At 46.4% G+C, this 72,089-nt stretch overlaps 1 long non-coding RNA gene across 1 annotated transcript; it reads left to right on the top strand.

Annotated features, from left to right (window-relative positions):
* The first annotated feature begins 30,870 nt into the window (after positions 1 to 30,870).
* On the top strand, positions 30,871 to 50,727 carry LOC125758051 (uncharacterized). The gene is made up of 3 exons (XR_007415773.1): positions 30,871 to 30,997; positions 40,686 to 40,746; positions 50,537 to 50,727. It is a non-coding gene; the product is annotated as an uncharacterized LOC125758051 (long non-coding RNA).
* Positions 50,728 to 72,089: the final 21,362 nt, after the last annotated feature.

Raw genomic sequence — 72,089 nt, 5'->3', positions numbered from 1 at the left:
TTAGTATACTTGTCAGGCACCACTTTTTTGGAAACTCAAAGTGACCTACATGAGCTTGTAAAGAAATGTACCCTCGAATGCGATGCGCCTAGAAGCGGGAGTCGAATATATAAGTACGGTACGGTACGGTACGAAGAACTTTATTTAAAGATCCGGAGAAGTGCCACCCCTCAGGGTGACACCGCGGGCCGCTCCCACGTGGGGACAGTTAGACCTAGCCTAACCGCCGCATCGAAGGCTCTCTGGACAGCCCAAAGTTGATGCTGATATGCCGAGCTCTTGAGGGCCGAGCTCCATTTCTGCTCTGTGAGGTCTTTATCCCCACGTAACGAGGGGCACTGCCAAAGCATGTGCTCTAAATCGCACGTTCCCCCGCAGCCAGGCCATTGCGAGCTGAAGTCACTTGGGAATAGACAGTGCATGAAAGCGAGATTCGGATAAGAATTAGTTTGTAGCATCCTAAGGGTCATCGCCTGTGGTCTCGTGAGCTTTTTGTGTGGTGGAGGAAATACTCTTCTTTCCAGATAAAAATGCTTCGTGAATTCAATAAATGTGAATAAAGTGTCTCGGAACTCTTGAACCCTGCTCTGTGACAAAGCTTCTCCTCCCGCGCGGAGAGTTAGTACGCGCGCTTGGGAGTGGGCGATGTCGTTGAGGTTGGTGAGCGAGTCCAAAGTTTGACCTAGGTGTGCCGGGAACCAAATGATTGTGTGCATAGTTATGGTCCGGTTCTTAGGAATGTCATGTGCCTCTTTCGCTATGGAGCCCGAGGCAAACGCCCTGACTGCCGATCTAGAATTCGAGTAGATTTGCGTCCTCTTATCATCCAAGAGTGCCAAAGCAATAGCAACCTGCTCCGCTTTAGAATATGTGGTCTCGAATATATAGGTGCTGCTGTTTAACTAAAACGCAACATCCATTCACCACTAGTACAGCAGTTGATGCCCGTGGTCTTAGCAAAGTGGTGTCCACGCGCTGACTTCCCTTTAATAAGATATGAGATTTCACATTTTGATAGCGTTTATGTCCGTCCTCAAAGGCATCAGCGCTATCGAGATTGCGTAACTATTCGCGTTGAAGGTGCGCTTGTCGACTTCTATTGCACAGACTAATTCTCTTTCTGCTTGGCGAACGTTATCTTTTCACTGAAGAACATTAATATATCTTCCACAGGCTGCCGCAAAATGCATGTAAGGTATCTTTCGTACTATTTGACCCTGAGGGCGTTACACAGCTGCCAAGGCCAGTGAAGTGGAGAATGGGCCGCCTTGGTTTCTATTTTGTTTTTTTCCCATCCTGTACTATTGTGAGCAATATGAGAGCGAACATGCCAGCGCATCGTGAATAGCCTCAAACACCAATTCTACTGATACTCGGATGGCGCTGTCAAAAATAAAGGGAGAAGGGTAACGCTTTTCCGTGAACTGTTGTCACTCCTCCCGCATGTCTGGTTTTACAGCGCACGAAATATATAGCACAAATAACATATTAATATTAAATCGCCTGTTGTAGCGCGTAGGTGCCGCTAAGAGCAGTACGGTGTTTTTTGATCATATTTTGCTATATTGTGATACGCAATCAGCTGCCGTTTTTATCAGCAATGGCGAGGCGGGCGTGCCGAAATTTAACGGAACCGCGGCGCCCTTTTCATTTTGTTTCAGGCAGCGGCCGCCACGGACCTTCCCGCGTTGGGTTCGGGACCATTTGTCACGTGCTCGCGTGTTCCCTCTCGTACTGCTCACCGTAGTACCTTGATTACACTGTACATTGGTTACTTCAGACCGCAAGCGCAAAATTATGGCCTCATTTACCTTTTTTGTTCCTCGGTGACTTAAATGAAATAATTGGGCAGCATTTAGTAAGAAAACCACGTGTACTTACACAGTCGTAACTTATACAAGAGATCTAGTTTTCGACATTTCTTCAATTACTACGTATTCAACAACACTCACTTTCCTTGTCTACTCTTTTCTATTTACGAGACAAGTCCTCTTATTTTAGTATGTTGCCTTTCTTTATTTCACCTGCAAGATTACTTGTTCAAACAACTTGTCATTACTTGCAACACTGGCAAAAACAGATTGATATCCTGGTGCTCCTCTCTCAACCGGCCGCCGTGCGGGCGCCGGAGCTATGCGTTGGCTGACAGGCCATAACGAACCTGCTAGCTGATAGCGCCGGCGAAAAATAAAAACACAAGAAAAAAATGGTTCTCGCGCGTTTCCCGAGCGACGGGCCGAGCGGCGCTCCGGAAAGCACCGAGACAAGAGGCGGGAGAAAAGGGTGCGCGGCGCGGCGGCTCGGTTAAAAGAAAGACGGTATTATCCAAATAACATCCAGGGGCTTTATTGCTGGTGGAAGCGCAGTCACGTGTTACTTTTTAAATTTCGCGCGCTTTCTTTATCAACTCGAAAAAATGAGCACGCAATTAGTACGTTGATGAAAATGGCGTATTTAAATGTCATTTGAACATGCCTACATATGCCTCATTGACATTTTCATAATTACGTGAGTACTTTTCTGCTTATCAACATAACTATTACTAAAAAATTAAACCTCCATTACGAAAAAAATTGTGGTGGCTACTCTAGTCTACTGGGAACAATATATACTAGATTTGCAAAGCGTAACGCCTCTCCTCTTTTTTTAAATCATACGGCGCGATAGTTGGGACGCTCTGCATGTATATATCAAACGCTCTATCCTCTTCTTTTGCTTATTCGTGTAATGGTTCACCTCTGAAAAATGTGTCTGAATACAAATATTTACGTCTTTTATTTACTAAGAATCTGTCTTGGTCACATCACATTGAAATAATGTGTAACAGTGCCCTTACAAGACTGGGCTACCTACAACGTACCCTACGTTTGACCCCTACTAACACAAGACTCCTGACCTATCAAACCCTAGTTCGACCGATACTCAAGTGCGGCTCTGTCATATGAAATCCTCACAAAATATCTGACATCAAAAAAATTGAATCTGTCCAGAAGAAAGCAGTTGGCATCATATATCGTCGCTACGATACGTATTTTTCACCTAGTCCTCATCTTCATTGCCTTCAGCTTACTAATCTCTCTTTTCGTCGTCACGTCGATACTTTAAAGTTTTTTTACACTCTCTTTCACTGTCCACTATTTCCTTTACTAAGCGACTACAGCACACCCGACAAACCAACTTCCACCAGACATCATCATGAGTTGAACATGACTGATTTTAATCACGGAACAAACTCGTATAAATGCAGTTTTTTTGCCCGCACTATTGAAATATGGAATGCGTTGCCCGGCCATGTTAAATTTTTATCACGTGATGAATTCATATTGTACATTAATAACCACTGATCTTCATGCTGTGTATATTTTGCGTTGTATTGTTGTATTGCAATTTTTCTTGTAATGTGTGCCCACTCGTACGATAGCCTATCAAGGCTGCAGTATGTTAAAACAAATAATATATATATATATATATATATATATATATATATATATATATATATATATATATATATATATATATATATATATATATAATATATAATATAATATATATAATTATATAATATATATAATCGGATAACATACACTGGCACCACATTTGACGTTGACCCGACATGTGTTTTTGGAAGCAGTTTCAAGCATTCGAACGGCTCTGTAATATAATACTTGACTGGCAAGAAAAATATATGGATTCGCCTCTGCTACCCAGACATTTATACGTCCGACGGGTGTAAAGCGTGCGGAGCCAGAGCGACGCTGCAGCACATGCTGTGGAAGTGTACCGATAACGGGCAGCAGTCCCCTACGAGCCCGGTAGACATGACTCTCTCGAAACGCGAGGCGCGATGGGAGGCGGCTCTGCTCAGCCACGACCTTGCCGATCAACTGTGGGCCGTCCGGCACGCCCAGGATGCCGCCCGGGTCCAAGGACTCGAGGCCGTCACCTAGGCCGGGGTGCTTGTAGCCCCACCCCGCTCAATGACACCGGACATGTTCAATAAAGTTTTTACTCACTCACTCGATTCAAGCTCGAACCGTGATCTTCATCCTCAACGTCCATCGGGATTTTTCGTTCACCGAGAACGCTGCCACCGACGGCACCGAATTTTCTACAACATGGGATCCTGAACATTATTACGGCGAATGCCTTGATGTTTCTTCAAAAGCGCAATTTTACCGTCGGTGACGCGCGATGTTGGGGACGATTCGGGGACAAAAAATTATGATCACGAGATGGCGTCATGATATGACGTCACAATGACTTCACAGACCGCCGAAATTTGTGGCCCCATTATGACGCCTCCATAACGTCACTGAGACGTCACGACGTCACTGTGGCGTCACGTGCCGTAGCGTCACATGATGACGCTGTAGCGTACTCGCCCCACGAAGGAGGGAAAAGAAGACACCCACACTCCTCGAAGTTTGGGACAAGAACTAGTTTATTTTCCAAGAAAAACAGGCTTCGAAAGCAACAATACAAAGGGGCGTGGCTGCGTATCTCCCGCGGCACGCCGGAGATAGCGTGAGGCATGTTGGCCGCGTATGCGCCGTGCGCCTCTGCATATGAATTGGTATGCGCACACAAACAAAATTTATCGGCACCGGCATCAACGCCCGCTACAACGCCTTCACATGACATCGTAGCTTGGTCAAAGGTGGCCTGATCACAAAGGCAATGCAAAACCAGGTTAGGTGCCTCCGATTTTGGTGACAGTACAAAATCACGTTAAGTGCCGAAAGCTTTCGATGGGTGGCGGGGCAAAGAAGAAAAAGAAGATGGTTTTTGCCTTCGAGTCGTCTTAAGTGAATGCATAAGGGACCCCGTGTGTCTGTAAATGTGGAGCATCTCTAAGCTAACCTTTGGCACTTTGACCGTCTTTATCTATCTATCTATCTATCTATCTATCTATCTATCTATCTATCTATCTATCTATCTATCTATCTATCTATCTATCTATCTATCTATCTATCTATCTAGCCGCCTACGTCTAGGTGCTCTCCTGATCGCCTCCTTAATTGGCGTGGGAGGGTAGGAGGATTTGACGAATGTGACTGTCGGGTCATGACATGAATACCGTGAAAATATTGTCGCATACGTCGTCAAGCGCTTTCCTCCAGACGCGTGTGGCACATACCCGTTTACCGCGGACCGCAGTGTACGGGTATGCGCCACAGGTGATTGACAGTTGATATCTACCCAGGGACGGCGAGAACAGACATTGGTAATTTAAAGGCGAGAGCGTTAGAAAAAAAACTGCGAAGCTTGCACTAAGCCGCGCAAGGCTTGAAACAGCAAAACTGGACGATCTTGAAGGCTAATTTGGTTGCCTCTAGGTTGTTTCCAGGCCTTAGCTAGGTAATGCAGGCTGTTTGTAGGTTGCTTCTAGGTTGTTGCTTGCCTTTAGCCAGCCGATAGTACGTTGTTTTGTACGTTCATTCTCAGTGCAGATAGGTTAGTGTTAAACCACATACAGTCACAGACACGACACGGATGTCGGAACTGCAGAGACAGAACTTCACACTCAAACCAAGCGATCGCACTTCTCAGATCTACGGGCACGTCGTCGTTGGCGTAAGCCTTCCACCGCTTCGGGGTCTTCTCGCAGCCGCCGTTGCCTTCTTCGTTCCCTATATAGTATTCTCTCGTTTTACGTAGTCGGGGTCTCCGCTACTCGCCTTCGTCGCTTCGCAGCCATTTGTTTGGCTAACTGTTGCCTTCTTCATTTTAGTGTACGAGTGGTGAGTAGTCTGATTTACGCAATTTCTGTGGCACATACCTGTTTATGATGATGATAGGTTTTTGGTAATTTGTTGGGCTAACTGCTGCCTTCTTCAATTTTAGAGGACCAGTGGTGAGTAGTGCGATTTACCCAATTTCTGTGGCCCTTATCCGTTTATGATGATAATAGTTTTTCGGTTTGCCAGACAAGGAACGATTGTTAAACAGCTTCGCAGTTATAACTGACATCGGGAGCGTTGACCGGACGAATGGAAAGAATAAAAATTAGGATCGCAGCGGGAATCGAACCCAAGCATTCTGAGTGGAAATCAGGTATTCTACCACAGAGTCACGCCAGTTCTATAAACTGATTCGGAAAAACAGCCTGTGCGGGCGTAATGCCGGTGCAACGTCCATAGTAGTTGTGGTGCTGGCTATCTAATTTTACAAGAAAGAGAAAGCAATAAACACTGCCTATCGCTATGCCAGGGCTCCCAACTCAAAGTTCCTGTCTTCGGCAAGATATTCAAGCTCGTAATTATACCTATATGGTTAGGTAGCACACTTTGGGCGGTGACAAAAGAAGCAGGAAGGACGCGACACTGTTCCTTCCTGTACCTTTTGTCCCCGTCCAAAATGCGCTGCCTAACCATATAGGTATAATGATCAATCACCAACTAGCCCAGCTCTCAACCTTACTCAAGCTGGTAGAACGTCTGACGCAAGTGGCATCAACATCAATAGAGTGCCTGATGCAACCAGCGTCAACACGAGCGAGGTGCCTGATGCAACGGGTGCCAACCAAGGCGGCAGTCTCATACAACCCACGGCAACTCCTGCGGTACGCCTGACGTAACCGACGGTAATTCCTCACGCAACGTGCGGCAAGCCCTCTCATCCACGGATCCGATTCAAGGCAGCGATTAACGGCGGTTCCTGATTGGAGGCTTCGAACTACTGGTTGATGCAAGGGATCCCAGGGCTATAAAGCCACCAAGCTGCGCGAAGAGACAGGGACAGTGAACGAAGAAATCCCGGGTCGTCGTCGCACCTCAGTGCGAGCCCAATAAGCTGTCGGCTCCAGCGCCGAATATGTAACGCATCTGCTTATATGTATGGTCGATTCCACGAAAGATCGAAAAAGGGTGTATATTTGATGTTTCCGATTTTCCTGATAATTTTGTATGTTGTGCACATATGATTGCACAGCACGAAATCGCAGTTCGTTTTCAAATAAAAATTTTTTTTCAACACAGCAAAATTCGACAAGTGTCGCCGGTTGACGACGACCATTTTACGAAGAATGCATTTTCGTAACTTCGGAACCATGCTGGCAGCTACCAGGGTTGCCACTGACATTCGAGTAAATGTCGCCAAACGACGAGCAAAAAGTCGCCAAAAGTCGCCATTTTTTTACAAATTTCGCCGAAAAAGTAGCCATTCTAGATATGTGCGGCATACCCAGTAATAAAAATTTCCACTCACGTATAGCCCCGTAGAACACCGTACCATCCAAGACCCTTAAATTATATTGACGTTTCTCGATGCCAGTCGTATCGCCCGCTTCACCATGGGAGTGCATTGTGCTGCTTCTCCGACTAGCCGCAAGATGTGTGTGGTGGCGCAAGGGTGAATGAACGAAACGCTCATGATATCCTTCTATCCCTGTCCTCTCGTTTCAAAGCTAAAGGTGTGGTATAAACCTTGGGCGAAAACCGTGAAAGCATTATTTGTAGACAGCTTTACGTACCATTATATGAATTAAAAGGATTAAAAGGTTTATTGAAGGTAACACGACAGAATTCTTACAGGAACCGATCATTAGTGAGTCTTACACCTTTTCAGTGTGAACTAATATGATACCGGACATCACCGACCCTTTCTTATAGTTACTTATATCTACACGCGTCAATCCGATGCGTTATTGCTGTATGACAATGTAAAATGTTATAGAGCAATTGTTTTTATTGCACACGCTCACCGAGAACACTGAAAAATGCCTCAATAAATAATTCTTATTGCAGAAATAGCCGCGTATCCGCCTCTCTTCGCTATTCCAAAACAGTCTTTGCGAGCTGAACCGGGGTACTGCAACAGTGAATAAGTCGCCAAGCTATTCAGAGCAGTTGGAGCTTTGGCGGAGCAAATGATCGGAACACGCGGCCAACCCGTCGTCTTGCCCCTTCAGATGCGAAACTTCAGATAAGCTTAAAGCGCCTAAAGCCATAAACCTATAGTCAATCACTGCCCCCTCGCGGTTTGCAAGGCAGTCCGCTGACTTACATTTTGCTATATAATGTCGCTGGGGGACGTTCCAGTACCTCCTGCATCTAGATGGCATCCCGAACTAAGGATCCCACTCACTGATCTTATTTTCACAGAACATCAAATAAACGTTTTATTATCTCTCTAGATGAATTGAGGAGGTACACATGAGTTACAGGACGGACATACCGAATGACGCGTAATCTGCACATTCTACTCGTGGGTCTAAAACCAAGAAAAATAATGAGAATGTTGCCGCTAATTCGTTGAGAAGACACTGAGCTTAGGATTCAAAACTCGGTGGAGACCTAAGCCGAAAATCGCCAAAAATTCGCCATGTCGCCATTCATAATTTTAGGTCGCCACGGGCCTCTCAAATTCGCCAATTTGGCGAAAAGTAGCCACCATTGGCAACCCTGGCAGCTATTCAAGCTATATATTACAAATATCTTTCTTTTTCGCGGAAGTAGAAGTAAAGAGGAAATAGCTCTTATCATTTCATGGAATTCTGAGTAAATTATGTATTTTTAAAAATTCACGAAAAACGCTGCGTTTTTGAAAATCAGTCAAATTTGGGACGCTATGGCTACTTCTGTGAACATCTTAGCTTGTTCATATTTGCAGTATGAATAGGCCTTTATGTGAAAAATGAACCTCTGCATTTGTATTTCTCTAATAATTTTCAAAGTAGTAAATTTTCATGCTCGAGACACCAAAAAGAGAAAAGTGCTCCTCCATTCAAAAATCTATAATAAAAAAAACCCAATCTCAATTTTGTTCAAAGTCCCCCAAAATATTCTCAAAGGACTGCAGAATGATATTATGAAAAAACATGTTGCATCATTTTTATTAGAACAAAAGCAGAAAATGTCAAACATTGTGTTTCCAGAGCGTGGTGGCCACTGCGTAAAGGACATCTCTAGTAACAAGAAAATACAGTAACACGTCTTTTTTCTTCTCTGAGCTTCGCTAAACAGCAGTAATGATCTATTGTTGGAAAGTCGGAACTGTTTTGTAAAGAAAAAAAAAGATCGTTCCAATTAAATGCATTTGCGACACCACTTGCATTCCTCGTCGACGGGCAGCACGGACATTTTCATTCCTCTGGATAATTTTTTTTAGTAAATGCGCTTATATAAAAGTAACGAAGCTAAACGCGAATTATGTGTAGCTGAGTCGATCATGCATTGTAAGAATGTGAGAAATCGCAAATGGCGGCAGTGGTGAACGGCGAGCACCGCAGTGCAACCTCAGCACAGCAGCCACACATTGTTTGCCAGGCATTGTCGCTATGCACGAGAAAAAGCTGGGGGGTCGATTGCGTTGGTTACACGATATATTTTTCACCGCTCGTCGCTCTCCCGCCCGGTCTCTGGATCCGCACCGTGCGGATCGTGTGGCCCGCGCTACAAGCACTCGTGTAAACGGAGTAGCATGCGTTAGGCGGACAGGTGCAAAGGGCGGCGCGATGCACGCCCGCCTGAGCAGACGACTGCAACGAGTACGGCTGTGCCAGTCAGCCAAACACCACCTGAGATAGAAGTTAAGCATCCAAATTGTGCTTCACTTTGATGCGATCACTATCCTACGCTCTGAAGGTGGCTATGGGTAGGCGTTATAGCCATGGCCGAGATTTTGTACGGACTGCCTCATGGTGCACAAAAAGAAAATTCCGCTGCAGCCGAATTTTCGCTACGTAGAAGATATCGGATCGAGACTCTTTTGCGGAGGGTCATGAAGCAGGATGCGCGCTCAATTCAAGAGGGAAACCAGATCTGCCAGCACTCCTTCAAGAGAAAGAAGGATATGCAAAACAAAGCAGATGCAATGCAAACAAAACGTGTTTTGTCCGTGGCCAGAACTGCTGCCACCAATCTTTACGTAATCGATTCTTTTTAAACTCTGCATTGATCACATAAGGTTTGACAACGTACACATTTGGGCCAACAAAAACCACACCCCTTGGCGACCGCTCTCCAGAAATTCATTTCCATTCATGAAGAGACCTTGGCTTTTATACCAATCTCTCAATTCTGGCACAGCACATCATCATAAGAGACGCATTGAGGGAATGCGTTCTTTAGCACTCAAGATATGAATTATACTCAACTGAAATGGATGAAAGAAAAGGAGGCTACAACTGAAAGTGCATACTGTGGACTGAGGGATGTCTAACACTGGCGTGAAGTCGCAAACCACGCGAATGCATTTAATTGGAACGGTCTTTTTCTGTACAAAACAGTTCCCAATTTCCGACCATAGATCATTACTGTTGTTTAGCGAAGCTCAGAAAAGAAAAAAGACGTGTTACTGTATTTTCTTGTTACTAGAGTTGTCCTTTGCGCAGTAGCCACGACGCTCTGGAAACACAATGTTTGACATTTTCTGCTTTTGTTGTAATAAAAATGATGCAACATGTTTTTTCATAATATCATTCTGCAGTCCTTTGAGAACATTTTGGGGGACTTTGAACAAAATTGAGATTGGGTTTTTTTATTATAGATATTTGAATGGAGGAGCACTTTTCTCTTTTTGGTGTTTCGAGCATGAAAATTTACTACTTTGAAAATTATTAGAGAAATACAAATGCAGAGGTTCATTATTCACATAAAGGCCTATTCATACTGCAAATATGAACAAGCTAAGATGTTCACAGAAGTAGCCATAGCGTCCCAAATTTGACTGATTTTCAAAAACGCAGCGTTTTTCGTGAATTTTTAAAAATACATAATTTACTCAGAATTCCATGAAATGATAAGAGCTATTTCCTCTTTACTTCTACTTCTGCCAAAAAGAAAGATATTTGTAATATATAGCTTGAGTAGCTGCCAGCATGGTTCCGAATTTACGAAAAAGCATTCTTCGTAAAATGGTCGTCGTCAACCGGCGACACTTGTCGAATTTTGCTGTGTTGAAAAAAATTTTTATTTGAAAACGAACTGCGATTTCGTGCTGTGCAATCATATGTGCACAACATACAAAATTATCAGGAAAATCGGAAACATCAAATATACACCCTTTTTCGATCTTTCGTGGAATCGACCGTATATAAATTTTGCCTTAACTCACCGTCGGCTTGTCCGCTTCGTCTATCAGCTCTGCGCAGATGCAGCCGCCAGCTGAGACACCCGATACCCAACAGTGGATGGCAGGTGCGAGATCAGCTACCTCGATGCGGTGAGCGCCTGATGTTTTCCCCTGATTTCACCAAACTTCTCAAGCACAGGCTATCGTACTTTAGAGAATGTGTGAAGAATCGGAGTGAGCTTTGATTGTTTACAGCCAAGAAGGAGCGCTTTGAAACCAAGGTTAACGCGGAATGTGTCAACACCGCAGTGTTGAGAATTGCTTGCGTGTCTTGCTAGTAGACGTATAGCGGGCACCGCAAGTAGATTCTGACACGGGCAAATAGCAAGAGGCTAGTGTGAACGATGAAGAACTCATCGAAATTTGTGAAGAACTCGGCCTTACTCGGGGCCGTGCGAAACGAAAACAAGCGATTCTTGAGACCATGCAGAAGGAGGGAGTAACGGCTGAGGAAGCCGATGATGCCTGGGCGGAGATCAAAGAACACCGTGAGCGCGAGGAGGCGGGAAGACGAGAACTCCGCGAGCGCGAGGAGGCTTAAAGACGAGAACGCCGTGAGCGTGAGGAGGCCGAAAGGCAAGAGCGTCTCGAGATGAAAGGATAGAATTGGCGCTCCGTCAGTGTTCGCATGTGCCTAGCGTAGCTTCTGCAAGAGCGCTGTGAACGCAGCACTCTTGCAGAGCACTGTGAAAAGCACGACCATAAGATCGACTTCGACGGCGCTTCTATTCTGGAAACAGAACGGAATCTGGGAAGGAGGCTTTTGCTCGAGTCGTGGCACATTCAAAACACGCCGGCAAATGTGAACCGGTCCCTGGGAACAATGCCCTCGGTTTACATTCACGGCCTTCGAAACGTGAGGGAAAGGGAAATCCGGAGCCGCGGTGGAACAAGTCGGGGAGAACCCAGGCAGCACACAACGTCGGGCCGATATTGGTTTTACGGCGGCTGTGCGCGGCCCCACCTCGGGCCAGCATTGCCATCCTGGCGCCGATATCGGCGGAGACGCTGGCTTTTGCCGGCAAAATTGGGCCGATTTTGCCGCTTTTCAGCCGATGTTGGTCTTTCACCGGCAACATTGGGCCAAGCTATCCGGCCTTCTGCCGTCTTCCCGCCGATATCGGCTTAGCCGATGACTTTCACCGGCAACATTGGGCCGAGTTAGCCGCCGTTTTGCCGTACTTTCGCCGACATCGGCTGAGCCGATGGTTTTCACCGGCAACATTGGGCCGAGCATGCCGTCATTCTGCCGTGCTTCAGCTGACATCGGCGGAGCCGATGGCTTATCGACGATGTTGGAACTGTCTTGTCTCCCTTCAGGCAGTTATACATGCCCTGTTGAGAACGTCCTCTTGCGTCGCGGCGCTCCAAAAGTCCTTGTCACCGACAGAGGTACGGCTTTTACGGCAGAGCTAACGCAAACCACCTTGAAATAGAGCCACACAAGTCACCGACGGACATCACCCGCAGGCGAATGGCCTCACCGAGCGGCTAAATGAAACCCTCGCCGACATGCTGGCAATGTACTGTACGTCGAACACATGACATGGGATGCCATAATATCTTCCGCACATAACCTGAAGTTAACACGGCAGTGTAAGAAACGGCGCATACATGACGCCGTTCAAACTAGTTCACGGAAGCCCCTCAACGACGCTGGACGCCGTGTTGCCGGCCGTCAGTGACGAGAATAACCTCGACGTTGCGCTCTACCTTGAGCCCGCCGAAGAAGCCCGGCAGCTCGCCCGCCTAGGATACAATCGTAATGCAATAGAGCATTAGGCGCTTGAATATTTGTAGCTTAAGCTGTAGAATACCGCTACATGGATTGCTGTACTAGCACAAATAACAAAGTTCAAATATTGTACCGTGCTAATGCCGCACGTACTACTCGGGGCGCGAAGTATCGCCGACTGAATAGCTTGCATTCTCTTATTAGTTTCTGCTATGACAATGACTAACAACTATCACTAGCACAGTCACTTTTCTACCAAAAAAGGTGGTCTTTAGAAGAATAACTGACTGAAATTAGATGGCCACTTCGTTGACCAGTTGTTCAACGCTATCAAAAATGTTGAAACGTTATAACACATACCATTAACTTCATGGGCCAAATTCGAAGTACTTCTGTTTCGTAAATGTTTTTGCCACTGGTCGGCCGACTTGACTAATGTATCCAGCATCAAAATTCACCCAAACATTTCCGCACGAATGCTTTTAGCGGAAGAAGTTTTATGTGAATACTAATTCTGTGCATAAATCCAGCCTGTCATCATATGAATGTGCGGCGCCAACGCTCATATACTACACGGACAGTTTCCGATCTCTGTATTCGCACATATTTACTCACGCGCGTGTTTGGGTGAAGCGTAACAAGCGCATTTGCTTCAGTGATGTCACATAATTTTACTTTACGAAAATAGTAAAAAGCTCAGCAAGGCGTGTTGCTGAGCTAGTTGGTTCATTACTTGAGAAAAATAGGTATGGTGCAAAAAAGACCGGGCGAAGTGAAGACACGTTTTGTCGTTTGAATGTTTACAAATCAACTAGCCCGGTGACCATCTTTAACGAACTGACAAACACGTGTTTGCCACGTGTTTGCAGTTCGCATTTGCACTTCGTTGCCGTTCATTTTGTAACATACATATCTTTTTCAAGTAAAAATCTCGCTCAACGATTGCTTCCCACGTGCTTTCAGAAACAGTCGCATAAAATTATTATTATGGCACGTGAAATAGGATGAAAAATGCGGCTCCAACGTGGTGTACGCAAAGTTTTCATGTAGCGACATGTAGCAACAAGTGATGCATTGAAAATTCGACGAACGCCTTTCTCAAACGGCATGCCCATAGACATGCTGGGGTGATCGCACACCATTGTGGTAAGCTGAGCCGTGCTTTCAAGAAGGGAGAATTCGCATTTTTTTTGTCTTCTTCAACCTCTACCCCCCCTCCCTCCCTTCCCCTCGTTCAGCGTCATTGTCGCGAAACTCGCTTGACCAGGCAGGGTAGGGTAGCCGTCCAGACGGAGGGACAATCGTAGCTGCGGGAGCAGGTTTTTTTCACTCCGACCAGCAGAATTCTTCAAGAAGTGCGGTGTGTGGACATGTGTGGCGGAAAGTCAAAATCGTGCACGAGGCGGATACGCGGCAGGATTCCGGCATTGTTTTTGGCAGAGATCACCGCAGCGAGAAACCAGTGGCCCCCTGCTTCCAGGTTGAACTCGCTCACCTCATATAAGGCCGCGTGTTCACTGCTGTTACGTGTCATCAGATTTTTGTTCTCTTCTTATCGCGTATTCTCTATTGACCATCGTGTTTTGTGTATTCTGATATGGTGCGCTTGCATTTTTTATTCGCTCGTGTTTTTAGCGATCCAACGGGCACACGTGAGTGGTTTTTATGCACGATTCCTTTCTGTTACAATCTTACCTTTAGATTAGGAATGCGTGCGGGTCTATCTTGTTTAGATGTAGAGTTCATGGGATCTTGTGGTACCACTCGCAATGTTTCTCGCGTCGCGTGCAGCAGTTTATCAATCTTTTTGGCCCTTAAAGTATCACTGAAAAAATTGCAATTCCCGCTTAAAGGATAACGCTAATTTAATTGCCAGTCATGTGTTGCGAATGCCTACCGTTCCTTGGTGAACTTAATAAACGTGGGGGGTGGGGGGGGGTGCTCCTCTGCTCGTAATTAGCTCACGCGTATACACAATCTTCTAGTCTAGTTGCCACTCTTAATCTCGCTTTTTCGGCAAGCCGCCTAACATTATCTTTCTTTTCTTCGGGTCCGTCTTTAATCCTACTTTAATGCTGCCTTCATTTACATCTCCAGAATTTTTTTCGTGATTCGGCACCGTCGTTACTGAAAAGCGTGATATCGTCCGCAAAACGCAAGTAGCTAAGATATTCTTCGTTAATCCTTCTTCCTTTTTTTGCCCGTTCTAGTTCTTTCAATATTTATAGTGAATGGGCCGCGCATGACGTTGAAGAGATTGTAACTCTTTGCATAGGCGTGCGCACAGTGGGGCAGGGGGGCGGCCGGCCCCCGTAGTCACCTAAGAGTTGGGCGCAAGGTCTGCCAAACAGATTGACTTAATAAGGAGGGGGGGGGGCGCCGCGATGAACCTTCGCCCCCCACCCCCTCTGAAGGGGAGCCCTGCTCACGCCTATGATTTTGCGCCTGATCCCATTCTCGATTAGGATTGTCCTGCTTTTTTTGAGGAATACGGTGGCTGTGGGGTTGTTTTAGATGTTGGCTACGGTATCTATAGATGCTTAGATATTCCTTTATGGCATAATTATTCCAGAACTGCTGGCGTGCATTCATATCTGTGAATAAATTTGTGTTTATCACCTTGCAAATGTGTTGCTCCTTAATTTCTCAGACGCATGCGTAGTTGGTGCAGCAGGCCTTTCATCAATTTAGTTTTGTTTGAGACAATATTGACTTTCGTTGTCGGCCTTGCACGGTTCGACAGAATTGTGGGTCTTAATCGCACACGAAGACATCAGTGGAGCAGTCGTTCTAATTAGGAAGCATTTTTCGAATATGGCCCCAATGGCAGTGGATGAATGTCGTTGGGCCGCGAATAGCGCTGCTGACTTACAGTACAGTAACCACAGTAATACCGAACTGCCGTGGTCGGCACGCAGCCATTTTACTTTACGACACATGTATCAGCCTGCCTGATCAGGTTACTTTCCGCATCGAGCAACTACCGCCGGTGTCTCCATATAAACTAGCTACGTGCCGACCACGACGGTACAGTACTACCGTACTTAACGCGCGGTAAGCCACCACTGCTAAAACAAATAACGGGTGTAAACGGTCACGCCGGCGGATACCCGACGTCGGCGGGGCCGACACCGCGCCAGCATCGGCTAGCATACATAGGCCCAATGACGGCTTGCCATCATCGGCTGAATAACGGCAGGCCCGTCTCGGACCGACGCTGGCTAGTCCACGTCGGCCCGAAGCCGGCAAGCCCGCATCGGCACAAAGGCGGCTAGCCGACGTCGGGCCGATGCGGGTGAAAGTAGCGCGAGCGTGATTTGACGTGGGGCCAATATTGCCACCGTCATTTGCCGACGTTGGGCCGAGATCGGTCCAATGGCGGTGTGCTGCCTGGGAAGCTACCATGACCAAACCAGTCAACCCCTGAGCAAGGGACCGAGTCGGTCCCGAAACGTCGGGCTCTCTTAAACTTGGCTGGAGCCATATCAACCTCCTAAAGAAATACTCGTTGACTGCTTGGCATGAAACCTATTCCCACAACGCGTGGGATCTGCTGCACTTTTTTTGTGTTAAGGTTTACAAAGTCCACGCTCGCCATTTCTTGGTCGACATAGACTATGGATCACCTGTGCCGCATACCCCCATTCCATGCGCCGTGGAGTGCTGGTACGTGCCACACGGAACCACAGAAAAGAATTTCGTGATGTACGCGGTAAGCACGTCAATATTATTCATGTGATGACCAGCTAATCGCCTTCGTGATACACCAATGTCCTCGCATGCTAATTATGGTATATACAATGTCAAAGAGATGGCCACAAGACACGAGAGCACAAAGTCGTAGGCTGATAGATAGATAGATAGATAGATAGATAGATAGATAGATAGATAGATAGATAGATAGATAGATAGATAGATAGATAGATAGATAGATAGATAGATAGATAGATAGATAGATAGATAGATAGATAGATAGATAGATAGATAGATAGATAGATAGATAGATAGATAGAAACGCTTTGCTCAAAGCAAGAACAAATGACTGAAATTCACCCTTCCTCGGAAAGATGAGACCCTATAGAAGATACCTTCTGAGGAATATCCCGAGCGTCTCCTTAGGGATGCTCGACTACTGACCCGAAGTTTGCGAGAGCGAATCCCGGTCGCGGCGGCCGCATTTTCGATGGAGGCGGAAAAGCTTGACGCCCATATACTTAGATTAAGGTGCATGTTAAAGAACCCCAGGTGGTTCCGAGCCCTCAACTACGGCGTCCCTGATCATCATATCATGGTTTTGGAACATTAAACTTCAACGATTATTATTATTACCATCCTAGGGATCTTCTTTTTTAAATGCTATTATACGGCATTCTCACTGTTACTCTTGTAGAACAAGGTCAGTGGGAGGCTCTGCTGCAAACGCAGAACCTTGGAACCAACTCTGTTTGGTGCACAGGTCTCGGGCGGCAGCAGCTAGCCATGGCTACCTAGACTGGAGAGGCCTCCACCGACAGGCTCAAGCCTGGCCGCACAATAAATGCTATTTCTCTCTTTTTACTATGCCGCATTTTAACTATACTGAATATTGCAGAAGGATTTACTAAAGTAGAAGCGCACAAAAATGCTTTTTTTTTTTGTGGCACGAATTTGAAATGTCGAGCACGTGCACATCTCTGGGCATTGTTTATTTAATGTTCTGTTCTTCCTTCGGCGCATAACAATGCATTATTCATTTATTCGCAGAATCCATACTCAGTCTTTGTCGTGCCTTAAAATACTTGAACTTTTCACATTCACACTTTTCCTAGCAGAATATTAGACGTACGTAAACCAGGTAATGTAGTAAAGATACCTAACTCAATCATAACCTTACACAAATTGATGTTAGGTAAGATGTTATCAAGTGTAAGTTCACTAGTAAAGAAGGTGACGTCACAACAAAACAAGATAATAATATCTGGGGTTTAACGTCCCAAAACTAAGATATGATTATGAGAGACGCCGTGGTGGAGGGCTCCGGAAATTTCGAACACCTGGGGTTCTTTCACGTGCACCTAAATCTAAGTACACGGGCCTCAAACATTTTCGCTTCCATCTAAAATGCAGCCGCCGAAGCCGGGATTCGATCCCGCGGCCTTCGGGTCAGCAGTCGAGCGCCATAACCACTAGACCACCGTGGTGCGGCAACAAAACAAGATAGGTAAGCGGTATCGGTTTTTGGATGCACAGTTAAGAAAAAAAAAAGGTTGATCCCTCCGTCACAAGAATCGGAATAACACAAAAGGAACGCGTGCCCTCACGGAAGTAACTGAATGTTTACTGTACACTGATATACGAGAGTTCGCACAATGTATATTGATGTCTGGCAGCTATAGCACCATTTAACGTGGATACACCCACTTTGATGATTGGTGGTACATCTCCACCCCGACGGCTAACGTCCATGTTAAATGAATAAACAAACTATTGTGGCAGCTGTAGTACCTAACGGGGAAAGCGTAATCAATGAGCGAGGTGTGATAGCCAGAAGAGCATCGCATATTGGACGCAGAACTTGGTCCTTATCCCGCAGCATGGTAAAATGTGATTGATCACCACTGCCGGACTAGAGGGAAACGCAAAGCGCGTCGTGACACCCCCCCCCCCTCCCGGCCACGATTTTTCTCGGGGCGAGCGCGTGAGCGGCGAACGCGTTGTTACAGCAAGGTGAGGCAGGCGCGCGTCACAGAACTATTTTTGGTTTGGATTAGCGTGATGCTATGAGCGAGGCCGACGCTTTTACGACGCTTGGACTAAGATCGCCACCTCGCGGTGGGTTAAGGCATTGACAAAATTGAAGTTCTATTGAAAATGCGCCGAATGGGCGGACGGGTAACGCATTGCAGGTGCTAATCGCGGAGGCCATACGAATGATGAATTACTTTACTTTACCTCTCCCAGAGGGCAACACCACCCCGCCGACCGGGAAAGTGTTAGATATAAAAGGCGCGTTTGTAAGGCCTCTTGAGTCTGTGACCGTGGCGCAGTGGAAAGCGTGCCCGGCGTCTGTTGTTGCGGACCGAGCGGTCGTGGGTTCGATGTCCGTTGACGGAACCTTTCTTTCTTTGCCATCTAATCGTGTAATTTCTTTCGACGTAATTTCCGTGACGGAAATACGTCACTGAAGTCTTGGCGGACCCCGGCATAAAACGCGTTCGTGTTAAAAAGGTTTTCAGATGCGCTTGATGAAATGTAAATTAACATGTTACCATTATATGAGTTTCCTAGAAATATAGGAAGCTCTCAGCCACCGCAGGTACATTGAGGAACTGATGTAACAGACCATTCGTTGTCGCGCTGGTCACAGCGAAAAGCGCGCTGCGTATGACTTGTGATATAGAACAGCGATTATGATGCAGCTCAAATATTTGTTTGCGTAATCCAAGAATGTGCGTCTTCGATTGAGGAAGCAGAAATGCTTCGAAAAAGACTGTGCCCACTATTCTCATGTCAAGTCCTAAGCGATCGTGGCTATGCAACATGGAAGAGTGGTACAACGTTTCTTTTCTGTCACTGACTTTGACCTAGAGGTATGCTAATGCCGTCGAACCTAAATATATTGAACTCGTAGAAAAACGGAAATTAGTTGGATATATCAAATAATAAATGCGAAGCATTTCTTAGCGAACCTCAGGCACTTTGGGCGTTTCTATCTACGTATCTGTCTATCTATCTATCCGCCTACGTCTGGGCACTCTCATGGTCGTCTCCATTACTTGTAATATACCGAAATTGGTGCAGCAGGGGATCATTGTATGACGAACACGATTCACTGGTCATGACATGAATAACGCAAAATACCTGTCGCGTACGTCATGAAACCCAAACCCTTTCTTTCAGTCACGTGTGGCACATACCCGCATACCAGAGTTCATGTTATGCGGGTATGTACCACAGGTGATACAAAGTCTCAACCAACACAGTAACCGCGAACAAACACACTGACATGCAAGGAAAGTGATAATAATATTAATTGTTTGGATTCCCAAAACCACGATATGATTATGAGAGACGCCGTAGCGAGGGGCTCCGGAAATTTTGACAACCTGGTATTCTTTAACATGCACCGAGATGGCACAGTACACGGGCATTTAGCATTTTGCCTCCATCGAAATGTGACCGCCGCGACTGGGATCGAACCCGCGACCTTTGGGTTAGCAGCCGAACACCGTAACCGCTACACCACCTCGGCGGACGGAACGATATTGAGGAAGCTGAAGACAGAAGATTCCTGGAAGACGCTCGACTACCATGCACTCGTTCACGTGACCCGCAACGTGGACCACGTCGTATACGAAAACACCGGGGTCAATGCTTCCTACAATAAATCTGCCGAGAGAACCAGACCTTTCAACAATACCGGTGACTTCCACATCAATTTATCAAGACCCAACAACGCCTGGACTTTATACTGCGTGAAAGAAGGCTGGAATATGGACAGCGCATCAAGAAACCTCTCTGCCACGTTCAGGACAGGAGGCATCACACATCATTTCATCGTAAGAGGCATCGAGGATTTCCACCAGCATTGCTATACCTCGCACATCACTACACTTCGCGGCCCCTCGTAACCGCGATCACGAACGGATCCGATTAACAAGTCCGGTCTAGCTTCTGGTGCTCACTGATCACGGTGATGATGACCTTGTTCATGAATTGTCAGGAACCCCTTCTACGCATATACACGGGTTCGTGAAACGTGCGTGCGTTCTCCGTCATAACGGACAAGTATAAGCATAACAGCTGTAACGCAACTGTAACAACTGCAAGGTGACTGTAACGTACGTGAAGTGCGCCTGCGCGTGCCACTCGGCTGTGTGTATATACACTGAAACTTTCCTGAATGAAGCTTAGTTGCGAGTAACGCCTGCCCTTTGCGTATATGATTCTTCCTTGTGCTGTTCGGATTCGCGCTATCCAGTATTGAAAAATATAAGCACTACATGTGAGCTTACCGCGTCTGGTATTGGTAACACCCATGTTGCTGTTGGCATCGTTACGCAATTGTAAACGACTGGTTATCTGATACATGTGCGACTCTTCAACATGCGAGTGTGCGTATACCACTTCCACATTTCTCTAGCGTCATTCCGTAACGTTTCGCTCAATGAAAAAATTTACACCACAGTCACCATGCCACGCATGCTTCGCATAACACCAATTCCCACGGTACGTGGGATCTGCCGAATTTTTCGATATACAACTTTTGCTTAATTTATTCTCTTTCCGGCGTGAGTTTCGATGCGCAAGTTGGCGTCACGGCACAGCTCACAATATTGTTAAGATGCCTTTATAGGAACACGCGGTTTTCCTATTAATTTGCATTTTCCCACGGTTTGTAGTTGGAATTGCGGGCTTATGTGTCGGGGCGATATCAATGCTCTAAAATATGGCTATGATGTCTTCGAGATTTCCGTACGCAGCTGTGGTCACTCGCCGGGCGCCGGCGCGTCTGGATTGCCTTCGCCCTAATGCCGAACTTCTTTTTCAGTATCATACTCGACGTTATTTTTGGGATGCTGTAGGCAGCGGCGACGTATGGCTTCTTTTTTTCCACTTTCCACTGTGTAAATTGCCGCCACCTTTGCGGAGAACAGCAGGTATTCAATTTTACGGCATACATTGCGCTCAAAAAACCCGCACAATGGGCCGGTGGCGCAACGACGAGGTATCATGGGGAAAGCAATGTGGTGGCAAGCGATAGTTTCTACTCGCTGCGCACGAAGCTCTCCTAGTCACACCGCTCACTTTCCCAAACGCACGTGAGAAAGTATCCTTCCGTGAAGAAAAGCCAAAATTTGTTAAGAAAGCCAACATTTTGGGGCGTTTCGCGCTGCTCGATGTTCGATATATTAAGTGTTCCGGCTATTTTTATTTTTATTGGATGTAGCCGACGAACACACGTTTAAAGCATTGCCGTGTTTGAAAACAGTTTGATGTAAAGAATTATTCGATTTACCCTATTTCGATATAATCGGTTTCTACTGTATTCGAAACGATGCAATTTGATTTAAAAATTCGGTATTCGATTATATTAGATAGAGAACTTTACCATTACAAATATTTGAAAACATCGAAGTTTTAAAAAACCAGTAATTATAACGTGTTGTTAGAGCATAACGTGACACAAAATTTTCTACTCAAATGGTGTCACAAAGGCCCGATGTGCGCCGCCACTGTCACCTTAATCTCGTCAGAAAGGGCACTCCTCCGTCTTCATATTCGCCGCTTTTGGTAGCCCGGTCCCACGCAAACAAACGCACAAATAGCAAATATTTCAATGTGGTGCTAAACTCTCCGAAATGCGGCGTGCGCCACGCGGCCCCAGCTGGCATGCCCATTAGGCCGATGATATCGGTCCAATGGAGGAAGGGGTGACGTCGACGCACCTTGCTTCGCCCCCGCGTGTTAACGCAGTCGCTCATTCATGGATGTGGGAGTAGCGCAGCAATATTTCGTGTTCGCACTCATTTTCTCATCCTGGATCGAGCATCTTAACTCTGCATCGGTTTCACAGTCGTAAACGAGTCTTTATATCGGCAAAAAGAAAGCGCAATCACGAGATTGTGTAGGACGACGCGATCGATGTGAAGATCGCAGAAGCAGAGCGTATTCATTGATTGCTTGTTGTCTCAGACTTTCCAGCACATCACGCGCTCAGTCCTGGGACCAGCAGTTACTCATTTCGAACATCGGTTCCTTCATCTGGACGACTAGGTTCACTGAACGCGGATGTGTTGCATACCGCAACGAAGCATATCGCGTGATTGCTTCCCGGAAATGCGGCCAGAAGTGAGGCATATCGGCGCCTCGACCTGTAAAATAAAATACAATGCACGCGGACTACTCTAACCTGCTGCTGTGTATTTCACAGGTGTGCACATACGACTGCAAGACGAAGCACATTGTAAGCCATCATTCGCCCATCGCTTGCGCCTTGTACTCGACTATCAAAAACATCGCGCGCCCACTCCTCAGACTCACAACCAAGCACTTTATGCACCGATAAAGTGCCATCAACAAGCAGATTTAGGCACGCAGTAGTCTGTGAATTTTAACGCTGAAGTACAGCAACATAAATGGTTAAGATGACGCAAAAGTAAAATGAAAACAAATCCTAGTTATGAAAGACTACTGACCATGCAGATTTTTCGAGCAATATCGACACATTTAACTCAACAGCTAGTTTTCTGATTTAACGTGCGTCTTTGGTTTCTTTCTTTCGTCCCCCTTGTTCTCTCAGACATCATGATGGAAGGATTCCGTTTGCTGCACGTCCATCCTGGGGCATTCAGAACAGGCATAAAAGCTATCTAGTTTGTTTTCTTGCTTTTAATATTTCTTCAATTGATTGTTTCTAAAAAATTACTTCCATATGCGAATGTACATGTAATGTTTTTCATTTGTTTCTTCTATAGCGGAAAAGAAAGAAAAATCGCAAAGCTTGCACTAAGTCGTCCAAGACTTCAAACAGCGAAACCGGACGATTCTGAAGTCTAATCTGGTTGCGTCATGGTTGTTGCTAGGTTTTAGAAGGGTTAGTCACGACACGGATATCCAAGCTCTACAACCGAGCGTTCGAATCTTTCACAGATCTACGGGCACGTCGTCGTTGGTGTGGGGCTTTCATCGTTTCGGGCTCTTCTCGCGGCCGCCGTTGCCTTTCCCGTTCCCTAGTATGGCACCTTCGCACTAGTCGTGCCAAGCCTGAAGGAAGAGGGCAGCTGGGTGGCCCTTCTTTGTTTATCATTTTTTTCCTTTCTTTCTTTTCTTTCTTTCTTCCCTTGCTTTCGTTTTATTTTTGTTTCTTGTGTCTCTATTTTGTATCTGTTTCTTTAGCTTTCTTTCCCGTTTCAGCTCTTTTTATCTCTATTTCTCTTTTTTCCTTGCAATATTTCTGCTTTTTTCTCTTTCTTTCTCCTTAATTCTCCATTGATATTTTTTTTCTATTCCTTTCTGTCTCCGCTTCTTTCTCTTTCTGTGTTTCTTTTTCTTTCTTTCTCAATATTTTGTCTTTGTATATCTTTCTAGGTCTCTCTGTCTTTTTATGTCTTTATTCCCATAAGTCCTCTCACTTTTTCTCCCTCTCTTTCTTTCTATAGTTTTCTTTCTCTCAGTGAACCAGAGGTGAGTAGTGGGATGTGCGCAGTTTCTGCGGCGCATACCCGTGATGATACTCATTTATGGGGCTTATGCGTTCTTCATTTTTAGTGGACCGGGGATGAGTAGTGGGATTTGCCCAATTTCCGTGGAACATACCAGTTGATGATGATGATAGTTTTCTGATATAACGCACAAATTACGGCTAGCTTAAACTGATTTGCTGTTAGAGAGGATGCAGTAAACATACGGCATATGAGAGGCCATTTTTCAACATTGTAATGCAAGGACCTCGTGAAAGTTTCATCACACATTTGATGATATCCCTGAATGGAGAGGTTCAAGATATCCACATTCCAGAATTAATACAAGTAGCTCGAAATCAGCACAAATTATTAATACACTGCCTCACTTTTCTCTTCACCCACTTCAGGGTTCGCGCATTGCAGCTCTCGGGCCTCCGCTTCCACTGCACGTACCTGAGGGTACGAACGGCGAAGCTCTCGAGCGTCATTTTCGGAAGCACGCGCCAGAGCTTCCGAACGACGATGTTCCCGGGCCACACTGTGCGCACTACAGGATTGGCACGGCGAAGTTCTCTGGCCCCATTTTCGGTTGCGCGAACTTCAGGCTCCGAGTGTCGATGCTCTCGGGCCTTAGCTTCCGCTCTACTCACTTGAGGGTCCGAACGGAGATGCTGTCCAGCCTCATTTCCGGCGGCACGCACCGTGAGTTAGCACGGCGAAGATCTCTGGCCTCATTCTCCGCTGGAAGTACGTCAGGGTCGACGTGGCGATATCGCCGGCCTGGCCGCAGCTGCACGCGTACTTCTGTCATTCGCTTCTTCAGCAGCAGTCCGCAACTTGCGAGGAGTTGCCATCAAGCATATCGAAGAGCCAATTGAGGCTGCTCGAGGGGCTGCGCGGCGCATGTCACCTGTCACGTCACGCATGGCACGAAACTATAAAACTCTGTACGATGTTACGCTTCATACTGATGATGACGAAAATGATAAAAAGGAATCTTTCATAATGATGTTTCTGACAACGACGCAAGCTTTTACGACGATCTCTAAGAAGGCCGCTCCTCAAGCTTGCGCTGCTGCTATGCTGCGTTTCCACACAGCACACGGTGTTTGCATGTGCATTTTCGTATGGTGTCATCGTATGCTGTCACACTGGTTCGCAGCTTACAATACCGTAGTTATTATGGCGTAGTGGGTATGCTGCTCTACATGGCGAAATGATTTGAACTGTGGTGTAGTGGGTATCTCCCGCTTGCGCCAGTTGCCCCAAGTGTTTATCAAATGGTGTATAAGAAAGCTGATCCTCGAGCCTAAGCTGTGACCTTGCTTCGTTTCTGCGCAGGGCTGGTGTTACTCCATTATGATTATGCAGCGAATGCCGATGAAGATTATTCGTGCATGACGCCTCCGTAATGTGTGCGCAGTTTTAAGGCATGTACCTGTGCTCTTTGAAAAAACCCCTCGCGCTCATTAGGCAATCCACTTTGCGTGACGTGTAGTGGAATGTTAAAACGACATAACGCAAGTATGATTCACCGGATTCGTCTTGGTGTGGCCTTCACAAGACGTTATGCACATATCATCGGCTGCAGTGACACCGGTCCCAATTTTAATCACTGTCACGTGCTAGAAACACTTCAGCACATATTTTGTACCTACGCAGCATACTCACGTGAAAGACAGAAATTGATTTCCTCTACTGAAGGATTGCATAATAGGCCATTAACTGATGAGGTTGTGTTGGGCCCTTGGCCTGACGCCAACAGTACAACTCTGTTCATAAGAGCGGTCGCAGCTTGTCTAGAAGCCACTGGACGGGATGCGTGGCTATAGCACTGCGCCACCTTGACGGGACTGTACATACCCACTTCCCTAACTTACCATCGTCCTCTATCTCTCTTTTGCCTCTCGTTTCCCTTCCCCCAGTGTAGAGTAGCAGGCTAGAGAATACTATCACTCAGGCTGACCTCTCTGCCTTTCTGTAAATAAACCTCTCTCTCTCTGTCTCTACTGCTCTACCACGTAATATTACATTTCTTAATGTGACTGCTCCGCCGACTTCGTACTTATATAGGTCTTTTTTTGCGAAGGACCTGTAACCAAAGGCGTGACTCAGCGGTACAATACTGGACTGCCACGCAGATGGCATGGGTTGGAATCCACGCGGAAGATGGGGGTGCGAACCCTGCTCGATACTGATGATTTTTTTCTAAATTTGCGTGATCGTCGCTACGGACAGCGGCGGCCGTTGTTGTGATCTCATAACGGCCGTTGTTGTAATCTCATAACCGCTTACGCTGTAAAAACACCAGGCCTTCGCTTGCGAGTCCCCCTTTCCGGGTGAGTCATGGCCTGTTCGTAGCGTTTCGTGCAACCCCTGAAGCATACCATATCACCCGCCAAATGTCAGAACAACCATCGTTCCTTGAGAAAGCCAGCATATGAAGACCAGCATTCAAATGACCTGGCCTTCATTAAAGGAGTCCCCAACACAGTCAACTATTGGCAGCCGCAGAAACGTGATATTTTTGCTATGATCTGTCAGTTTGGTCAACCGACAGTCTCTCTTTCACTCTTCCGGCATCCGAACTGCACAAGCCTCAACTTCTTTCGCTGCTTGAACGTCCAAAGAAAAATAATCCTGAACTTGAAATCGATCCCGCTGACATGCATGCACTGTATCATGCCAATCTGGTGAATAACAACCCGGTCGTGTGCACAATAGTCTAGTTTACTTACTCGTTTTATTATTACAGCATCGCCAGTTTTCCCCATTCCTGCCCATTTCTTTAAACGAATAAAATTACAGCACAGAGGAAGTACGCACGCACACATTGTCCTGTGGCTGGAGCGCGCTCCTAATGAAGATCTCAGTGCTGACGTCCCTGAAACAATACGCATGGACACAAAACGAATGCAACCAGACACGACGATACTCAAGCGGGAACGCACGCAAGAGCATCAACATACCCACACGTGCTACAAAAGAACGCTACTCACTGCCGCTTCGGAGCTCCTTCTGGCCGAGTAACCGTCGTGTGATAATTATTCCCTTCCAACCTCCGCCGCAAGACGAGAAAGAAGAACTGGCGCGCCAATAGAGATCAAAAGACGAGTTTCTCACTATGCATCAAGTACTGGGAGCAACGAACTACGATAACATGCAGCAATTCTGGCAACAGCATGACGTGCAGCCCGAGCAGCAGTACCACGACATACTGCAGGCAGGCATGACTCGACCAACTTTCTTGCTCAAGTGGACCAAGTGGCTCAAGTGAAATGCAAACTGAGGGAGAGTGATGTTTCAGTTAGGCAGACGGTGTCCTTCTTGAGAACGAACTCGTTAGCCCTGTTACCCTCGGATAAAGAAGGAGGCTTCCCAGTTTAAAGGCACAGCACGTTTAAATCAAAAGCTGAGGAAGCCATACGTTCAGCTTTCGCAATGAAACGAAAAGTTTCCCTGCAGCAGGTTAAGTCAACGGCCAAAAATCTGTGTAAAAAACTTAATCTAGAAAGCTTGTGGAAATCTATAGATAAAAGCAAAGGCGTGAGCCTGCGTATGTTCTTCAGTGCGAAAACCCATAAAGTAGACATACAGCTAAGGGTAATAGTATCGGAAAACGATACGTGGCAGAAATGCGTGTCCTCGTTCCTGCAAGAAAAACTAAAGAAATTGGACGTAAATGACCCATTTCTTGTAAGAACGTCTGACGATCGGATTGCGTGTTTAGAAACTTGTAACGACACAAGCTATATGGCTTGCTCCTTCGATATAAAGGACCTATACTATTCCTTGCCACATCGAGAACTTTTGCTGTGTATTGAAGAATGTATAGACAAGTACGGTCCCGTCACTTTTCAAAATGACACGAGTTTATCGGTGCAAAGTTTTTCAGAGCTTTCAACTATGTACCTAAGTTCGGCGTTTGCTACTTGGGATGACAAGGTGTACACTCAGACTAACGGGGTCTGCATTGGTTCCAGCATAGCACCAGTTTTGAGTGATCTCTTTTTTAGCACATATAGATAGGCGACTGCAGGACCAACTAAAATGTTCAAGATTGACGAAGGTTTTCCGTTACGTAGATGACTTTTTAGTAGTCCTAGACACGGACGAAGCGGGCCTAGAAGCATTGATGTTTGAAGTGTTAAATCAATTTCGAGAGTATTTTGAGCCACTTGTTTTAACGTGCGAGTTACCAGCGGGGCGGACCATTAGATTTCTTGATCTTAAGCTTAGTTTTGCCACCGCTCATATTTTCTGGGCGTATGAGCCACGTGTCAGCAAGCCACTGCTCCCATTTTACTCGTGTCATTCAAAGCTAGTGAAAAGGCCCATTACCACAACATGCTTCATTAATGCTATGAAGAAGTCATGTCCGCACCTAATTTCAGAGAGCTTTAGTAAACAGCTCGAACGTCTCAAGGCAGCGGGGTATCCGCTACATCCGTTAATTTCTGTCGCAGAGTCACTTCTAAAAAAAGCTAAAGGGCACCCAGGACAAGCAATCGGCATCAGATTGCAACAGAGATCCAAAGTTCACTGTTATACCATATATGCATGGGATTGCGCATAATTTGAAAAAGATAGGGAAACATGCCAACGTGGGAGTGCTATTCTCTGCGCCAAGAAATCTATCGTCTATGTGCGCGAAAGTGAACAACACAGCAAGTAAGCAGCGGTACTGCGCAATAAACCATAAACTCAGATTCGGAGAATGCGTGGAACATGTGGTGCATTCGATTCCGCTGTCCTGCGGTAAAAGATACGTAGGTGAAACAGGAAGATGCTTGAATGCAAGGTTGAAAGAGCACGAGTATAACGTACAAAACGCTACCTCGGTATCCATTGTAGGGATTGTGGCTGCGCACCGAAGTTTTGCGAGACAACTGTCATTGCCAGACATAAAGAAAAACAACTAGAGAAATAATTGAAGCAGCAGAAATAGTACGCCTTAAAGATAAATGTGTTTGTATGGCATCTGTAATCCTATCTGAAAAATAGACTTTTTATCAATGATATGATTCACGCTTGTTTGTGATGCAGAGTGGTGATACGGTGATGTCGAAGTCAGAGGGATGCTAGCACATTAATGGCAGTCACGTGTGTGTACACTGACATGGTATAATGTGCCTATTTCACAGAAATAAAGATCAGCTGTAAGTCAGCGCCTGTCGTCGTCCTTCTCCCTTTCGTGTTCGTCCGAAAATTCGCGCTGTTTTCCCTCCTTGCACAATGAACCAACTTGCCCAAGCCTTAGCCTTAGCAAGCGAATGTTCTTCGCGATGTACTTCTCCGATGACGAAGCAGACCTAACCGTTTTTCAATAAATGCTTGTTGATAACAAGCTCCTTAAACACTTCATCATCAAGAAAAATGGATGTGCCGAAAATTATCGCCACGAGCAGCACCAGCACCAACATAACTTTATCTCTCGAGGAGTCAGTTGTGCAGCTATACAGGTTTTCACGCTATAATACCGTAGTCATTATCGCGCAGTGGGGAGTGCCCTACTTTACGAAATGATTACAGTTGCGATGCTGTGGGTACCTACCACCGGTACTTGCACTAGTTGACCCAAGCGTTTGTAATGGTCTCTAAGAAGGCCGTTCCTCAAGGATACGCTGTGACTGCGCTGCGTTTCGGCAGATGCCTGGCAGTTTCTTTAACTGTGAGTCAATGCCTTTCCCATAAAATTACCGGAACGTTTTCGCTTCCAATGTTACTTAGCATCCCCTCGAAACAAATTTTTAAACCGCTGAAGTCGCTACTGACTTCAGCGCCACTACAGGCCTGCATGCCATACAGTGAAGTATAGTCTGTATGTCATTATTGCTGCACTGTGCTATTTTTTGGCGTAGGGTAATATTTAGGGTAATAAAGAAAGCTGTGTAGGGTCAAGTAGGGTAATTTTGACCTTGACACAGAGTGTTTTTCAAGAATTAGTTGGCAACACTAATGAGTGGTTCCATTTGAGTTACAGTGATTCTCGTCAATTTCTTACGTAAAAAAGTTTGTTTCAAAATGCCCAAAACACACATCTTCAATAATTGGAGCCACACAATATCTTTTTATTTTTTAACGAAAACTAACCACCAAGAAAGGAGGGTTGCCGTTTTCGGACAAGGGGAGTTCGCCACTATAATTGCAGTGGCAAAGCCTCTGTGCCGATGGCTTGGTGCTGTTTTCAGAAAAAAAAATGTTTGATTAGAGACGTATATAACAAACAAATGTGGTCCAACATCTACGCTCTGCATCGCATTGCAGAAAACTAATGATCGCGCAATTGAATTGAAATAGTTTGTTACACTGCATATTATTTGCTAGGTGCGCGTCTGCAGCGTAATATAAAGCTCCTGACTCACTGAATAGAGAAGTTTATTAGGTTAGGGTATGCACATGAATACGAATAGCTTAGAATATTCAAATTATTACTTCACGCAAGTTTTTACCACATACGTCTACTACAGGACTGCCTTCTATCGCTGTGACCCGCCGTGGTGGTCTAGTGGTTATGGTCTCGACTGCTCACCCGCAGGTCGCGGTATTGAATCCCGGCCGCGGTGGCCACATTTGCGATTGAGGCGAAAATGCTTGAGGCTGCTGTGGTCAAATTTACTTGCACGTTAAAGAACTCCAAGTGGTCGAAGTTACGGAGCCCTCCACTACGGCGTCTCTAATAATCATATTGTGCGTTTGGGACATTAAACTCCAATAATTGTTTTTCTCTAGCTGTGAATAACAATGATATTTCGTAACGCTTTCTCACTGCCTAAATACAATGTACATTATGGTTTATAGTTCTGTGGAATATTTGATGGGCTTCCTTAGAACGGTATGACACCAGCATCTGCGTAGTGCAAAACAGCGGTGTTACTGTTAGTGTATATAAAGATTCGCGTTATAAGAGAGAGCGAGAGTGCAACTGCGGAGCTTCTGGTGATCAAACAGCATTTAACAGTTTTACGATGTCACGTTTCTCTACGCTAACAATTGCATTGCTTGCTATCGTCCTAACAATATTGTAAGTATGAGTTGCATGCAAGGTATTGCATACCGCTGACATTGCGTACAAAACGTAAGACTTGCGCACATGTCCATAATGACGCTATAGTTAAAAGGACTGGACGCGATTACGTCCATAATATAAAATCTATCCTTACTAGCTCTAGTTCAAACATACACATCATTAAATGTTCTTATTGTCACTTACAGTACATTGGAGGAACAGGACCGCCTGCTAATACTAGCTTAAACGGGCATCGTGGACACGGCGAAGAAATTACCGAATGCAGTGGCACAGAATTTTAATGTGGCAACTTCGACGATCTCAAACTTTACATACTTCAGTCAAATTTCCGGTGACCGAAACAGAGAAAATGTAGTCATGCGTTATTCAAAACTGTAATGCATTCAAATAAATGGTTATAAACGCCTCAAAGGCGGATCTTAAATTCGTGTATACGGTAGATACAGAACAAAAACCAGTAAAAATTAAGCTTTTTTTCTTACTAATTTAAACCATGCTTATCTCTGTTAAATTACCATTGTCAGATGGTGCTTACTTTTTACAACCATAATTCAGCAAGATGTGTACCTCCCTCTCGACTCTTCCACGCAAATACCCCATCACAACCCCACGCTTTATTTTTTGTGCTTTCTCTTTCCTTTTGATTCAACCTATACGACACACCGGCTACTCATTTCTCCCCCATTCCCACCCCCTTTTTCGCAGTTGCATTTTCTTCCACTTTTGTTTCGCTTATAGGAGAGGGTATGAAGCATGTACACGCGTGCGCCAAGATCGGCAGTTGTAGTCTTGTATAAGACAAGTCCGCTCGTCGAAATCTCACTTCAAGCGACACCCCGTGTCCGCCATTCCTTCATTTCTTCGTGCATCAAAGTGTTTAAGGCTCGCTTTGCAAAAAAGAAAGGAAAGTACAAGTACGTAAACGATCCTCACTTGAAGATATCTAACTACTGACAGCATAGTGCACTCGGCGAAAATTGAACCATCGTTCTGCAAGTGGTCCACTGGTGTAGCCACACGGAGTTGGGGCTATGCAATCGGATACACACGAGCATAAATACATATAGGTTAGAGCGCCATCTCCCCGCCTCCCCCCCTCCCCCCCGCCACAAAAAAATAAATCAAACAAGTAATGTATTACAGCATGGAGTACTTTCCTAAACGCGCTTGGAAATGAGATGCGCATTTATGTAAACGCGGCCACTGTTGCCGCGGGAGGTCACTCGTTCACCAAATAAAAAACGTGTGCATTTCAAATCAAAAACGTGCACTAGTACACCTGCAATCTGTGGCTATATAAACAGAAGAGTGGTGTCAGCTTCGTGTCGGAAGCATCAAAGTGCAGACAGCTAATTGCTGTTCTTTTACGTGCCAAAACCACGATGCGCTTAAGATGCGCGCCGCTGTGAATCCGGGTTAATTATGACCTACTGGGTTTCTCCAAGGTGCATCCATATCTAAGTACATGAGTGTTCTTTGCATTTCCGCCCATCTTAATGGGGCCGTAGTTTGCATAGGAGTCAGCTAATGCTGAATGCCGCGCGAGCATAGCATCAACAAGCAAATTACAGTAGTTCTCGATATGTACTCATTCAGAGCGTCGTCATTTGAGGAGAGAAACCCCAAGGCGTGCGCTCCCCAGTATTAGGGTAACGTATGCCTGTGCTCAGGTATATACCACACACCGCTTCAGGAATGCAAGAGTGAGAGTTTATAGGTGAAGCCGTGAACACTAAAAGGTGTTCCGCTTCCCACTGGCGTGTCTGTCGTTTGTCGTTGCACCGAAAGCTGAAACTACCGAAGCGCTCACTGTCGGTGCTTGTAAGTGTCATGTTTGTGTACTTGACTTCACCGATACCAGACGGCAACACCACCTCCGCCAACCAAGGTCATTTTGAAAGGGAGGAGTTGTGAGAGATATCAGGCGCGTTTGTGAAGCATCATACATGAGCGTATGTAGCGCTCTTGGTGGGTAGAGGGCCTGGCGCCTATCGTCGCGGACCGGGAGGTCGTAAGTCTGGCTCCCAGGTCATCAAAATCAACAAAAAAGGCTTTCTTTGTATTTTTGTCATCTATACTTCAATGACGTATTTCTGTGACGGAAGTACCTGAGTGAAGCCTTGGTGGACGCTGCATAAAACACTTGTTTGTTAAAAAAAAATCGCAGCATATGCACGGAGTGAATGATGATGAGTGGGCGAAGCTGCGGAGGTTCATCGGTAAACCGTGAATCTTCCGTGAATTCTGCCCAGTACATCATCACTGACGTGAGATCGGGCGCGTTTATACTAAAGGTTCGATGAGTTATGACGACTTGCAGCTCACTTTAATTGTACATGCACGCTGTGAATTTTCATTGTTTAGAAAACTATTGCTTTAGAAAACATCTGGCGTCTTTCGTTAAGCAGCTGGCGTCTTTTCGTTTTGCTTTAGAAACATCTGGCGTTCTTTCGTTTTGCTTTTAGAAAACATCTGGCGTCTTTCGTTGGTTTATTTCATCAATCAACGGCGTTCTGAACAAAATTTTTATTGTTTAATCACGCACAGGAGAAATCTCACCAGGCACTACCTTGGAGGTAAACAATGGCTGCTAATGGGAATGAGAGACAGAAGAATTCGGCTTTTAGCTAACACTTACACTTCTACTTCTACTAACGTTTCCTACTGGAACATGCCAATGGCTGCTAATGGGGAATGAGAGACAGAAGAATTCGGCTTTTAGTTAACGCGCACGCTGCGAATTTTTTATTGTTCAACAACGCACAGGAAAAATCTCCCACCGGCACCACCTTGGAGGTCAAGATCTGGTACTAGCGTTACGACTGGTTGCGCACTACGACAACTACGAAGGCCGAACGGGTGCCGCCTTAAGGAGCTTCGCCCCTAAAAAGTGGGGCGGGTAATGTGACTGCGCAGTGCATGTCTAAAGCGGATAACCACGCAAATTTAACACATGCAGCTAAAAACGCCATCTGACGGGGCAAGAGCCCTGTTTTCTCCATTAACTTGGGAACTTGAGCCAGCCTCATCTTCGATTGGTGACAGTTGCCGACCTCAAGCGCGTTAGCTACGCCGAACTGTTTCCGGTACTGAGTCCATTGTGCAATGACTGCGCAAATGAGAGCATCTCATATGGGTACCGCGTCAACGAAAATTCGTCAATGGACCGGTCTTTCGCACGCCGCTTAAGGGCGCTAGGTGTGCTGCCCGGTGCGGGGCTGGAGGGCGGTTCTGATTTCGAAGCTTGTCTATAGAAAATGATAGTCCCGAAGCTTGTCACATACAAAATGATGATTTGGCTAACGTCTGTCGGCTTACTTCTGGGGCGCAAATGAATTGCTCGTATTTTATGTTCCAAAACAGCAATGTGATTATGAGACGCGCTGTAGTAGCGAACTGCGAATTAATTTTTACGACCTTTAATGCGCACCCAAATCTGAGCTCACGGGGGTTCCTTAGCATTTAGGCACCATGGTAATGCGGCCGCCAGGACTGGGAACCGACCCCGCACGGTGTAACTCAGTACCATGACACCCCTTATCTGCTATGCTACTACCATGATGGATTCAAAAAACGGCAGGAAGTGAAAGATGGAAGCTGCGATGAAAAAATCCGTAAACAGGGGGTGGGTGCTCGAGCCAACGTTTCGACAAGTGGACTTGTCTTCTTCAAGGCTGGAACTGATTTCCTTAGCTATCGTGTGTATATGCTTCGTGCCCTCTCCACCAGAAGGGAGAAGGGGTGGGGGAGGGGGGGGAGAGGCCACTGTGACGACTAGGTGAGTCATAAGGAACGCAAAAAAAAGAAGAAAAAAAAAGAAAGCAGGGGTCGGGAGACGGGAGGGTGTACGTTTCGCTGAATGATTGTCAGTGGAAGTACGTGATATTTTAACAATAGTAGGTTCGAAATGGTGGGTGCTCTTTATCAGTCGCGTTCTCTTTTTCTGGTTTGATTTACACGAACACGATCCATCAAGCTATGCCTTCGAGAGCTACAAACGCATCACTACAGCGTGCCACAACTGACGCCTGTAGGAAGGGCTGGTCGGACTCCCGCTGCCGATGCCGTCAGTGATCGAGCGCGGGCTCGTCATAGCTAGCATTGTGGTAACGTTATTGAGACTTGTACTTTTATGCCATGAGTCGACATACGCCATCAGTTTTCTCGACACTCTCGCTGTGGAGTGGAGAGCAAAACTGGAAGTGAAGCAAGCCGGTTCGCTGAGACGGCCAGCTAGTGTCGCTCTGTACCTGCTCCGTGCCCTCGCATCGTGGTTCCCTATCACGCCAGGGGAGATAAAGCTTAGCGCTGCTTTGAGTGCCACACGGGAAACACCGCCTTCCTCAATTAGGAATTAGTTCGCTCAGCAAAACCATCTTCAGACCATCTTTTTACCGGCAAATCCCTCCAGCCTCGGCGAAAAATATTAGAGCGTAAAATATCTCTCCGGCGGCACCAGCGGCGCCACCTTACCGGTCTACCGCGCTGCCAATCGCTACGGCTATACGGTGGTGTGATCGTCGTAGCAGACTGATCAAGATATCGGCCGAGTTCGAGACACACCAGACGCCATACCCGGCGGCCCCGGTACGATTAAACATCACCATTCTGGATGTTGTGCCAGCGCGCCTGACAACGAATCGGACGCAAAATCCTTCCTTGTGTCTCGCACATTATGCATCATTCGCGAGCTGCTTCCTGCATGCGAAGTTCGATGCCGTGGAAAATTATCACAGACGACAAGCGACAGCAACAAGTGCCTACGCAGGCGGTGATGGCTCCGAGCTTGCGCGTTATCACCGGATCGACGTCTCTGTTAGATTTCTTGTAGGATCCCCTGTAGTCACTGAAAGCTGCAAGTACTGCTGGCATGCTACGTTTCAAATGTGGCATTACCGCGGTGTGGGCATGCCTGCCGAAAAATTGCATTCATGCCAGAGGAATCTTTTTATCGATTAAGCAGCGTGATCAGTTTGCGAAACGTCCCTAATGCAGTAGATGACTCCGACTGTTTACGCGAAAATGATAGCATTTATTTTGCTCGCTAGGATAGTGAGTTTTCTGCTTTACAGTTCCGTTTTGCTTCTGTATATTGCTTTCGTTTATCTAAACCGTGGTAGGTAATGTGTCTATGCGCGCAATGGGTTCGTAATAGATAAACTTGGTACTGTTTTGAAGTCAGTGATGCCATTTAAACTGTAGCTTTATAAATTTTACAAAAAAAAGGCAACGCCTGAAAATCGAATATAAGTCATGTTAACTTGTCCTATTTAGCTACGCACTGCTGTGCTTGCATGCCAAATTAACATGATACACCTGTTCATCCGCGATGATCATAGGACCGGGAAAATCAGCGAGGACTAAACATTTGTGAAAAAGACATCTTAGATAGCTCGCATCATCACGGCTGGACAAATACGTATGCTCCACCACCCTCCCACGCACATCCCCAATAAAAACTACTCTTGGTTTTGCATTTATAATTCGACCTACACTTCTCATTGAAAAGCAAACAAGAACGCTTGTGAGCAACAAGCATGTGCGCCCAGCCTTTTATTTGTTTTGAGGTAATTATTTTGGTTGCTAAAATAATTTTATTGCTTTGTGCTAGCTGGGAGCTGGGACACCAAATACAACCCAACGGAAACGATGGTATAGCTAATCAAGTGAGGCACGGCCCATGGGGCGACCGCTATTTTAATGAAGCCTAAAAATGACTTTTATGCTTAAGCTTATCTGGGAATTATCGTTGCACCGTTTTCCCGGATACAGAAACGTATCCTTATTGCTAAAGCGATGACTAGGGCAAGTTGGTTCATGTCGAAGTCTTGGATATGCGCTGCTTTAACACGAAAGTGTTTGATGCCAGGGTCCACCAAGACTTCAGCGACCTATTTCCGTCACGGAAATGACGTAGAAAAAATTTACACGATCAGATGGCTAAGAAAAAAAAAGTACCGTCAACGGGCATCGAACCCACGACCACTCGTTCCGCAACAACAGATGCCGGGCACGTTATCCACTGCGCCACGGTCACAGAGTCTGGAGGCTTTACAAACGCGCCTTTTATATCTACCACTTTCCCGGTAGGCGGGGCGTTGTTGCCCTCTAGGAGCGGTAAAGGAAGTAATTGGTCGTTGCTGTGGCCTCCGCGATTAGCACTTGCAGCGCATTGTCCGTCCTATTCGGCGCGTTTTCAGTAGAAGTTCAATTTTGTCAATGCGTTAACACACCGCGAGGTGGCGATTTTAGCCCAAGCGTCGTAAAAGCGTCAGCCTCGCTCGAGTGCAAACCAAAAATAGCTCTGCGATGCGCACCTGCCTCACCTGGCTGTAACACCGCGTTCTCCGTTCACGCGCTCGCCCCGAGAAAAATCGCGGCTGGGCTGCCGGGGCGGCACGACGCGCTTTGCGTGTACCTCTAGTCCGGCCGTGTTGTTCAATCACATTTTAACATTCCTCGGGATGGCGAGCAAGTTCTGCGTCTTATATGCGAGGCTCTTCTGGCCATCACACCTCGTTCTCTGATTACACTGTCACCGTTAACTACTGCAGCGACCAGAATGGTTTATTTAATCATATAACATGGACGTTCGTCTTAGGGACGGGGATGTACCACTAATAATCAAAGTGGGTGCATCCCCGTTAAACGGTGCTATCACTGCCAGACATTAATATACATTGTACAAACTCTCTTATATCAGTTTACAGCAAACATTCAGTTACTTCCGTAAGGGCACGCTTTATTTTCGTGTTATTCCGATTCCTATGAGGGAGGGATCAACCATCTTTTTAACAATACCGACAAAGAAGACGCAGAGACGGACACAGGTAAAAGGGGCACAGCGGAACTTTCAGCTGTTCTATTTTGCGCGTTGTTCACATATACAGGGTGTTTCAAGAAATGTGTCCAACCTTCTAAAAAAATCAGGAAAATGCGATATTTGCTCGGGGCTTTCAGAATTGCTTTTCCTGTAGCGGCAGGAATCTTAAGGTAGTTAAGGACATCATTTAGGACAGTAATTAAGAAAGTTACATTAATTGACTTTTTAATTAGTGGAGTTAGGTGATTGTGTCAAATGGGAGAATTGAAGTTCTTCATGCGAGGATCCCATCCGAGCTTTGAGATTTCGAAAAAGCGTCCTCTAGTAATTGTTGTGGCGTAATTAAATTCAACGAAATGCAACGGCTTTCAACAACGAAAGCCATCGAATTCGGTTGAATTTCATTACTTCGTAATTATTACTACAGGCCGCTTTTTCGAAACCTCAATGTTGGGATGGGTTTCTGGCACGAAGAACTTCAATACCCCAATTTGACACAGCCACCTAACTCCACTAATTAAAAAGTTAATTAATTTAACTATTTTATTTACTGCCTCAAGTCATGTGTCTAACCATCTTAGGATGCCTAGCGCTACAGGAAAAGTCATTCACTCATTTTGGACGTCTCCGAAGAATATGGCAGTTGCGTTCTTCCATGTTTCTGTTTAGGTTTCGCCATTGAATTTGGTTGAATTTCATTACTTCGTAATTATTACTAGATGCCACTTTTTCGAAATCTCGAAGTTGGGTTGGGTTTCTGGCATGAAGAACTTCAATTCTCCCATTTGACACAACCACCTAACTCCACTAATTAAAAAGTTAATTAATTTAACTTTTTTTAATTACAGTCCCAAATAATTTCTTTAACGATCTTAAAACTCCTGCTACTATAGAAAACCCAATTCTGAAGGCAGCAATCAAATATCGCATTTTCCTGATTTGTTGAGAAGGTTGGACACATTTCTTGAAACACCCGGTATATGGAGAACAGGCACGCGTCTGATTCTCCATTGTCGACACTTGCAGACGCATCGCTCCTGATTTTCTTTCATTTGGAATACTGCCCTTGAGACGCGCACGACAAAGTGGCCATTCTCTGTACCCACTCGGGATGTGGAAGGAAAAAATGACAAAGAACACCGGGCACACCTTGTATCAGACGCCCCCTGTGGTATGAGGCGCAGAGGGTCACTCCACGCGCCGCAGTTTACAAGAACAAGAAATATCTAAGAGCGTCTGAATTCTAAATTTCCCCACTTATATTAACCGCCGGTTTCATGGCTAATCCCTCGTAGTGGGTAAGAGCGAAAAATTAATGGTCAAGCAAGCAAGCAAGCAAGCAAGCAAGCAAGCAAGCAAGCAAGAGTCTGATTCTCCATTGTCGACACTTGCAGCGTGTTGCTCAGGCACATGGGCGTAACAACTGTGACAGTTGTTAGTTCACGCTTGCCCTGTGCATGCCTGTGCATTCATTTAGGGCGTCCTTCTTCGTGCTTCAGCGGCACGCTGCAAGTATCGAACTACTTCTGGTTGTTCGTGTGACATTTCGATTACTATGTGTAGCTAGATACCCTGAATGGGCTAATTGTTCCCAATTGTACCGATGTTCTCTTAGCCTTGTGTTGATGCATCTCGAAGTTTGACATATGTATTGCTTTCCGCAAGTTAACGCGATACCGTACACTGCTTGGACGTCACACTCGACAAACCTCTGCGCATGTTTTACAAACCACTCGCACGAAATAGAACTGTTTCATCTTGCGCTTTCTCCTGTTTACCTATGTCTGTCTCTGCGTCTTCTTCGTCGTTAGTGTTTTTAAAACAGCGCATATACAAGTATCCCTATTGGTTAGCTCCACCTATATGTTAAAGCTGTGTAAAGCTTCGCAGAGTGGTGGTGTATTTTCCGTTTTCATTACCCATGCATGCATCATGATCAGGGAGTGATCCTGGGAGTCGTCCAGGGTCGCTCCATTGGCGACTTTTGGATACTTGACTAGTTTTCGCTTACTTCGCGCTTGATTTTCGCCAATATATAAATGCTTGTGGCATTGCAGTCACTGGCGTCCGAGTATGTGGTGGCAGAGCGTAGTGATCACTGCGTGTTTATAGCTTCGCATGTCGTAGCTGGCGATTGCAAGTGTCAAGGAAATGACTATGACACGTGCCTTGGATAAGGGAAACACTGTCGCTCATAACTGTAGCTTAACCCCGTGAAGATAGGCAATTGAAAATAAAGCGGACTTTGCCTGTTCCACGAAAAACACCGCGCTGAATACTAATAAGTATAAAAAATGAGGGAAAATATCACAATCTGTTCGTTTCAAGCCAATCTTAAAAATAAAAGCAAAGGGCAAACAATAAAATAAATAGGAAGCTGTGGCTTACGACCGTGACTATTGTCAGGAAAAATCGCTTAGAAATTCACGTGACAAAACAATTTTACCCGTTCAGCACTATCTGAAAGAGCTTTATAGCGACAGCTTTGAAAACAGTTGACGCGAATAAGCTGTGCTAAATAACGCAGCACTACCATTACATGAACCCCTATTTGCAATCAAATTTTTTTAATACTGCTTGCCACAGGCTCTGAAACTGTGTGGTGTTCTTAGACATAATTTTCACTGTATGCATTTTTTGTCTTTGCTTATTATTTATTGCATGCAAGTTTTGCCCGTTTTCGTTATTCTCTAAGACACCCGTTTCACTGCTATGTGACGCGAGGTCGTGCTACCTTTATCTCCTGTCTTTTGTTCGGATGATTCACAACAAATATAGAATTACATTTATACTTCTTTTACGCTAAGATATTTCTGGTCGCGAAATGCAAAAATTCAAAATATCATTTTTTCATTGCAGATCCGGGAATTTTGAATCGGCCGCAGGGCGCCGAGCTGCAGCTAGTAGCATGTGCACGGGCGTGAGTATAGTTAAATAGTCCTAATTCAGTTAGCCTTTCGGACAAGAGTATCAGAAAACACGTCAGTGCAAAGGCGACTGGAACACTTGGCGAGCGTCTAGCACTATTGTGAACTCTGTGGGGCCAGTAGATTATCTTAGTATTCTGGCAGTGTTCCAGCGTTTGTGCGGTTTTGAAAGAAGCGTTCATGAAACCATCAGAGACAGTATGCACCATAGCTTAACTAACACATAGACATTTATTGGCACAAGGTGCATAACGGCAAGCCCGGTAGGCGAATCTTACAAATAACTGAGGTAACATGCAAAATAACACAAAATAAGGCCAACAAAACACACACTAACAACATAACACGCACAATGTATCGCGGACTGATCACAGGAGTCTGCGGTAACGAGCCGCGGTTTCGTCCCCACGGACCTCCCAAGAAAAGCGACCATTGGCAACCACGCGAGTCCCCAATAGAGGAAGACGTCCGCTACTCATGACCCCGTGCAACCTCGCTCCCGCCACCACGGGAGAGGGTTACTGTCGGCAGAGCCAACTCTCGCTCTAGTGTGCACAGTTTCAACTCTCACTCTGTGGTGACGAAGCCAACTACGTTAACTAGAATGCGCGGGCGTCAATAGGCTAAAAAGACTTTACATGGGATGGGAGCAACCACCAATTATTAACTAACACATACTGAGGCGAAATACTCAATAAGAAATGGCTATACGCGCTCTACTAGGAAAGGCAACACATGTGGCGTAAATGTTCCTAAATAATGTCCGTGCGCCACAAAAGCACAGCTGGTCAACACCCCTGCAAAGGCGACTTGTCTCCATGCTCGACTACCATGCTCGGAACCGCAGAGACAACATGGAAGTCAGCGAGAGAGGGTCACTCACGCCGACAAGTACTCTGGCCGAGGGTTGCAAGCAGAATTCATGACGGTGTTGGTTAGAAGGCAGCTGCGCAGGTTAGAGGCTTGATATGTCTTGACTGCATTCCTGGCCAGTGAAGACGACGTGTAGAAGACGGGCAGCGGCAGGTGACATCGCTCCCGCTGCATACACCCAAAAAAGCTCGACAAAATGGTGCAGCGGGACAAAGGAAAGGGAGCTACGGGTGCGCCGCCCACGTGGTACGATTCTTCGTACGGCTAGAAAGATATTGGCGGCGAGTGAGATGCCAAGTTCAAGTGAGCAAATGTCACTTCTGTTAATTTGTGCAAGGCAAGCTATTATGAGGGAAGCGAAGTGCAACACATTCATGATAAGATCCAACGGGTTGTGTCCCACGTGCGGCAGGCAGCTCCGATGAGCCTTAGACCTATCCAGTCACTGTACAAGAACCGGCATCTACTCCGCTCGCTGCGTGGAACAGCTGCGTGGAACGGTGTCAGAACGTCCGTGGTGTTAAGCCGCAATACCAGACAGCACGACACCCGTGGTCCCCGGCCAAGCGGCTCCCTGAGCCATGACTCCTAGAGTCAACGGGAGAAGAAGCTATTTACAAAAAAACTTGGACCACCTACGAGACCAAGAAAATCAAGCTAATTCCTAGAGAGATACACAGATGTATCGCTGACGCACTTATCCGGGCCATGTCTATTTACGAGGCTTCCAGGATTTCACATGCCCTCTGGCCCTTCGCTCGCTCTTACACGTTCGTGCTGCTCAAAATGGGCTTCCACTTCTTTACACATGTGCTACAATGAACAGGCAGGTGATTCCCACTGTCATCCCCGAATTAGTTGGAATGTTTCATTAGGCGCTTAATAATACACCTCCCGGTCTTCCCCACATAGACCATCCCACAGGTCAGGGGAAATTGCAAATGCACTCGTCTGTGTTTTACGCCACATCCATTGTTCTTTTCTTTATCTTTGTCAGAAATAGCGCACAAGCGCTATTTCTGAGAAGTGTTGTTAGTCTGCGTTCATCCTGACTGCTTCTATTCTGGTGTCTCTTCCTTATCGCAGTTTAAGTTTGCATAAAAGCGTGGAAGATTCTCCTTCAAACGCGATATCGTTAAACCATGCCGCAAGAAATCTGGTGTTGGTGTCATTGTCGCCGTCTTAGTTGTGAACGAAAAATCAGCGTTTTTTGTAGGGCAGAAACGGAGACATATCTAAACAAAGTATTAATTGAAATCTACGACTCGAGGGGGAAGCGAAACCAATCCTTCTGCATGACAGGCAGGCGTTTTACCAGGGCTTGAAAGTGCTTCTGAGACAAACCATATACATGCGTCACGTAGTGCGACGAGTCACGTTGGCACATGCTATACTGCGCGAGGAGTCACAATAACCAATGCCTCCTCTAGAAAGATGCCTGCGACGTGAGCCGAAGAGCTGGTTCCCGGCCCTCTCCTGTTCTCTCCTCCTCCGCTCCCCCAACAGTTTCGGCTGCGAGCGCTCGCTGCGACGGCCGCTTTAAACCTTGCAGCCTCTGAGATTAAAGCACTGCATATGGCCATCTCGGAGGCAATGCTTGCTGTTGCGGCCGAGCGGCCGTGCCGCCGGCTGCGATGGCGTCACTTCGGAATCCAGAAGTAGTAGTGTAGGCTGCGAGCGCTTTTTGCGGAGAAAGAACTGAACTACGAGGAACCTCCCGTCCCCATGGGAAAGCGTGCGACGTCGCAGGCATCTTTCTAGAGGAGGCGCTGCATTAACACATGCGATATTGCGAGGCGAAAGGGCAGAATTGCACCAGGCTTCACACCATGTGAATTACACATCGAATGGGTGGCTTAAAGGTCCACCAAGTAGTGGGCTTAGTCCTAACTCAATACACACGCAGGTGCAATGCGTGCACCTGCGTGTGTTGCCTAACGGACGCGTAGTGGGTACTTCACTAATTCGAAATACTATGAATTATCGCGTAGTAAGCTCTTTGTAAATTCACTCGCAGTAGGCATGCGTTCAAAAAGAGATTCAAACGGCGAATGGTACGCGCACGGACGTTCCTTTCATTCCGGTGCGGTTGAGGTGTCCACGGAAGTGTGAAGTCTAGCAATCAAACGAGAAAACGATGCAAACGGGGCAGATCGCACTTCACGTTCTACACTTTAAGGGAAAGCTCAAACATTCTCAACTTTTTAGCTGTTCATATGCAAACAGCCAACAGCGCAAAATCCGAGGATGCTGTTGAGGCCTATGAAAACACATATTGGAGGATGACTATGAACAGATTTTACTGAAGAGAAGGACGAACATATAGCTACGCGAGACAGCACATCGTGTACGTAACAACGTATATCAGGAAATGGGATTCGGCAGATCCCACGCCTTGTGGGAATCGGTTTCATGCGAAGCAGTCAGAGAGTAATTATATTCCCTATTTCATGGCTGCATCAATAAGAAACTATCATCAGCATCAACGGCTTCTACCTTATATGGCATCTCGCGTCGCCTTGCAACGTGTTGGAGGAACGAAAGTAGGAGCGTTGAAGGAACAAATATAGGTGGGTGAGGACGCGGGGTCTTAGGATAAGGATATGGGAACAAGGTAATGAATGAAATGGCCTTTTATAGTATGCTTTATGCGCGCAATGTGCCAAGCAAGATCATAGCATATCATAGTCATGCATAGTATAGTACAGCAAGGGTGCAGGAAAGAGAAGTGAGGGTGAGAACGATCGCTCTGAGGGTGAGAAGGAAGGAAAAAGGAAAGGAGAGGGTAAACGATGGTTATCCTTGTATAGTACAATTTAGCAAGCGGGATGGGAAAGGGAAGCGAGGGTGAGAAGAAGGGCAAAGAGGACAAAGGGCAGCTTAGGGAGCGATAAAGAAACAGGAAACAAAGAAAAATTCGACATATCTCACGCCTTGTGGGAATCGGTTTCATGCACGGCAGTCAGAAAGTACCTTTATTCCGTACTTTATGGTGTAGAGCCAAGCGTTACGAGGTCGATCTACGTGTTTTTGTAAGCGTAGTAGTAGTGTAAACATAGTGGGCTAACCAGGCACGCCGATAACACGGGCTTTTTTAATGGTAACTGATGGTGTGACGTAACCTAAGCCCTCACGTTAGAGCGCATTATGTCAGTATTATCGAAACGAAGTGCACTTTACGGCGCAATGATGTGAGTATCATACGTAACTTTCGTTTATGTATTCCTCCGGGGTCGAGCACCGCTTCAATCTACCTTGCTGAGTGATGGTAATACAAATGTAATGTTTATTAGGCTGTTATAAAAGCGGAGCCAACACTGGAACCGGAGATGCTAACCTGATGCGACGCCTGTATCGTAGGAGTACATATATTGTTTATTGTTTTCTTATAAAGTTCGACAGCCAGCACCACAACCACAATTGACGCTGCACCGCCACTACGCCTGCAAAGGCTGTTTTAAAGACGATAGTCTTTCTTGGGGAACTTAAACGCAGAAATTTTGGTCTGTCTTTCTGTTTGTCGGCACGTCACTCGATTCATCCACCCGGCCAAAGTTGAACCACTTGCTTACCGCCCACCCATATTGAACTGGTACGGCTGTTCCTACTTGTGAACGTGGTCGATCAAAAAGTAAACAATACGCATATCTGAGGCGCAACATCATTAGGTAAGTATTAGGTGGTGTGTTCCTTTAATAGAAAATACATAGATACGCAATTTTAAAGACCCTAGTTTCTTAAGCTGCGCTGAAAATGCGACTGCACAGAAACTTGTCTTCCTCCGTGCCCTCTGCACAAGCTCATGTTGTGTTTCGGTTTCGGTTCAGTATTGCATTGTACGAATGACAGGGGGCGCCGCTCTGGCATTCCTGTTTTACCCAGGCGACGTGTAAATGAGAGAGTTTGTGGAGAGTACTCGTTGAGTGCGGACGTTTCTTCTCCTTCGGCGCATTGCGCCAAACCGCGTGTTCGGGCTGGCCGGCGTCCCCGCCGGTCGCGTTGGTCACCGCCGGTCTTCACCTGCCGCTGCGCCGGGCACGGAGAAAGAAGTATTTGAGGAGGAGAATCTCTCGGCCGCGGCAGCGCGCGAGGGCGGCGCGATAGCGTCACGGCGGAATGCGGTTACGCCGAAGCACGACAGATGACGCTTTCGGCCTGTTGCCATCTTTTACATGCTCTTCTATGGACGCGACGCATAAAAATCGTGATAGCGCCTCGTACATTGAAAAATTTCTAAAATTTCTGTCTGTAACATCAATCGGTAGATATGACAGATATTTCAGTTGAAGTTCCTAATCGATACTGCCAGAATTATAGGCCGTACAGCTCTTGAAACGAACTGCTAGTAGTGGCCCCTGAGCAGACGACGTCTGCCGTCGCATGCACGCGCCCCTCGCTCCTCGCTCGCATGTTGTGCGCGCGCATGCGTAGGTGGCCTTGGGAGGGAAAGTTCCCCTTCGCGATGTGCTGGTTTCTTTCTCTTTAGCCCTCGCAGTGGCTCTCGCGCGTTGCGCCGGCGGCGCTGACTCCTCGATGTTTGCGCGCGCTTTTCACGCCGCGACAAAGGAGAGTGCTTTGCAGATTTCGACCAGTGCTTCTTCAGGATGTGGCGAAAATGTGCCGTGCAGTGGGTACAGCAGTGGGTACGCGTCCTGCAAGGAGAAGGTAATTACCTTCGAAGTTCCTAGTGACCCAGTGAGGTTGGAAGCGTAGGGTCGCGCCATACCAAGAAAAGACCGACAGCTGACGCCTCGTGACTACGTTTGCGAGAAGCACTTCTCGGACAGTGATATAGACAGGCGGCGCTATTATGGCGAACTTGGTGGCGAAGTTCTCCTTGACAAACCGAAACGGCCAGTGTTGTTACGAGACGCCGTGCCTTCAATCTTTCCGCGTGCTGTCCCAGATACTTGTCTGATGTTCTCAAAAAAAGACAATGTGAAATTTGAACCACCGGGGGTTTTGTAACGTGCACCTAAATGTAAGCACACGCGCCTTTAGCATTTCGCCTCCATCTAAATGCGGCCACCGGCCAACCTAAATCTGCATTGATGGCATATAGGGTAAGTCCCATCATTCGTTGAAATAAGTTGCATCTAACTCATTGAGTTATCAAAAATTATAGATTTCACGTTGTACAAAATATATCACGCTGGTAATTTTCCTGTATGTGATGCCATTTTTCTCGTTAATTTACCGAAAAAACTTGGAGTGCGCTTGAGCTTCGCCTTTAGGAGTAGAACGCGATAGCGTAATCGGGCCCCGTGCGCATCGCCTTCTCAACTGCTAGCCTCACCGACACGGACGCCGACACCGGTATTTCTGCGAAACGGACTCTTTAACGCTGTCGCGTTAAAATTTGGAGCCGGCGAGGACGCACAAAAACACATCCATTCGGGCGTGAAGCGCGAACGGCGAATCGGCGACGAATGGCCTTGAACCGGCGAGCTTCGTCGGAGAGTGCGGTGAGAGGGACGCACGCATTTTTCCTTCTCCGCTAGCGGACTCTCACGACAGAGGGCGCATGAGCGCTGTGCCCGATTACGTGACTTTATTAGGACGCCCGAGCGAGCGCAGTTTCGCCTCCTCAAGAATTCTTGCTCCGTGGCGCCGGGACTACCAGCCGCAACACAGCACTCATGTTTCCCGACGTATTGCCAGATGGCGTCTATATCTCACGCAGCGCCTCTTCTATCGTCTTTAGACGACATTTGCAGCGAAGCACGCAGATACGCGGCCAATCTTTTTTCTAAAGCAGTTTCTAGACCTGGCGTGGATCTGTGGTAGCATAGCTGATTGCCACGCAGAATGCATGGGTCCGATTCCTGCTGTGATCCTAATTTTTATTCTTTGCATTCGTCGGGTCAACTCTGACCGACCTTGGTTTTTAGATGCGAAGTATCTTAAGGTCGAGCTCAATCCGGTGGTGGTGTGCGGCGTGACCACCCTTACTGCGCATGCGCATACCCTCTCCACACACCTCCTCTCCACTCCCCCTCACCATTCCCTGTCATCTACCCCTTTCCCATTCCCCTCTCCACTCACCCCTCTCCCCTCCCCCTCTCCACTTATTCTCTTCCCTCCTCCTTTCCATTCTTCCTCTGAAACGCGGGCTAGGCATGCCGAAATTCTCTCCTGCACAACGCCGCGATGAGCTCGAGCGCATGCGCGTCCCCTCCCCTTCTCTCTCCTCTCCTACGCTGCCCCCCTCTCGGCCGCCTGTCGACCGCGTTCCCCGCTCGCCCTGTGAGAATTAACGACCAGGCTAGATGGAAGATACGACGCGCGTAGCGTCCCTCTTCGCGTTCCACGACGCGAGGTCGGTAGCATGCCCAACGAACACCAACGGACGCGATCGTGCAAGTGCTCCGGCTTCGCATCGCCTCATGGTCTCTTTAGCGGGAGATGGTGTAATTTTTTCTTAACGCTCTCGCATTTAACTTACCAATGTCTGTTCTCACCGTTGCTGGGTAGATACGAGGGCGGTCCGATAAGTACTTAGCCTCACCGCGAGAGCGCGACTCTAACGCATGAGACATATAGTGACGTTAAGTACGCTCTCTTGGAGGGACACATGCGAAGGTCCAGTCGAATCGGGCTCGCGGTTTTGTTTTGGCCGCTTGAGGAAGCAGGTGATGTTCGTGTGTCCGTTAAAAATGAAAAAAACAGCAATATTGGTCGGTGATTCCATTCTTGTTTTTAGAAGGGAAATCGCGCAACGAAATGAAAGAGCGACTGGAGACCGTCTATGGTGACTCTTCTCCTTCGATGGCAACCGTGAAAAATTGGTTCAACGAGTTTAAACGTGGTCGCACGTCTGTTTTTGATGAGCCTCGCCCAGGCGCCCCGCAAACGGCTACCACGGCCGATAACGTGGCAAAAATCCACGACCTCGTATTGGCAGACCGCCGAATGAAGGTGCACGAGATAGCTGAGACAGTAGGCATCTCAAAATACCTCGTGGGTCATATCCTGCATGAAATTTTGGGCATGAGAAAGCTGTCTGCGCGATGGGTGCCGCGTTTGCTCCCTCCGGACAACAAGCGCGTCCGTGAGACCACTTCAGAGCACTGTTTGAAGCTGTTTAAGCGTAATCCGAAGGCGTTCCTGCGTCGTTTTGTGACTGTCGACGAAACATGGATCCACTGGTACACACCAGAGACCAAAGAATAGTCGAAGCAGTGGACTGCACCCGGAGAACCTGCTCCGAAGAAGCCGAAGACTGTCGCATCGACCGGAAAGGTGATGGCCACCATTTTTGAGATTCTCAAGGTGTGATTTTCGTCGACTACCTTGAGAAGGGCAAAACGGTGACAGGACCCTACTACGCTGAATTACTGGGCCAATTCGACACCGAATTGTGAAAAAAACGGCCACATTTGGTGAACAAAAAGGTGCTCTTCCACCATGACAACGCGCTAGCTCACACCTGCGCCGTCGCCACGGCCAAGTTGGTCGAACTGGGCTACGAAGTGGTGCCCCATCCAGCGTATTCTCCAGATTTGGCGCCGAGTGATTTCTTCTTGTTTCCCAACTTGAAAAAGTCACTCGCCGGACAAAATTTTGAGTCGAATGAAGAATTTATCGCCGCCACAGAAGCCTACTTTGCAGCCCAGGAGAAAACGTATTTTTCTGACGGGATCAGGAAGTTGGAGGATCGCTGGGTCAAGTGTATAGAGTTGAAAGGGGACTATGTTGAGAAATAAATCGACGCCATTCCAAAGTTTTCGTTTTTCGTTTGAAGGCTAAGTACTTATCGGACCGCCCTCGTATAAACTGTCAATCACCTGTGGCACATACCCCGACACCGCGACCCGTGGTAAACGGATATGCGCCACACGTGCCTGGGAGAAAGGGTTTGGCGACGTACGGGACATGATTTTACGGTATTCATCTCATTACCCGACAGTCATATTCATCAAGTCCTCTTACCCTCCCATGCCAATTTCGGTCTACACCAAGTTAAGGACGTGATCACGAGAACACCCACACGTAGGCGGCTAGATAGATAGATAGATAGATAGATAGATAGATAGATAGATAGATAGATAGATAGATAGATAGATAGATAGATAGATAGATAGATAGATAGATAGATAGATAGATAGATAGATAGATAGATAGATAGATAGATAGATAGATAGATAGATAGATAGATAGATAGATAGATAGATAGATAGATAGATAGATAGATAGATAGATAGGTAGATAGATAGATAGATAGATAGATAGATAGATAGATAGATAGATAGATAGATAGATAGATAGATAGATAGATAGATAGATAGATAGATAGATAGATAGATAGATAGATAGATAGATAGAAACGCTCAAACTGCCTAAGGTTCGCTAAGAAATGCTTCGCATTTAATAAGATCAATGAAGATGAATAAGAAACTCAATCTGCTTTCGCCAGGTGGTGGCGCTTGATTCCAAGCTCTGCTGTTTAAACTGATTCCACATGCGTAGTACTGGCTTTTATTTTTTCATATGTAGCGGTCATGCCTCGCCTAAGCACGCGTGGGCCACGCAAGAACCACCGAGGATGTAGTCTTTAATTATAACAGCAGTAATACACGTACCACTTGTTTCGCTCGTTAAGACCGCTTTACATTGCGTTAGGGTGTGGTAGTTGTGTTGTTCTAATCGGCAAATGGTGTGTCTTTCCAATAGCATTGGTTCAATTCAATTATTTATCACTTAGATTTAATTAATTCCTTTGTTTTATACCTTGATATTGCGCGTTTAGACAGTTACCATTCGGGTATCTACGGACAAGAGCGGCAAGTTGAGCGTGTTCGTGTATCTTCTTTCTCTCCTTCTTATTTAGCGCCGTTGAGTGGGTCATGAGTCATGACATTTTACAAATTAGTCAATGCCAATTTCTTACACATGCCTTTATCTTTCTAGCACTGCGTTCTACAACAGAACGGGGCGTTTAGTGGATGTCCAGTTGATGGTAATTGTACGTGTACTGAAGTCGACAGAACAAATCATTGGCCAAAAAACGGTACCTGCAGAGACAAAGTAGCCCATACTGGTCCTTGATTTTTTTTTTTTCAAAATAAAACCAGGAAATAAAGGTGCTATTCTATGATGAAGCCAATCACATTCTTGCATCTCGAAGGTTGCCATGTTACTTACAGAGTGCCCTAGCGGGACGCTAAGCCATGGCAGTCGTTTATAACGAACAAGGCAAATATACAGATGTCTACGCGACTCGCACCTGTCTTCCATAATCGCAGTAATGGTATACTTTGCTACGGGTTAGACACGCAAAGTTGTTTTCACCACAGATTTCTACGCACATGTTGCTGCACCGCGGGAACGCGAGGTGACGTCGACACGCGTGGACGTCTTTCTTTAGCACCGTGAGTTTTGGGGCGTAACTCCTTCTTTTTTGAAACTATCATTATGACATTTTGGCACGCGATGTAGGAAGATTTCCCCTGCATTTCAAAGCTACTTTCAAAGACATATATACACTACAACGTGTGTGATTGTGAATTTTGTGGTTTCTTGTGTAATGAGCGCTTGGCGGCTGCCCGACGCCGTAGACATTGTACGCCCCGTGTGGGCGTCATTAGCAAGATTAAGGTGCAGATGCCCAACTCATGCTCAGCCAAGTAAAGCTGGAGATGCCCCAGAGGAGATGCTCAAGTGGCAGCAAACGCACATATACGATGACGCAAACCAAGACACGTCGTAAGGACGCCATCGCTGTCAGTGCCATGACTGCTGTATGGCAACAAAGTATCTTCAAGAATAACAAAGTGAGACCTCCCAAGCTACCCGAAGGTTCATACAACGCCATGTTTCGCATTCGCGGAGATTTCGACGCCTCCCGCTTACGGCACTTTCAACTTTCCCAGCTTATCTGCAAAGTAGCTGGCTTTCCAGCCACTATCAACCTGCGCTAAGACGTTGTTATGATCAACTGCCCCACTAACACAGTTACCCTCAGTACGGAAAGCTATCACCGCCTGACGAAATCTCTCGTCATCAAGTCACTCATTATCAACGGCCGAGAGCACGAAGTCACCTCTTAGAGCGTTCCAAACTACGAAACGTGCAGAGGCATCTCTACACCTACAGCGTATTGCCTGGGAGAAGTTCTCTACGAAAATTACATTCTACCAACGCTTCGTGAGCGCAACCCGGAAATGCACTTTCTGGAAGCTGCATGAAGAGGAAAAACTTCCGACTTAGTCACCGTTATTTTCATGGGGACAAATTATTAATTAAAGTTCCCTCTTGGCACAAATATTGAGTAAGAATGCTCCGGTGCAAGCCTTTGGGATGAACGAGGGAGGTCTACACTCGCTGTTGGATTGTTGGGATGTTGGACATCGGCCGCAGGTCTGCCGTACGCATAAAAAAAGTCGCCCGCATCTTCCCACGGGGGCAACATGAGTAAATGCGTAGCAGAGTGGTGGGGTTATCGCGTGAATGTTGCGTAATTAGGTATGGTATGGGAATGCTTAATTTTTACACGATGCGCACACCAAGTACGACTTGAACGGATTCAGCGTGCACAAAGTTCCGGGTCCGCAGCTCGCTTCAAACGGTTGCGTTCAGCGTCGTATGCTCGTCTCTTCGCAGCCTTGTCTTCTGCGTTGCTTACTGTTGTTGACGCCGTCACAGATTCTTGCAATCTGTGACGTCATGATGACGTCAAAAGATGATATCATAGATGGTATCACGTTACATTGAAGTCTTGTGACTTTTGGTATGGCGACTGCACACACATTCACTTGAGTACCACATTACTTTTCACCGACAATTGATGGAAACCATAAAACTCAATGGATTGTTTTTGACACTGCAGTGAAAAGCGTAGCTGATTATGCTCGGCTTACCCCCGTAAACGATTCGCCAAAAACTATCATGCTAGCTCGAGCTGTTTTTTTTTCATCTGCTTTGTTCCCAGAACGCGTGCGGCCGGCGCGCGTTCTCCCGCTACGCCTATTTGTCCGGCGTGGGATGCATTAACTCGGAATGCGGGGGAAACAACTACAGCAAAAGATAGAAAGAGAGAGAGAGAGAAATAAAGCGATAGAAAAACGAGAAAGAACGACATAAAGAGAAACGGAAGAGAAAAAGATAGAAAGACAAAGAAATACACAGAGAGTAAGAGCAAGAGAGAGAAACAAAGAAACTGGAAGAAAGGATAGAGCGAGAGGGAAACGGGTAGAAAGAAGAAGCGATGCGATACATTTAGATAAAGATGATGAAGGGAAAAGGGAGAGGAGGAGAACGTGACGCAGAATCACGTAACGCTAGTCACGTGACATGCTCACTGCAAAATCACATAACACTAGTCACGTGACATATTCCTGCCAAATTCACGAAACGCTAGTCACGTGACGTAAAATCGCGTAGCTCGAGTCACGTCGCATGTGCCTACGAACACTAGCTACGCTGTCGGTTCCAGTCTTAATGATGGCATTAACATAGCTTAATCATAACTTAACGATGTCCTGGTCCCAAAACCACGACATGATTGCAAAGGTGAAGGTAAACAGTTGGGCTAGTTGGTACAAATGCATCCTTGAAGTAGCGCTAAAAGACGTATGCAAATACGATGCAACCACACGGGACGAGCGCTCACTCGCAAGTGAAAAGTTTATTTGAAAAGAACACATAAGGGAACAACAAAGAAAAACAAGAAAATGTGTGCAAAAGCAAGATGGGTAATCTGGTCTATAATATAAGCATTACTTCACAGAACACGTGCTAAGTAGGCAAGCAAACTTTTTTTCCGTGAGTGAAAATGATGCCTGACTGACGCATGCGTCGCCCATTCTTTTCATATGGAAGGCTTCTGTCACCTCTCGCGTAACCTTGCATTTGTGTGATGACAAGATTTTCGCATCTGCAAACACGGGAGAAAAACCACACGTGCAGCAGTGCGACGGGAGATGCGAAGCATCCGACTACTTGAACAGTTGATTATGCTCCTTTAAACGACATCTGTTGGTTTTTCCTAAGTACAAATTCCGAGAAGTGTCTTGTAAGTGCGGGGTTGTCTACCAAACCGCTCTTACTTGTAGCTCTTACTTACAGCTGTAGTCATCTGGCCAGAACAGTTTGGAATGGAATTTAGTTTTAACGCTTTTTAATTACATTAAGAATATTCATTACAGTAGACCGCACGTTCTTCCTCTTGGAAAATATTTTCTGTCCGATAAACTGCTGTTAAGTCTTTGGATCAATAACATGTGGAAAATTGGAAAAAACGGAAAATTGTCCAGCAGCAGTCTCTCAGCAACCAACTGAATGCGGTTTACTGCAAAGCGGTTTCGTTTTAGAGTACTAAAAGAATCTCACCAGTTTGCGGTGACTATTTTCTGCTTATACAGTTCGCCACGACATTATCAGACCCCTTAATGTGCTCTATATGGAATGTATATTTCTGGAGGGCTAAACTCGATTCCAATACTCTACTGTTCAGATGTTTTGCTCGCGATGGATATGGCAAGGCTCGATGATCTGTCTCAATGATAAAGGCGGGTACCGTACTAAAATATGAGGAATTTTCTATAGCCCATACTAGCGCTAAACATCCGTGCTCTATTACGAAGTGCTTTTTCTCGAGGCCAATAATTGCCGACTAGCATGTGGTACTGGGTGTAATACTGATTCATGCTCTTGGAAAAAAACTGCGTCTATACAAGCGTCGGAATCATCACTGCGTAGTACGAACGCTAGTTTAACTATATCGTTGAACCGGTTACACCGGCTACAGAGGAACACTTTCGTGGTCGTGAAACCGTTCATGTACAGCGCCTGAATCCCTACTACGATCCTCTCGTACTGTGTTCAGCGTGAGTCGCCAGAATGGCTCCGTTACCCACGGGGGACGATTGCGGTGAAGAGGAATGACCAGCGTTGCAGCCCCATCGCCAGCTCTGAATGAGGCACGAGCTGGAGCTGCGTAGCCCGTGGTTGCTGCAACGCTCTTGCTGTCCTTGTTAGGACGCTCCACAGCCCAGTGTTTTTATTATAGCATTAAAGATACTTTCGGACCACTGAAGTTTGTAAATATTACGAGAAGAAATCACGAATTTGAGAAATATTTCATTTTGGTTCCCATTAAGACGCAATTTACAACATGTGGTGCTCCAAATAAAAATTAGCGTTACACCTCATTCGAAAGCAAATAAGAAATTCTTGTTTTATTGCAAGTTTCAGCACTACATTTTTTTCTTTTAAGGAAGAAAATTTGCGTAGCTTGTAATGGAGGCGCAATGCTAAAAAGATAGCGGAGCAGATGGCCATCTATGTATTCTGGCTCTTGCTGTTTTGCTTGGTTTTGCAAGATTTCTCTTTCTTGCTTCCTCTATTTCTTTCTTCTTTTTCTCTTCTCTGTTTTTTTCTGCCTTTATTCTCTGTTTATTTCTATTAGTTTAGTTATCTCTCCTTGTATATTTCTTTCCCTTTCTTGCTCTTTCTATTTTTCTTCCTCTTTCACACTTTTCATTCTCTCTTTCTCTATTTCTTACTTGCTTCCTCCTCCTTTCTCTCCTTTTCTCTGTATTCCTTACTCTATCTCTTTATCTATCTATACTTCTTTGATTCTCTCTTTGTGCATTTTTTTCTCTATTTTTCTTTGTCATCACTTTCTATGCTATGCTCTACTCTCTCTATTCCTCCTTTCCCTCCTCCTCTGTATCACATATCTCTTCCTCACGCTGACTTCTCTTTCCCATCCCTTCCTACACTAAACTATGCAAGGCTACGCTATACTCTGCTAGCGTGCTTTGATAGCCGTGTGGTTAGGACGCTTGCCTTGGGATCGAGGGTACGCGGTTTTGAATTCGCCTTGTGAAGAATTTTCTTTCGCCCAAAATTTCTCTTTCTTTTTCTGTACATACTTTCTTTTTTTCTCTCTATCACTTTCTTTCCTTCTGTCTCTGTACTCGTTCTGTCACCTATCATGGTTATTAGAGCCCACACCGAAGAAATCGACGCACGTGTTCTGGGAGCAAAGCAGAAGAGGACGAAGATGGAGGAGAGGATGTAAAGAGCGCGCGCCGGTTCATGATGATGATCATTTCCGTATGCGACACAAATTACGGCTAGCTTAACGAGCGTTGCTGTTAACATTTTTAAAATTTGCCATTGACGCCCATCTTGCCATTTCTTCATAGGGCAACTTCCTCACTCAAGATCCCCATTGCTTTCAAGGGGAACTTTAAAAATGATTTTATAGCCATCGTGAATAAATTGACAGCATGGTAATCGCGGTGCTAGTACCGTTGGTTGGAACGTGCCGCTAGTGTTCGTATGTTAGCTGTCGCATAGACCATAGTTTTAATATGTATGGAATAATGGCACTCAAGCAGCAACGGCCCGCAGCCACATAACAGCAGATGTTAATTATGAATTCTAACTTCTCAAAACTGTAGGTCTTTTTTTTTTTTTAACAAAGATGCTGCACTGAGGTTAAGAAGTATGTTTCACCACAAGGAATCATATATACAAAAGCCGCGGTAGGTAAATATTTCCGTACTGTAATTGCGGAAAAGCTCTTAAGTGCGCACTGGCGGTGGCCATTATAATACAATGCCTGCACGCTTACCCTTTACAAAATGACGCAGATGTAGTTGGTTTTGCTCACAATTGTTCCTGATGTCGGCATTGGTGCTCTTTTTTTGCACAACGACCATATGTGCCCGGTATCCCATGCTGCACATAAAAAAGACTCAAGGTTTTTGCTCTGGCAAAAGCTGCATCTTTCTATAAATTTCATTAAATATTCCACACTCTTCGCAAACTTTTCTTTATGAAATCTATAGTAAAGCTGCTGCCGCGAACGCTATTTCTGGAGCTATTGCATACATATTCCAACAGGTGTAACAATACTTGTTTACATCCATATGCAGCGTCAAGGACGCGACTTGGCGGAGACGTGCGCATTCCCAAACTGTAGATCCGCTGCTTAACGGCGCGTAGGTCCACAATGATGCCTGCGCAGCAGCAACACCTATGCGGTGAAGCCGCACTACAGTTCTGCAGGGGACAAGACTAGCGTGTCGTCAGTCGACATACATGGCGTGTCGCAGGCCGGCGATGAATTTGACTGGCGATGACTGATCTCGACACAGCTCTTGCAACGATGCCGTCGCACAACACACAAATTTGCCCGAGCACCAGGTTCTCGGCAAATCATGGCTGCCAGTGGCGTTTGAAAAACAAGCGCGCATCTCCGCTACCTAAAGGATGAATTACAGTAACTGTACAACTAAGTGCTCTGCGCCACATGTTGCAGCGCCTCTCACTCTCACCCCGCAATAGCCATTGAGGTGTACGCGAAAAGAGTAAAAGTGCATGCTTTACTTGACACAGAGCTGTTCTGTAACGGTAACCTATAGCACGTGTCGTGAATACGGATGGAGAATAAAACATGGCACCTTTGCACACTTGCTTAAAAAATCAATGCGCAGCAATGACAAGGGCGAATTCGGTGACACATTAGACAATCCATAACTCAGAAATATTGGCCTTATTAAATAGTCGTGCACTTGAGGCGTATACCTGTAAATCCACAGTGAGAAAAAAAAATAGTTGGTTGCTTTTATTGGAGAGTCATGGCTTGTCACATACATGCATGCCGTTAAAGATACAAGTACGCTCTCTCTTGGAGCTCATTGCACTTTTCTCGTGAGTCATGGGAATCGTGACTTCCTAAAGGAGAGCGAACGTGTATTTTTAGATCTATTTATGCGACAAGGACTCACCAGAAAGGGAAAACAGATACGCTTATTTTCCTCAGGGTGTCGTCTGGCGTCATTTGTGTCATTTCATAATGCCCCTATTGCAAAAACCAGCGTTCGTTCCAGTACTTCCACTCTGGAGCCAGTGCGTTTCTAGTGTGAACGTTCTACTGATTACTGGCTCGCAAGGTCAACGACGTCTGCGGTCACCCCCGATACTCGTGCACTTCGATGGAGAGGCAGATATCGAAGTTGATACCAACGCAAGTAACATAGGCCTGGGTGCTGTGTACGTCCAAAGAAAGCACGGATTTGAAAGGGCTGTAATTTAAGCTAGTGGGTCGCTGTCGAAAGCGGAAGCAAATTATTCGATGGTAGAAAATGGCAAACATTCGCGTTACATCATAGTCTCGCCCCTACCTGTCGGGCAGGCACTTTATAGTGAGCGATAAGCCAGCCTTGTGTCGGATAGTAAACTTACAGCACCCATCACGTCGCCTCGCACGATGCAGGAATTTACAGGATGCACGATGCAGGAATTTGCAGTTTGCAGGATCCTGCAAACTGCAGGAATTTGACATGACCGTGGTTTACAAGTTCGGACGAATTTATTGCAAATGCTGGGCCCATGCACCTGCTGACCCGCTTCCACATGATGATATGAACGAAGACATCTTCTAGGAGCCGGCCCCTAAGTTCCAATGACTTCGATGAGAACGACGTGACCTGCAACTAAAAAGTCTGGCAGAATTCTACGAAGGCGAAAGCACCTTTTGTTCCCAAGGTATTTAGGCGAGGATTCACATCGTTTTGCTATCGGAAAGAAACTTTCCTAAAGAAATCCCCTGTTCCAGACAACTACTCTCTCGTTATACCTTTGTTATTGCGGCCAGAGGCTCTGCATGCCCTGCATGACAACTCGACGGTTGTACACTTCGGTTTCAAGTATTTCTGCAGCCGATCGAAACACTTTTTCGACAGTTCAAGCAGATCGGGAAGGACTTATTTGGGTGTATTCCATTCGTTTCGACCTTTGATTCAATAGCGACTTCTTTGCGACGTTCAACGCGAATGTGCTATGGCAACACACTGTAAGCGCATCATTATGTTCGGGGGCACTTGAGTCTACCCATAGCCGAAAAAATTCACCGTTTAGTTGCAGCTCTTTCTTGGAGAAATCAATAAGACGTCGTGCTGCTCGAGAGAAAGGAAGACCACCGAGGCAATCCTTGATTACCATGTCCTTCTTGTGAACATTGGTGGCGCCAAAGTCAAGTTTTATTTCACCTTCACCTGTGCTTATGTTGCATTTCTCTAGTGATATGGAGTGTGCAAAACTATCGTTCTATTTCGTTTTACCTATCATCCCAGTCCATCCCCTCTCATGAACAAAATTTTATATATATGATGAAGCTCGGGTCCTGAGCGAAACCTAAATAAAATTGCTTCACACGCGTGTCTCTGAGTTTCTGCGTATATATATATATATGAAAAGAACGGAAGGCACAATGACGAGCAGACGCACACAAACACACACACACGTATATATATATATATATATATATATATATATATATATATATATATATATATATATATATATATATATATATATACTTGTGTGTGTGCCTGCGTCTTTGCGCCTTCTGTTTACTCTGTGTACATTTCCTTGCGCTGCGTTAAGTATGTCACCGTGCGAACTAGGCCAACAGTTAATACTGTTCAAATCGTCGGACACATCATTTGTTTTAATAAAAAGATAAAAACTAACCTGAATATAAAATATCACTTTCGTTGTCCACATATCGTAATCAGCAGTCTATGTTTTATGTATGTTCATTGCAGAAAGAAAAGCTCTTCGAATAACTCGAATTCGCCATGCCTTGCCGGAGCCTGATAATTTCTTAATTCCGTAGTTCCAATTGATACATTGCCGCCCTCGGCTAGGTTTTCAACATATTGGTATCCATTGCGTCACTTTAACTGAGCATATACTGTCTTTGGTTCGCATTACACGACCTGTCCTCGAGCTGCTCTATAGTGTGACAAAACCAAATCCAATTATGAGCTCTAGTGAGTAACTCTTAATTTCGTTTAACTACAAAATATTCGTTAAGGTGTTCGTAATGAGCAGCACACATATTGCTTTCTTTCGTTCCCATTAAAATAACCCCGCCCGTGCCAAAGATTGCTCTACAAACTGATGCATATCAAAGTATAAGCGCTGCAAACACGGTTCAAGCAAACTATGGCAGTGATTTTTTTTTTCATAAATAACAGCGGCGAATACAAATATTAGTGCCCTTTTCTGCTCTCCGGCTATCGTATTTCAGGTTCTAGCAACTATATTTCAATTGTACTGCCGTTTTCATGACCCGTATGACTGTTTATTGTGTATAGATTAAAGAGATAGGCACTTGAAATAAACTTGTTGGTGATTGGATTAAAGATTTTGGTAATTGAACTAAACGCACTGGCACGCAGCCTATTTGTGCTGGCGCTTGGATTTAATATGTTGGCGCTTGGGTTAAATGTTTGCCACATAGAATAAATAGTTTGGCGCTCAGATTACTTCAGTGGCTTGAGGAATATTTTTGGTGGCACTTGGATTAAAGCGAGCGGTAACACCTGTAGTTGTTAATCCATCTACCACTTTGTCGTGACGAACACACACTGCCTACACATATGCGTAAGTTCTACGGATCATTTGGGCGCCTACACCGACGTCATTTTATTGACGGTATTCGTAAACTACCTTACCTAACATTCGTTCGACCTCAGCTTAGCTTAGTGTACTTAAATTTTAAATGTTGCACTGCACGAGATGTAAGCCTGCCGCGGCACATGTGAATTACATATATATGTGAACTAGTTTGGCTGCCGATCAGAGATTATAAAACTTCTAATTTTATTTCATTTCAATTGGTATTCACGACTGTTTTCAACATTCAAGCAATCCAGTGGGGCGCCGCCGCCGAAAAACGACGGAGTCGACGATACGACCAAAGAGTGCTATGTGAGCCGTTAGCATGTGTGGCAGGAGAGGAGAGAGTGTCTCGCCCGAAAATTAGTGAAGGAGAACATGCGCACCCATAGAAAAAGGGAAACTGCGTAAAGAGTGGACACTGCCATTAAGCCATGCGGCCAAATTACAGAGGACGGGAATCGAGAAAGCGCTTCCGCCTCTCGTGAAACGCATCCAGACGCCAAGTGTTCGGTTATGATAGTTCGCAGTTCTTGGTTTTGGTTCCGTGCGCGCAGTTGAAAATTTCGGAGTGTCCTACGTCCGTCATTATTTTCTTTTACCGCTGCAGCCAGTCTCTGAACGGCCAATGTGAAATTTTTTGTTATCATAAGAATACACGAGATAGCACGAGAATACACGAGGTCCCCTCTAATCAACGCGCAATTCCGGAAAATAGACGGAAGACATCTCTTGATGTTTATTTTCCACGGTAAAAAGAAAACGAGAGAAAAACCGCACAGTCAATATTCATTGAATGCAACCAGCCCTCTTGCGTTGTTGCCACACCAAAGTACACAGCGGTTGTTGGCTCGCGAAGCTCCACTGGTCTGCGTCAGCTGAAAAAAACATGGCTGATCCCTCCGTCATAGGAATCGGTATAACACGAAAGTGAAGTGTCTTCACAGAAGTATTGCTTATTCTGTGGCGATATCTGAGAGCTCGTACAATGTCAATTCGTGTTTGGCAGCTATAGCACCGTTTGACGTGGATGCGCCCATGTTGATGCCTAGTGGAATGTCTCCAACGCGATGACTCCATTGCCCATGATCATGATTAAACCGTTGAGATAACTGAAGTTGTGAACATATATTAGGACACAGCTAATCGTGAATCCCGCGTAAAGATGACGTCAACAAGCTCATAATCAACGCTGGTACCAGATATGCACTTCTTTAAAACTTCGTCGATTAAGGAGAGCAACGGCATGCTGTGCGCTTTGTAGTATTGGGTAACCAGTGCCTGTGCTCATGCCTACGCTACCACATTGCTCTTCAGCAACACGGGAGCCGCAAACGCGTGCGTCCCGCTGGCCTCTGTCTCGCTCCACCAAGATACGACATTCGCACGTCGAAATCGTGCTCTTTCTGCAACGCGTATTGTAGCAGTTTTGTTAGTCGGTGCTCTCGCACTCGAAACAGTCGGCAGCGGTGAAATCCCGTTCGTGTAAATGGAAGCGGCACTACTTCAATGAGCCGGCGCACGCTAACACGAAGCGAAAGGCAAAGAACGTAACTGCGTCTAGGGTGCTTCGGCGACGCCAGCGCGGGTTTTGAAACGCTTTAACCATGACCTCTGATATCGCGCGCAATCTCGGAGTAAGCGCTAGTAAGTGTTGAGCGTGACGCATTACTTCTTTTCACCTCTCTAAGACCGCGGCACCGCTCCGCCCCGCCTACCTACACCGCCAACAGAGAGCACCGTGCCAGAGAAATTGTGTGAAAGATATAAGGCGCGTTCGCGAAGTGTCGAGCATCCGCAAGGTAGCTTAGTCAGTCCATTGTCGGGCGCTTACCGTCGCGGCTGCAAGCTCGTGGGTTCTATTCTCAGCGGCGGATCATTTTCTTGGTTTCTTTCTTTCTCAATCGTTTGCGTCCATTTTCTCAACGTCATAATCGTAACGGATGTACTTGGTGGACTCCGGCATAAAACACTTTTATGTTTAAGAAATCGAAATGGCAATACTCCGAGAAGACGCGAGCAAGCATATCTCAGTTCCGGCATCCCCGATAGAATGCCACGCACTACAGCCCCAACCGGCACGTTATCGCAGATGAAAACTTTTTACAAGTGCTCGAAATGCGCGGGGCTAAACCTTTTTCGATCGTGCCGAAGCGAGAATGTTCGACGCACGCAGTGCTTCGCGCTTCTGCAAGTTATCTTGTGCCAGGCGTTTTAGGAACGTCAGCCACGCGCGTTATGACTTGGTCGCTTCAAACGCTCGTTGCGCTTTCAACACTCTAGTCCATTTGTTTACACCGAAGTATCGTCATCCGATAACGCGAGTGCCAGAAGAAACGCGCATCTGAGGATATGAAAATCGTCACCAACCATTCATCAGTTTACGTCGAAGCACCCGATTCCTCCCTATGGAGCAATTACTATACTCGGGGACAACTTTCTGTGGCAGTTAAGGGAAAGAAAGCTACAGAGCCACACTGCACGTGTTCTACCGCTAATGAATATAGTCACACAATTGCGTCCGCATTTTCTCCGTGAGATATATAAAATACTCCTTCATTTTCGACATGTAGCTTTTTGAAACAGAACGCAGCGCACACAAGCGAGATATTTGTATTTATTTTACATTATACGTTGTCACTTTGCGTTTTTCCGTGCTTGAAAAAGTTGCGCCTTTTACCCGTATCTTAGACGCTAAGCAGCGTTTGCGTCGAAATGCAACGCTAGCCTTCACTTTCTACGGCGTTACGAGACGCGCGCCAAACCGAACTACTTCGCATAGCAGCACATGTGCAGACGCTCCGCCCCCGTAACTTTCCCTTCATTACCACAGAAAGTTGTCCCCGAGTATACATCCAACGTAGTAAGGTGCGTATTTGGGCCGGTTGGTACATGTTCAACGATACGAGAAACAGCGCGACACACGGGACAGTGAAAGAGACGGACCAAGCGCTGTTTTTATAGCACATGCACCGTGAAAGGAAGGAGAGGAGAACAGTGACGTGGAACTTTGTTCACGAATTCTATGAAAGCTTCTGAAAAAAATAATAAAACCATCATTCACTAGACAGATAGGCAATTTCCCTGGTGAGGAGCGCTAACGAAGGCACGCTCACGCACATATCACCTTTTTTGTCAATGCAAAATGCCTCATAAATCTCACGTGCTCGTTGATCCCTGTATCGCCGAAGTATCTTACATTGATCGAACATTGCATGACAGCCGCATACGGAGCTGTGCGCAGCTAGGTGGCTGCCCACAGAACCCCGCATTGTGAAATATATACCACCATGTACGCAGCGCTTGGTCCGTCTCTTTCACTGTCCCGTGTGTCGCGCTGTTTCTCGTATCCAACGTAGCCTAAGCCTAACTATGCATTAGCGCGGGTAAGAACCCTACTACGCAGTACATCGATGGCCTCAAAAGTGAGGGTTCTCACCTTGCTGTCGTCGTCTGCAGCAGACGGCACCGTATTGCCGTGCTGAAAAGTGTCACTGTCACAAAAAATATCGCTCAATACCACGACTTTTCGCAGTGAATAAGCAAAAACAGATGCCGCCAAAAAACGCATCAGAGCGGCACTGCTTCGATAAGCGCCATAGCTGGTCTGGCGATGACGTCGTATCGCCGTTGCCGCTTGGTGGCGGAATGTTCTTTCACGAATTTTCAACCTATCGTGTAAGAAAATGGGTTTCCACGTGGAGGAAACACGTGTGTGTTCCCCCCCTTTTTTCTTTTTTTTTCTTGCGCTACTTGCGCCACCTGAACTCCTCAGATGTTTCCATGCTTGTTTCCGGGATCAAGGCACCTGTGATTTGACGCGAAAATCTCGAAGGCTATTGGGCGAGAAGGTGGCGGGGAGAGCTTGATCCGCTTATTGCTGTGTGTCCCCTCTTATCTTGCTTCCCTTTCTCTATGGCGCACCCGCCGAAACGTTTCACTGTGGGTGGGTCGATTCAGTTCGACGAAAAGATTCGCCCCCTTGCGTTCACACAGCGGTGAATGCGCACCGCGCTGGCTGAGCAGAAGCGGGTATCAACATTCTATTCCGTGTTGGCCACGAAATGGCGAGAAAAAGAGAGTCTTCCCTCCCGAGAAAAAAAGCAACAGCAGACACTCACTTGCTCCTAGCCAAGTGAAAAGGCGTTGAACTTTAAAAGTGGTTACTATACATCTTCTTCGCGAATAACCTATTGCTATCAAGCAAATGCACAATGAATTTAGAAGTAATCATCGACATAGAGTGAAAATATTTTGATGTTTTGCCGTAAAACGGAAAGGAGAACTAGAATTCGCTGTGAAAATGTTTGAGCTCTCTATACGAGGACAACACAGAAATGATACGTATACCAACGCAGAAGATTTTCATAATGTATTTCATGTTTCCGTATAGTGAATGAGGAGTGCGCTACAGCTGACGTTCAGGAAAAGACAGCTGCACGCTATGCATGTACGGAGGAAGAAAATACGCCACGCGGACGTAACTGGCATTCGAGTACTCCTTGGCGCTTCTATTATTCGCAAAGTCGCCCCAACACATTCCCTCTAAGACGCAGGTTATCTGCTGACTATATTTTTTCATGCTTTCTTCTAAAAGTAAACACAAACAAGAAGTATAACGCCGAACATTTACTTACCTAAAAATGTGGGGGTCCTTTGGCCAAGCGGCAGGTCAAGCCAGTGCGCGCAGTTTCCAGGTGTGATGCTCTAGCGGCGCACACACTCGCAGACTCAAATCTGTGCGCGGAGCCCCAGGCGACGGAACACAACGCTCTCACGAGTCGCGTGAGAGCCCTAGGGAGTGCGTGACCCAGCATTGCGTGTGTGTGCGTGACCACGCACACACACGCAAACAAACACACACACATAAACACACACACACATGTATGGGTACAAAGAAAGTATATATGCTTGTAACGACCGAAAACGGTCTTGAGTGAAGCCGCACCTTGGTGAAAACAATGGGGCAAAGAATAATAATATCTGCGGTTTGAAGTCCCAAAACTACGAAATGATTATGAGGGAGCATCGCGTCGGTTTGATGACCGGCGCGATGCTCCTTTTGCGCTTCTGCCGCAACGCGGAGGGAAGCGGCTGCTGCTCCTTGTCTCGGTGGTAGCGAGTCCATAAAGAGTGACGCCGGAGGTGAAACTGATTGCTTGGGGTGATTTTGCAGCCCCGTCTGAGATGGTTACTGTGCCTTGGATATCCAGTGTCACCATGTGCTTCTGACCGTTCTGGGAGTTTGTCAGAATATTAGGATAACGCAAATGCGTTTCCTGCAGTGCCCTTGACGCATGAAAAGCATGGCATAGTGCCATAGAATATACTTGTGCACTACACATTCGTTTGGTACACGAAGTATGCATCTTCTGAGCAACGGAGGACGTGCTCTGTGCTGTATGCGCGGGATCTTCATTACCACGTTGCCAGTACTAGGTCATAGGCCGAGACGGAAGAATAGAAAGACTCTCTGGGCGCCATGGGAGGCGCTGGTCCCCCGATCTGAACGTTTCATCCCGGTATTCTTTTTTTGAAATCTTGCTGCAAAATATTCGCGGCTAAAAAAAACCTGACTGAACGTTTGCGCTCAATATACCTTTAACATTTGTTCAGGGAACAAATGATTTTCACACCTGACTCCATGTGATTCATGTTACAAAGTTAAAACCAGTGAGACATTTACTTTTGCAACAACATGATCGCATGCCCACGTCTTGCGCGCCGCAGAGAAGGCGAAGAGGCGAAAATATGGCGGCCACGAAGCGAAAACAACAAAAACAAAGAAGCGGTAGTCCGCAAGCGTGCTCGGCCACTAAGGCTAGCCGGACGTACCCATGGCCTCTCTGTCTGGCCAAAAACCGCTTGCTCGGTGTACACCGGCCTGCTACCTCGGGTCAGCGTCGGCGGCCAAGCTAGTGCCGGTGCTGTGACCCATACGTGTCGTTGTGGTCATCAGCTTAGGTGGGCCCATCTGTTGGCCATGCTTTCACGGCCAATTAGGTCGGCACCGCACATGTAGCCGAGCAAGGGGCGACATTGGCCAAAAAGCGATGGTCGGCCAAGTGTGCTTAGGATGTTCGGGCCGGGCTCGAGCCTGAGTCAGGACCGTCATAACCCGTGATCTCATACAAGAGGTTAATGTGCGTGGGTATGCAATATACAACTGCGTGAAGCTGCCCTTCCATAATGTTCACGTAGAGACGTTTTTGTTTATCTCGTAAAATAGCACTTCTTCACAGGACAGTAGCACTGCTCGTCGTATCGTCACGATGTATACCGAGATGCCATGTGCTAAATCAGTTGATAAACCGGTAACCAGTGTGGTGAACCGCGGTTCGCCAGTCGCCCCCTTAACAGACAAGAATCAATTTTCAGTTTGACGGACTCCATCTATAGAGAGGCATAGAATGAATATTCGATGCACGTACCTAAGGGCTGTTTACGGAGGCAGTGCGAAGTCAGGTGAGGTGTATTGATAATGCGTAGAGCTGCCACATTGTTTTGGAAACATTGTTATTGCGAAACTTTGTGCCTGGAATGCTGGTTTTCTTCATTAGAAAACCTTCAATTGGGACTTGATGAGGGTCCTGGAATTGAGACTGTCAAAACTTGTATAAATCTTGTTCACTTCTCTAAATATATTCCTGTAGTACGAGCACGGTCAGCAGTGCCAGTATGCTTCTTTACCATTTGTTACCTATAATTTTAACTTCTGATGCATCTGCTTGCAAATTTATTTCAATTTTTTTTTCAAAGGATGTTTTTTTCCTTAGTATGTCTTATGTGACGTAACGCCATATAATGCTGTTGTAGCGCCCTCCTTTTCGTCGCGAAGAAAACCGGAGAGCGCGTGACCTGAAGAGAAGAAAATAAGGACGGCGCTTCGCAGTGGCACGTGATAAGCACGTGAAGCCACGGCTCGCGTTCCCTGCTGACGTCGCTTTTGATTCAACCGTCTCGTTCCTTCGCTCGTGTGGCATAGATAAGCCTACACCGTCATCACATGATATCGTAACTTGGTGCAAGATGGGCTGTTTACGGAGGCAGTGCGACATGGATGCTGTGCGAAACCACGCTAGGGGCACAAAGCTTTCGGAGGGTGGCGGGGCAGAATAAATATATCTAGGGAGCATGTAGGCTCCCTAATACATCGACTGAGAAGGAAAAGAAGTTAGCTTTCGCCTTCGAGTCATCTTAGGTGAATGCACAAGAGACCCTGTGATTTCTTGGCGTGGGTACATAAAAGTCGTTATTTAACTTTTCCCATTTCCTCGGCAACTGCCAGTCCTAATCACACGTCAGTGGACGGTAATTCGGGTAGAAAAGTGTAGCAACACAGCCCCATGCAAACGGTCAAACGTGAAAGCAGCCATTTTGCACATAGATGTCGGCGGTCACATGCACTAATTGAAATGTTCAATTATGCCTGAACACAGGAAACAATCGCTTTGCTTTATTCTGCGCATCACGCTGAAAATACCACAACGAGTGAGATTGAGTTTTTCAACCATGGCAGCAATATTGCTCACCCATTCGCGTGATGTGCCAAGTTTGGCACAGATCGGTATCTCTATTATTGCAGTCACAATAAACCTTAAAATGTCCGCGTGTGTTCTTCTTTGTCTATTTTACGGTAACAACTAAGAAAATAATTTTTCAAACGATTTTTTCGTAATTCATTCAATGGAGGGTTAAATCTTGGGCATGTTTCAGCGGCATGCCCAATTTTACTCGCTTTAAAAAAGCTATCCTTGCTGTTCTAAAGTCCATTCATATGCAGACCTCGTCCTATGGTCTAGAAGTGACTGTTCAATTTAATGAGACCTTGATCCACTCCCTTTCTTTCGTACTACTTCTAGTGCGCTTCATGTACAATTATAAATACTACCAGCCGCCACCTTGCGCAGCCAGACTAAAATCCTCACTATAGGGCAATTATGTTGATTATTTTCAAGAACGACGCAGCATAGTAGACGGCGACGTAACCAGAGACGGACGCTCTTAGCAGCATGGCGTGTGCATGACAGCATCCTGTGTCCTTTTATCTGCGCCCCCATCTACATTTCCATAGTTGACTTGCTCATTAGTTCATTGTACCTAAGCCTTTGAAATTACAACATTTATTGCATTTCCACCCTGTAAAGGGTGTGGAACGACCAGTATGTTTAACAGCCGACCCATTTTCATAGCGACAAGGCACTTTGCAAGTCGCTCCAAGCGACGATCTCGCACTGTTACAGCCGACGAATAACGCCTGAATAACACAGGGCTTCCATGAGAGAAGCACAGAACCACGTATTGCAACGCTCATTCATCAGCTTGTTTTCACTTGTAATCAATGCACACGGAACCGCTCCCTAGAAAAGTGTAAGGAAAAGCACAGAGAGGAGACATACAAGCACAATGCATACTTTCCTATCAGGACGATAAGATGCCAGTTCCAGCGGTGACTTGCCAGGCTTCAACAGTGGTACCAAACGACTTGTTTTCCAACTTAAGGGGAGTGTGCCCTCCTGCCAAGATTCGTTATATAGCTCAAGCAGAGCAAGTCTCGCGCAAGTTGCGTGGGCAAGTTGCGTGGGCAAAGTGATGGAGAGGATGATCCTCGGACGCCTGGAGTGGTACATGGAATACAATAACATCTACCCAGGCACCATGGCCGGCTTTCGCCGTGGTCGATCATCAATTGATAGCGTCATCGACCTAATCACCTTCGTGGAGCACGAGAAAGGCCGCAAGCGTCTTTGCGCTTCTTTGTTCCTCGACGTCAAAGGGGCCTATGACAACGTTACTCATGAAGCCGTCCTTGCCGCGCTAGAAGACGTCGGAGTGGGCGGTCGAATGTTCAAATGGATACGCAGCTACCTCTGCATGCGATCCTTTTTTGTGATCACGGAGGACGGGGACACTTCCCTACACTACAGTTATCGTGGTGTTCCCCAGGGCGGTGTGCTCAGCCCTGTGCTGTTCAATCTTACGCTGATTGCTCTCCATACACACCTGCCAAGCACTGTTTGTTTGTCAACTTACGCAGATGATATCTGCGTCTGGACATCTGCGGTAACTCGCCTGCAGCTGCGAGCGAGAATCCAGAGAGCAGCCACTCAAGTTGCTCTGTACCTCCGTGATCGAGGCCTGGAAATTTCTACCGGAAAGTGTGCTCTTCTGGCATTTACGCGCAAACCAATGTCTAACTACAGTGTATCAATCAATGGTCAAAGTATACCGTATTGTCGATCACACAAGTTCCTGGGTGTCATAATAGACAGAGAACTATCATGGAGTCCTCACGTCTCGTACCTGAAAAAGCGGTTGGCAGGTATTTCTCACCTCTTCAAGTTTTTCGCTGGAAAGACTTGGGGAATGTCGCCCAGTGCTATGTTACAGCTGTACAGGGTGCTGTTTCTCGGTTTCCTGCGATACAGTTTGCCTGCATTAACTAACGCAAACAAGACAAGTCGACGCATGCTACAGAGTGTTCAGGCCCAGACCCTCCGGATTTGTTTAGGCCTGCCTCAAAGTGCTTCAACAGCGGCGACCATAGCCATCGCCAAGGACCACCTCATAAAGACTCATATTGAGGTTGAAGCACTGAGGACCCACATAAGGCATCTTGCCCGGACACCACACCACCACCTAGCCTCTCTACCAGCGGACAGACCACGCACCTCCTTTTGCCGAACAGTAACCGCACACGGCGACTCTCTACCGACTGGCTTCACACCGGCGGCGAGACCTTCGGTTCCTCCATGGTGCCTGAAACAACCAGTCATCAACCTGACAATACCAGGCGTCCAGAAAAAACAAGATCTGTCAGCACCAGCTCTTAAACAGCTCGCTTTACTTCTATTGTACGAGAAGTATCACGACTCGATTCACGTCTACACTGACGGCTCCGTCCTACCGAGCAGTTCAACAGCGGCGGTCGTGATTCCAACGATCGCCACAACTATCAAGTTCAGGACGGCTCACCCAACAACATCGACGGCAGCAGAGCTCACAGCGCTTCGCGCCGCGCTGCTTTTCATTAACGACCAAATGAGAAAAAGGTGGACGATTTTCTGCGACTCCAAGGCGGCACTGCAGTCTCTACTGTCGACTTTACGCCGCGGTCCGCACGAACAATTGGTATTTGAGACTGCCGAGATGTTTCACCACCTCACCGAGAAAGGACACTGCATTACATTTCAATGGCTACCAAGTCACTGTGGGATTATCGGCAATGAACGGGCCGATCAAGCTGCCCGTTCAGCCCATACAGAGGACCGCGACCTGTCGATACCTCTTTCTAGGACAGACGCTGCTCGGAAGCTCCGCATGCTCGCTCGCCAATGCACCATGTCAAATTGGAATGAGCCACATTTCATGCATGCACGACTACACACCTTTGATCCAACGTTAAGCCTTCGATTGCCATCAAGACTTCGCCGAGGTGACGCTACCGTTCTCTGTAGATTATGGCTGGGCGTCGCGTTTACCCATGCGTATGCATTTCGCATAGGGATGGCCGACACCACCGCCTGTGAACACTGCGGCGACGAAGAAACGATTCGGCATGTTCTGTGTGACTGTCCGAAGTATAGAACACAGAGACAATCTCTTTGCCATGCTCTCAACAAGATAGACGACCAGCCTCTATCAGAAGAAAGACTTTTACGCCATCGTCCGGACATAACGTCGCAGAAGAAGGCTTTACAAGCACTACTCGCCTTCCTGCGATCCACTGGTCTGTCAGAGCGCCTCTGAGCGGAACGCTCTTGTGTGTGTGTGGTTGTGACTGTTTTTTTTTTGTTTTTTTTTTCTTATTATTTATTTTCTCTCTCTCGCTTTCAACCCCCTATTCCCCAACCCCAGTGCAGGGTAGCATACCGGATGCAAACTTCTGGTTAACCTCCCTGCCTTCCTCTGCTCTTTCTCTTCTTCTTCTTCCTATCAGGCCTTTCCTCTTGCATATCATCGCTCTGTGGTGACTCGCCGCCGGGGAACTTTATCTCGATAAAAGTCGTCAAGCACTAAAGTAACTTCGTTACGCGATTTGGCAGCGTTTTTGAACTCTCATAAGTGTAGTATCCGCTGCGGCGACAGCCTCCTCAAAGGCGCTTGCTGGTGATCTTGTTCAGACAAAGCTGCGCGTCCGTTGGTTCGGGCGACGACGACGCATAGCCACCGACGATTCCATGTCAAACAACGACCCGACCATCAGGACACGCGATGTAAGTACAGTCGAGCGCGTTTTGAAGGTTAAGGCGCGAGCATCGACCAAGAACTACAACAGCGCCTCGGCTCAAAATGCTCTTTCGAGGGGAGGGAAGTATCAGGCAAGCTTCACTCACTCTTTTTGCTGTTAGTTAAGCTGCGATCACTCCCACCTGAGGAAGGCACATTTTTGTTTTCATGACAACGCATTATATTTTGTTCACCTTTGCAAGCCGTTCAAACGAAACAGTGCGAAGCACCAGCTTTTCCAGATCTTTCCAAGCAGATCTTTCCGTGCAAGAGGCAACGAAGAACACACTTGATCGCAAGTTCGCAACGAATTTAAAGTTTGATGTAGACAGAAAGGGTGCACAGTTTGTCGTAGGTGTGATTGTTGCAGCATGGAGCAGCCAACGAGAGCGAGAAGAATGCGTAATCTTGAATTTCACTGTTGCCAAACCGGCCGCTAGACCCCTGAGACGCTGCGCCGGTCGACGCTCGCCCTATAACATTCATATCGCGCTCGACTCTACGTGTCCATTCCACAACTGCCAGGGATGATAACCGCACGTAATATTGATAAACGCGGGTAAAATACATCCTCGAAACAATCATATTACAGCATTACACGCACCCTCTTCGCAGCGAGAGCTTTTTTCCCACGAACCTGAACCACCTCAACGTCATTGCGCCTGCAGGCCCTCCGGTTTCAACTAATTGGCGCTCGCTCGGCGGGCGATTTGAACTGTATTTCGGTTGCGCCCTCTTTCGTCCGTTTGCCGCACCCGTTTTCCCTTTTCATGGCCTCTGAGATTGCGCGCCGGTAGGTTCCTCTGTCGTC

The sequence above is a fragment of the Rhipicephalus sanguineus genome, chromosome 4, assembly GCF_013339695.2.
Source record: "Rhipicephalus sanguineus isolate Rsan-2018 chromosome 4, BIME_Rsan_1.4, whole genome shotgun sequence".
In the NCBI taxonomy this organism is placed as follows: Eukaryota; Metazoa; Arthropoda; class Arachnida; order Ixodida; family Ixodidae; genus Rhipicephalus; species Rhipicephalus sanguineus.
The sequence above is the reverse complement of the archived record's forward strand: the minus strand, read 5'-3'. Positions and strand labels throughout refer to the sequence as shown.